Here is a 72,089-nt window from a genome sequence, read left to right as displayed (position 1 = left end):
GCATTTGTATTTGTATTTCATTCTATTGTATATAGTATTTTATTTTATTGCATTCCAGTGTTTTCTAATTTCTGCTACATAACTTTGCACTTTTGCTGTAACAAAACAAATTTCCCACCTGTGGGACTAATAAAGGTCATCTTATCTTGTTTAATAGTAACATAACATTATATAATTCACACATTATAAAACTATGCATTGTAATTTTAAATGGTTTAAAAGGATGTAGAATAGCATATGTAGGCAAGTATATTTCTCCTTTTTTTTTTTTTATCAAGAAGCAAAGACGAAAAGGAAAAAAAAGAAACAGGGCAGGGTTCGGTGGTTGAATCATCCGTCCCCACCAATGCCAAAACCAAATCTACGCCCTTGCCCGCTATGATGGAAATTGTGACTTGAAGCAGTTGCACTGGATGTGTCAAATGTAAATAAGAAAAACTCTTTTCACTCCTGATATGGTGCTAAAAAAGCATTTTTAACAAAAAATATTTAATCAGTTTTTGAGTTATTTTTCATATTCAGAGTCTACAACAGTGCATTTAACATTCTAATTACTTTAGAGGTCTGTGTGAAAATTATTTGTTGTTAAAAGAAATTCCACTAAACCTAAAGCCAGCCTGGTTAGTATCAAGAAAAAAACTGTTATAATAATAATTAACATTATTTTGGAAATAAAAGCATATAGAGTAAATGCTATGCACTAGACAAGTTGACATTAAACTGTAACATGTATACCGTATGTTTTTATGTATCTACTTTTTTTGCTATGGTAATTGTTTGATATGCTTGTTCTTGTGTCTTTTAATCGTGTATTTCTGTTACACATAACATAAACATAAATATGGATGGTTAGGGTCATTGGAATTTGTAGGCAGCACAGAAAACATCTGTGAACTAAATTTGATTTTGCTAAAAAAAAAAAACTTGGCAAGTTGCTCTGAAGTCGTGGCAAATGGAACAATGTGAGATGTGATGGAGAAATAAAACATTTATTAAAAAGCACCAAAATATAGGAGGTATCTGTAATGAGGCATTCTTAAACAGTAGTATTTACAACAGTAAAGTAAAAGCAAATGAGTGATAGTAGTATTTACTGTAAATACTACTGTCACACAAATCTCTGTAAGCATTTAAAGTTAACACTTTCAATAATATAACTGTTTTCTGAATTGGCAGTATATATTTTGAATTATATACATACAAAAGAAACTTGAATGTAACTCCTTGTCAAACCTAAAGTCATTTCTCTTAATTTGCACAATCAGAACAACAAAACATAACAAAATCAACCAGAAGCTCAAGTGGCTGTTTAGAAGGATCAGCTTCTTCCTGAGGTCCTCCTCACCTCCAAAAAAACCACCAGAGGAGCCTCTGCTTCACAACCAGCAGCTGTTATTTTTCATTTTCAATGTAATCGTTTTATCCTGTTTAAAATTACACATCTTTAAAAAAAGATCAGTGTTTCACTGTATGGTTGATTCTTTATTCATGCAAGTCCTTAAAATGCATTCATGTATATGAATATGTCTAGTAGGCATTTTAGCTTACTGAGAGCCTCATATGGAGTTATTACAGTGACTTCTCTTCATTCTACACTTTATTCTGCTCAATAAAATGTTGACATTTTGTTAAACAGTGATATTTCATTGTTTTATACTCTAAAATAAAGCTATTGTCTCTATATGAATACATATTGGCATCATGAAGACAGCTGTGCTGTCCAACCAGCTGTAAGCTGAAAATGTAATGGTAGGTTATTGTTGTCAGTGTGCCCTCGCTCAATGATCTTGTTCGATATTTAACGATGCGTTTGGCACCAAACTCAGGATGTTGATCCAACCGTCAGTAAAAGTGTTTTCACTTGCTCCCAGCAGAGGGCAGTGCTTTCCTCTGTTCTCTTGACTATGATGCTTTAATGTATTTCTACATTAATCTACAGAAACATTTATCAGTGCAAAGCTGTTTAGAAGATACTTACAATAAGCTGTCTGTTCCAAAGAGCTTGGAAAGAAAGCGAGTGGACTTTTTTCATGAAAACATTTCACTTCTCATCCGAGAAGCTTTTTCAGTTCTAAAACGAGCTGAATAAGATTAAATTTTGAGGATGAACTGTCCTCCTGAGGTCTCGACATTCTCTCTGCCAGTCAGATGACTTCTATTGACAAATCCAGCACACCTCAGAGCTTCACTAGCGCATCCAAAGACTCTTTTATAGATGTATATATGTAGATATTTTATAGAGTCATTCAATTAGTAGTGAAGGGAAAGTCTATGCCAGTGTGCTGGAGAGGAGAGTCTATCCGTTAGTTGAACCTCGGATGCAGGAGGAGCAATGCAGTTTTCGTCCTGGTCGTGGAACACTGGATCAGCTCTTTAGGGTGAGAATAGTTCAGCCATTCGGGAGGGGCTCAGAGTAGAGCCACTGCTCCTCCACATCGAAAGGAGCCAGTTGAGGTGGTTCAGACATCTGACAAGGATGCCCCCTGGGTGAGATTTTCCGGGCATGTCCCACCGGGAGGAGGGCCCGGGACAGACCCAGGAAGCATCCTTGTCAGATGCCTGAACCACATCAACTGGCTCCTTTTGATGTGGAGGAGCAGTGGCTCCACATGCACGCCCATGTTGATGTGTGAGCATGGCAAGTTGAAGCAAGAGAAGCCAATTTAATTCAGAGAAAGTTGTTTCTTAAAAGTATCTGTAAAGTGCTCATTTCTGCCTCAAAGCATGGGTCAGCCAGCGAGGTATGTTTGTATGTTATATAGATCATTTTATGTCTTTATTTCACTCGCCTTACTATTTACTATTTTTTACGTTGAGCGAGTAAAGTGATGCAACATGGCAGCAGCGGCTGTCAATAGGGGCTTTCTTTCAGCATTAAGGACTCAAAGTTGGTGTCAGACCCGAGGACTTAACTCGTTAGCTGAGAGGACAGTCAGTCGTGTCTCCTCTGCTGTGATATGTAACCACGAGGCTGCAGGAGGCCACACAAGCCCGGACAGGAGGAACCTGGACAAGTGGAGGACGTTTCCTTTTTTTTTCTTAAAGAAGAAGTGAGAGGCCTGTCTAATAGTCTCTCTAAATGAAAGTCAAAGAAGATAAAATCCAACAAAGACACAACAAACACACAAGCCCAGACAGGAGAGCTCAAGCTGGGGAGAGAAGAAGTAGAAACGGTCGGGACAGCAACAGAAGCTCCTCTTTGCTCACCTCCGTGTCGGTGGGTTTGAGGCTCTGTGGTGCGGCGCTTCTGGACACTGAAAAAGACCTAAACGGGGAAAAAGAAGTGGCAATATCCACTTTGGATTTCTCCACCACATCCTCCCATCGGCTCAGTGCGCTTCTCCCTTCAAACCAGACAGCCCCTGATTTAAGTACAACTTCATCGCAGATGTGGTGGAAAAATCCACTCCAGCTGTGGTGTACATTGAAATCGTGGGCAGGTGAGTTAACTAGAGAATTTATGGAATCGCAAACAGAAAAGTAACGTCAGATCTTGATGCTACATTTCTGTTACCAACTGCCAATCCATCTTTTGATTGGTGACAGTTCTATTTTTTTTAATTTTTTTTTTCAGTATCACAATGATGTCAAAATTGAAAAATTCACCACTTTTGGGAATTGACAGAAAGGACATTTTTCGATATCACACTGTTTAAAGACCGTTTTTTCAAGCACTGTAAATAAACGCACTGTCTGCTTAAACCCAGAGCTCCGTGCCTGAGTCCACACCTTCCATTAGCCGTGACAATAACGGTGACCCCAGTGGACTTCGACGCCCTACAGGGAAATAATAAGAACATTCCTTTTTGGTGGAAAGTGTTGGCCATTACTTCTGCTTTGGCAGGGGCAGGAATGATTTTGTGGGCCGGGTTACGCTACTACGGCCACCATAAGGCTCGCAGGGAGCAGGAAAGAAGGGAAATTTTGGCCATCTGTGTTATTTGCTTCAATCAGCCCCATAACTGTGTCCTGTTGGACTGTGGACACGTGTGCTGCTGCCACACCTGCTACGAGGCTCTGCCACGGAAATATTGCCCAATTTGTAGACAGAGAATTGAAAGAGTGCTACGTCTGTATCATGTCTGACATGGCTGTGGAAGCAGGTCACCTCAGTAGAAGCTTCAAGTCTGAAATGCTACACTAATTAAATCAAAAATTAAATGTGAGTTATTGAGTTAAATTGTGAAAACAATTTGTCTGTAATGGAGATTTGTTGTGGGAAATATGGGAATATAAAACAAGTGGAAAAAATGTGTAAATTTGTGCAATAAAGATGTTTGTTTTGCTGACTGCTCATGTCCCTTATTTGAGCATTTTCTGCTGAGTGATGGTACTCTAAAGCAAATGGACTGATTCTTTTATAGTGGGATTTTAAACAAATATGATTTAAATGAAAAAAGAAAAAAAACGACAGGTCTTACCAGATGACCTTCCATTAACTTTACCTTTCTTTCGCTTCCTGTTTGTGAAACACTCATGAATATATTTTTCAGTTCTCCCCTGGGCTGTGGATAAAGTGAAGACAAAACTGCCAATTTATTGTTCACAATAAATCATTGTGACACATTCCCTCAACTTTTATCCACTAACACTGTGATTCTCGTTCCCACAAATCCTTTGATGCTCATTTGCCTTATTATCTCTCTGACCTCTTTTCTGGCCCCTCCAGAAGTCTTTGCTCCATTAGTGGTCAATTCCCTTCTGCTTGTCTCTGCCCTAGACACATGAACCAGAGCCATTACTTAAACTGCACTTTTTCAGTCTGGCATTTGATCTAACCCACTAATCATTGTTTTTCTGATGTCTGTGATACCTTGGGTATCTGTAAAGGTGCTTAAAGTTAAAATAAAAGTTGATATTACTGGATCGTTGTCTTTTGTATGTGCTTCTGAGTTTGTACATGCTTCTGGGTTTTTATGTGTTTTGGAGTTTGTATGTGATTCTGAGTTTGTACTTGATTCTGAGTTTGTACGTGCGTCTGAGTTTTTACGTGTTTTGGAGTTAGTACGTGCTTTGAGGTTTGTACGTGCGTCTGAGTTTTTACGTGTTTTGGAGTTTGTACGTGCTTTGGGGTTTGTACTTGCTTCGGGGTTTGTACGTGTTTTGGAGTTTGTATGTGCTTTGAGGTTTGTACGTGCGTCTGAGTTTTTACGTATTTTGGAGTTTTTACGTGTTATGGAGTTTGTACGTGCTTCTGAGTTTTTACGTGTTTTGGAGTTTGTACGCGCATCTGAGTTTTTACGTGTTTTGGAGTTTTTACGTGTTTTGGAGTTTGTACGTGCTTTGGGGTTTGTACTTGCTTCGGGGTTTGTACGTGGTTTGGAGTTTGTATGTGCTTTGAGGTTTGTACTTGCTTCGGGGTTTGTACGTGTTTTGGAGTTTGTATGTGCTTTGAGGTTTGTACCTGCGTCTGAGTTTTTACGTATTTTGGAGTTTGTACGTGTTTTGGAGTTTGTACGTGCTTCGGGGTTTGTATGTGCTTCTGAGTTTTTATTTGTTTTGGAGTTTTTATGTGTTTTGGAATTTTTATGTATTTTGGAGTTTGTACTTGCTTCTGAGTTTGTACGTGTTTTGGAGTTTGTACGTGCTTCGGGGTTTGTGCGTGCTTCGGAGTTTTTACGTGTTTTGGAGTTTGTACGTGCTTCGGAGTTTTTATGTGTTTTGGAGTTTGTACGTGCTTCAGGGTTTGTAAGTGTTTTGGAGTTCGTACGTGTTTTGGAGTTTGTACGTGCTTTGTCTCTACCGGCCACCATAAATATACTTTATTTATTCACTCTACATAAAATGTAATAAAAAAAATCATATGATACAAAAAACAACTATTTACATTTTAAACTTTTAACTACTTAAATTTTCAGCTTTTTCCTTTTAAACAAATTTTAAGTGAAACAACACAAAACACTGAAAACCACAACACAATTAAATATAAATTAAAATATGAAAACAAAAAGAAGATGCACATTCTCTGTCATATAGGCCTGCATGAATAAGCTTTCTGAATCTTTTATCATCCGCAACTGAAAATAGTTGTGGATGATTACTATCCGGTCTTCAAGTGATGACAAATCCTGCTTCCGGGCCTAAAGTAGTCTGCGTTTAATATGGCTTTTGTGTTGTTAACATGTTTAATGTTTTGTATTTTCTTCTATTTAATCTCAAAATGCCCCTAAAAACAGTCAGTGATCACCGTTGACCTCCCTCGGCTTTTATTACTGCTAATCATTTATTTAAGATCAGTTTTTAAAACCTTACGATGTAGCTACAACCCAGCCCATGCAGCAGTATGTGAATGACTAACCTTGTATTGTGGATGGATTATCTCAGTTGTTCTCCTGGCTGAAGTTTGGTCCGTTTACAGCATCCTGCCATGTGATTACATTTGTTCCTGACCACCGAGAACCCTCACGTTAACTTTTATCGAGTGGAAAAAAGTTAGCTTGTTTATATTACATATAAACAAGCTAATGGTCACGTAGCACATCATTATATACCAGCTAGCCAAACTTCAGTAACCCTTCAAACGCCACTGCTGTTTAGTTTTCTGTCTTCATTTATGTTGGAAGTCATAGCAGAGCTGTACGTTTTAATTGGTTTCCAAAACCCCTCAGCCAGGACATGCTATATTGTATTTAGATGGAAGCTAGCGAGCTAACTTGCTGCTAACTTCTAACATTAAATGTCATAAATTCCGTTTTCATGGATGCCTGGATGTTAAACTCAATTGTTACACCTGGTAGAGCAGAACGCTGATCAGTTTATTAAAGATGATAGACAGTTTTTCAACTCTCAGTAATGCCACAGTGATCGTTTGATATATGGACCTGCAGCGGAGTTTAGGCCCAGACACAGCTAGTGACGTCAGACTTAAAGACCGGATACCTTTCTAATGTGACGTTGTTGTCCCTGGCTCTCTTTCTTTCTCTTTCCCGCATCGTTCACTTCAAAGAGTCGGCTCTAAGAGCCGTTTCGTTCACAAACGACACATCACTACAGGCGACCCGATAGACCACGGGCGGCACGGAGCACCGCTTTTGCCTCCGCGAACACATCAGACTACAAACACGCACATTACCAACTCCGGAAGACAATCAAAGCAGCCAAACGTGAGTACAGGGACACGGTGGAGCAACAGTTTGACAACCCTCGGAGTATGTGGCAGGGACTAAACACAATCACAGACTTTAGAGGGAAAACCAGCACACCGCAGACCACGGCCTCTCTGTGTGAGGATCTAAACGTATTCTACACTAGATTCGACACAGCGAACACCATGAGACCGGACAGTGTGCGCACCGCGGATGACGTCAGTGCGCACACTGTGTCTGAGGAGGATGTGCGGAAGTGCTTCAGGAGAGTGAACGCACGCAAAGCTACTGGTCCGGACGGGATTCCCGGCCGCGTCCTCAAGTCATGCGCGGCTCAGCTGTCTGGAGTGTTTACACACATCTTCAACCTTTCCCTCTCTCTGTCTGTAGTCCCAGCCTGCTTCAAAATGGCCACCATCGTCCCTGTACCCAAATCCTCCACCATCTCCTCATTGAACGACTGGCGACCTGTAGCCCTGACCCCCATCGTGAGCAAATGCTTCGAGAAGCTGGTCAGGGACTTCATCTGCTCCGCACTACCCGACTCACTGGACCCTCTACAGTTCGCATACCGCCACAACAGGTCCACTGATGATGCCATAGCCCTGACACTCCATGCTGCCCTGTCACATCTGGAGAAGAGAGACACGTATGTGAGAATGCTGTTTGTAGATTACAGCTCAGCATTCAATACCATCGTTCCCTCGAAGCTGGACAGGAAACTGCAGGATCTAGGACTGAGCAGCTCCCTCTGCAGCTGGATCCTTAACTTCCTGTCTGACAGACGCCATCACACTGAACACTGGTGCTCCACAGGGGTGTGTACTGAGCCCTCTCCTGTACTCACTCTACACCTACGACTGCACGGCCACTAACAACTCCAACATCATTGTGAAGTTTGCGGACGACACTACAGTGGTGGGTCTTATCACCAACGGTGATGAGACGGCCTACAGGGAGGAGGTCAGCGCCCTGACCCACTGGTGTCAAGACCCACTGGTGTCAAGACAACTATCTCACCCTCAACGTCGCAAAGACAAAGGAGTTGATAGTGGACTTCTGGAGGTGCAGAGGAGTACACACCCCCATCACCATCAACGGCGCCGCTGTGGAGAGAGTGAGCAGCTTCCGCTTCCTTGGTGTACATCTGGCTGAGGATCTTACGTGGTCAGTACACATAAACAAAACAGTGAAGAAGGCGCAGCAGCGCCTCTTCTTTCTCAGGAGACTGAAAAGATTCGGCATGAGCCCCCGCATCCTCAGGACCTTCTATCGCTGTGCCATTGAGAGCATCCTCACTGGATGCATCACCACCTGGTATGGCAACAGCACCGCTTACAACCGCAAAGCTCTCCAGAGAGTAGTGCGGTGTGCTGAACGGATAATTGGAGGTGAGCTTCCCTCCCTCCAAGACATCTACAGGAAGCGGTGCCTGAGGAAAGCGGGGAGGATCATCAAGGACTCCAGTCACCCCAGCCACAAACTGTTCAGACTACTTCCATCAGGAAGGAGGTTCTGCAGCATCCGGTCCCGTACCAGCAGACTGAGAGACAGCTTTTTCCACCAGGCCATCAGACTGCTGAACACGTCATAGACACCTCACCCTCACTACTGGAACTTCAACATTATGCACTCCATACTGTATATAAATACCACTGTTTTGCACATACCAACCTCTGTATATTTTATATATCTTATTTTATTGTTTACTTTATTTCATTTGTAAAACATGCATATACACACTATATACACACTCACACAAACACACACATGTAGAAAAACATATTTAGTATACACATTCAGTAATGTATATACCTTTATATATTGTACATATATTTATTACTTTTAGATTAGCCATTTTTATATTTTGCTTGTTTTACGTTATTGTATTTTTGCACAACTCTGTTGCTTGTGAAGCTCACACACAAGAATTTCACTCGCATGTACTGTACCAGTGTACCTGCACATGTGACGTGACAATAAAAGTGATTTGATTTGATTTTGATTTGGAACACAAACTTGGAGTAATTAGGACCCTACACCACCGGGCAGAACATGTTCCCTCTAAGCCTGAAGGAAAAAAGAAGGAACACACACATGTAAAGGAAGCACTTAAAACATGTGGCTATCCTAATTGGGCATTTATAAAGTCAGCAAAGATGCACAGAAAAGAAGATCAGACACCAGTGAGGGAGGATAAGAAAGACAGACGCAACAACATTGTCATCCCCTATGTAGCCGGTGTATCAGAGAAACTCAGGAGTTTTCTCCAAGCATGACATCCCGGTGCATTTCAGACCCAGCAACACAATCAGACAAAAACTGTTTCACCCGAAAGACAAAACTCCTAAACACAAACTTAACAATGTGGTGTATGCTGTACAGTGCAGCGAGGAATGCCCAGACCTCTACATCGGAGAGACCAAACAGCCACTTCACAAGCGCATGGCACAACATAGAAGAGCCACCTCCACAGGACAAGACTCAGCAGTTCATCTGCATCTTAAGGACAAAGGACACTCTTTCGAGGATGCCAATATTCACATTTTGGACAGAGAGGACAGATGGTTTGAAAGAGGAGTGAAAGAAGCCATTTACGTCCACTGTGAGCGACCATCTTTGAACAGAGGCGGTGGTTACGACACCAACTGTCTGCCATCTATAATCCAGTTTTGAGTTCCCTCCCCAGACGCCTTAACGCCCACTCACATCCTGGGCCAACTGACCTCAGGAAATCGCATGATAAGGTGGGGCCAGGTTTTACAATGAGCTCACCCGAAACCCTGGCTGATTGTGACCCACACCCATTTTCACACCTTGGCTCAGGTGATTAGAGGATCATCAGGGGGTCCTTTTGTCCCTCTTTGGGGGGATGCTCCCACTAGGTTTAAATCTGGGATTCTCCACCATTTGACCTTAGAACTGAAGAAGCTTCTCGGATGAGAGGTGAAACGTCTTCAAGCAACTTAAAGAAGTCCAGACGCTTTTCTTTCCAAGCTCCTTTGACCATCAAATTAAAGGTTACACCAGAGATTACTTTACTTTTATTTTCAATTCACTTCTGTCACTGATAAAAGTTTGAACTGGAATTCAGTGATTACGAATTAAGCAGCAGTGAGTTGTGTCGACACAGCAAAGTCTCTTGCCAGATATGCATATGACTGATATCAACTACTGGTTGTAATTTTAATGGTGGATTTTATTCACTCTTTTGTCAAGCAGATGTGTGTGCCATCCTCCTTAACTCTTTTTAAAGCCATTGTTGAAAATTTATGGCAGTTACATAAGAACACAATTAAAATCCATCTAATAACATTCATATATTTGACGGTCTGAGGTGTAACCCAGAGTGGTCCTCAGCAGGAAAAGGGTGGAATGCCCACTCCTGGTCAGGAACAAGTCGAATGTCCTCGTCACCTCCAAAGCCCACCAGAGGAGCCTCTGCTTCACAACAGCAGCTGTTATTTTTAATTTTTAATATAATCGTTCTGTCCTGTTTCAAATTAAACATTTTAAAAGAGGCTCACTGTTTCACTGTATGGTTTATTCTTTATTCATGCCCTTAAATGCATTCATGTATATGAATATGTCTACTAGGCATATTAGCTTACTGAGAGCCTCATATGGAGATATTACACTCTGACTTTTCTTCACCCTGTCCTTCATTCTGCTCAATAAAATGTTAATATTGTCTTAAACAGTGATGATTTTATTTTTTTTATACTATAAAATAAAGCTATTATCTCTATATGAATACATATTAGCATCATGAAAACAGCTGTGCTGTGCAACCGATTGAAAGCTGAAAATATAATGCTAGGTTGTTGTTGTCAGTGTGCCCTCACTCAATGATCTTGTTCCCTATTTAATGATGCGTTTGGCACCAAACTCAGGATGTTGATCCAACCGTCAGTAAAAGTGTTTTCACTTGCTCCCAGCAGAGGGCAGTGCTTTCCTCTGTTCCCTTGACTATGATGCTTTAATGTATTTCTACATTAATCTACAGAAACATTTATCAGTGCAAAGCTGTTTAGAAGATACTTACAATAAGCTGTCTGTTCCAAAGAGCTTGGAAAGAAAGCGAGTGGACTTTTTTCATGAAGACATTTCACCTCTCATCCGAGAAGCTTTTTCAGTTCTAAAACGAGCTGAATAAGATTAAATTTTGAGGATGAACTGTCCTCCTGAGGTCTTGACATTCTCTCTGCCCAGGGGTCAGCAACCTTTTACACCCAAAGAGCCATTTGGACCCGGTTTCCACGCAAAAGAAAACACTGGGAGCCGCAAATACTTTTTGACATCTAAAATGAAGATAACACTGTATATATTGTTTTTTATCTTTATGCTTTGTGTGAACAACTAAGGTGTGCTGCTTATGAAATCCATGAAGTGCTACAGAGAAAATTAAATTATATTTATGTAATCAACACATTTTGAACTCTTAAAGAAATATAACAAAAGGAAAGACACCAACCTGAACTAAAATGATCCATGTAGCAAACAAAAACTGTTGTGAGCCGCCACCCTTATATCGCCTTTGGGCTGTTGGAACCTTGACCTGACTCTTAAAAAATAATTGGAAAAAAGCACTATGCTGCTGAAAAATGAAAACTAGATATTTGCAAAATTCTGCCTAAATATGTATTTTACCTGGCTAATGCGTGCAGCGGGGCGTGGTCTGCAGCGCCGCTGCAGGGGAGGCGGACGCACCTGAGCGACACCTGCAATCACGCCTCGCTGCCTTTACGTGTGCGCTATCTGTGCTGTTGTGTTGTTGGTGGTGTGTGTCGGGCTGTGAGCTGAAAATCTAGACTGCTGACATAATGTGGATCCAAAGATCCATAATTGGCCTACCTGGGGTTGAAAGTCTCGATAAATGCATGGCGTGCATTTATATAAGAGGGAAAGCTGGACAAGGAGCCCTACCGGGCTTGGTTATCCTGTGGGACTCTGGAAGCAGCTGATAGGTACCTACATGCCAAGCGGAATGGCTGAAGCAAAAACTCGGTGTGGGAGGAGTTCGGAGAGGCCATGTAAAAAGACTTTCAGACTGCCTCAAAGAGATTCTGGCAAACCGTCAGGTGACTCAGGAGGGGAAAGCGGTGTTTTACCTGCACTGTGTATAGTGTGGGTGGAGTGCTGCTGACTTCGACTGGGAAAATTGTTGGGCGGTGGAGGAATACTTGGAGGATCTCCTCAATCCCACTGGCACGTCTTCCATGGCGGAAGCAGAGTCTGGGGGTGAAGGGGATGATCCGCCAGTCTCTGGGGGTGAGGTCACTGAGGCAGTTAAACAACTCCTTGGCGGCAGGGCCCCTAGGGTGAATAAGGTCTGCCCCGAGTTCCTGAAGGCTCTACAATGTTGCGTGGAGATCGGGGGCAGTACCCCTGGACTCGAAGACTGGGGTGGTGGTCCCAGTCTTTAAGAAAGGGGACCAGAGGCTGTGTTCCAAATACAGGGGAATTACCCTCCTCAGCCTCCCTGGGAAAGTCTATGCCAGTGTGCTGGAGAGGAGAGTCCGTCCGTTAGTCGAACCTCGGATACAGGAGGAACAATGCAGTTTTCGTCCTGGTCGTGGAACACTGGATCAGCTCTTTAGGGTGAGAATAGTTCAGCCTTTCGGGAGGGGCCCAGAGTAGAGCCACTGCTCCTCCACATCGAAAGGAGCCAGTTGATGTGGTTCAGGCATCTGACAAGGATGCCTCCTGGGTGAGATTTTCCGGGCATGTCCCACCGGGAGGAGGGCCCGGGACAGACCCAGGAAGCATCCTTGTCAGATGCCTGAACCACATCAACTGGCTCCTTTTGATGTGGAGGAGCAGTGGCTCCACATGCACGCCCATGTTGATGTGTGAGCATGGCAAGTTGAAGCAAGAGAAGCCAATTTAATTCAGAGAAAGTTGTTTCTTAAAAGTATCTGTAAAGTGCTCATTTCTGCCTCAAAGCATGGGTCAGCCAGCGAGGTATGTTTGTATGTTATATAGATCATTTTATGTCTTTATTTCACTCGCCTTACTATTTACTATTTTTTACGTTGAGCGAGTAAAGTGATGCAACATGGCAGCAGCGGCTGTCAATAGGGGCTTTCTTTCAGCATTAAGGACTCAAAGTTGGTGTCAGACCCGAGGACTTAACTCGTTAGCTGAGAGGACAGTCAGTCGTGTCTCCTCTGCTGTGATATGTAATCACGAGGCTGCAGGAGGCCACACAAGCCCGGACAGGAGGAACCTGGACAAGTGGAGGACGTTTCCTTTTTTTTTCTTAAAGAAGAAGTGAGAGGCCTGTCTAATAGTCTCTCTAAATGAAAGTCAAAGAAGATAAAATCCAACAAAGACACAACAAACACACAAGCCCAGACAGGAGAGCTCAAGCTAGGGAGAGAAGAAGTAGAAACGGTCGGGACAGCAACAGAAGCTCCTCTTTGCTCACCTCCGTGTCGGTGGGTTTTAATGACGCCAACCTCCATCACCTGTTCAGCTCTGATGATTCAGTAAGGACATCTCCTGGTTTCATCTGCATGTTTCCCTCTCACCAGATAACCAAATCGATATCATGACCAGCAGCTTTTACAGCTGTGGCTCCAGCAAACATCAGCTGATACTAGAAATTAATATTAAATAAATTCTAACAACAGCTGATCAAGCTTAAATGTGCTGCTGTTGTTTAGCGCGACATCCGGCGGTTTCCTCTTTCTGACGCAAAGTGGGCGATAAACAAACAAAAGAGAAAAGCCGATCAGCTGATCATTGATCAGTTTCATGATTGAAGTAGCAACAGGAAAGGGAGGGGAGAGAATGAGAGAAGAAGAGGCAGCTGTGCAGCGTAACGACAGAATAACTCCAGCTTTATGTCTTTTTTCATTCTAGCTGAATTCCGGGATAAACTGTGTTCCTTCTCAGCTCAACAGGAAACGCGTAATAATTTCTCTGAATGCAGGACGATTCTGTCTTTTTACCGGGCGGTTGGCAATTCTACTTATGAATAAAATAAAGTTCACTATCAGTAACATCATAGCACCCACCCAACTCCGTCATGCTAGCTAGTACGCAGTACGAGTTATTGTAACTGACTCTAAAAAGTCAGCACAACAAAAATAAACTGCACCTAAACTTGGTTTATATCTGACCCAGATAGACTGCAGGTCATAACTTCTTACCTGAAGTTCAGTTCACCTGACACTCGGACCAGGCGGCCGCCTCGGGGTCTCTCCTCTTGCCTCCCCTGTTTCTCATCCACCTGCTGGCCTCCACCACTTGCTAATGTTACTGAATCTGTGGAAGCTCCGCGATGCCACCACCAAACAACTGAGTTATTTTTACACACCGGCCAGCATCTGGCCAATCCACCACCTTTTATTGTTTATACCGTTACAAAAAAAAAAAAAAAAAAAAAAAATCGGCCCACCGTGCAAATGCCCGGTATGCCCGATGGCCAGTCCAGCTATGGTCGTGCCATCAGTTAACCCTTCGCGTGCCAACTGTGGCACGTGTGCCCAGGGTTGCCGACCCGTGGTCTATCGGGTCGCCTGTAGTGATGTGTCGTTTGTGAACGAAACGGCTCTTAGAGCCGACTCTTTGAAGTGAACGATGCGGGAAAGAGAAAGAAAGAGAGCCAGGGACAACAACGTCACATTAGAAAGGTATCCGGTCTTTAAGTCTGACGTCACTAGCTGTGTCTGGGCCTAAACTCCGCTGCAGGTCCATATATCAAACGATCACTGTGGCATTACTGAGAGTTGAAAAACTGTCTAAAGTCTTTCATCTTTAATAAACTGATCAGCGTTCTGCTCTACCAGGTGTAACAATTGAGTTTAACATCCAGGCATCCATGAAAACGGAATTTATGACATTTAATGTTAGAAGTTAGCAGCAAGTTAGCTCGCTAGCTTCCATCTAAATACAATATAGCATGTCCTGGCTGAGGGGTTTTGGAAACCAATTAAAACGTACAGCTCTGCTATGACTTCCAACATAAATGAAGACAGAAAACTAAACAGCAGTGGCGTTTGAAGGGTTACTGAAGTTTGGCTAGCTGGTATACAATGATGTGCTACGTGACCATTAGCTTGTTTATATGTAATATAAACAAGCTAACTTTTTTCCACTCGATAAAAGTTAACGTGAGGGTTCTCGGTGGTCAGGAACAAATGTAATCACATGGCAGGATGCTGTAAACGGACCAAACTTCAGCCAGGAGAACAACTGAGATAATCCATCCACAATACAAGGTTAGTCATTCACATACTGCTGCATGGGCTGGGTTGTAGCTACATCGTAAGGTTTTAAAAACTGATCTTAAATAAATGATTAGCAGTAATAAAAGCCGAGGGAGGTCAACGGTGATCACTGACTGTTTTTAGGGGCATTTTGAGATTAAATAGAAGAAAATACAAAACATTAAACATGTTAACAACACAAAAGCCATATTAAACGCAGACTACTTTAGGCCCGGAAGCAGGATTTGTCATCACTTGAAGACCGGATAGTAATCATCCACAACTATTTTCAGTTGCGGATGATAAAAGATTCAGAAAGCTTATTCATGCAGGCCTATATGACAGAGAATGTGCATCTTCTTTTTGTTTTCATATTTTAATTTATATTTAATTGTGTTGTGGTTTTCAGTGTTTTGTGTTGTTTCACTTAAAATTTGTTTAAAAGGAAAAAGCTGAAAATTTAAGTAGTTAAAAGTTTAAAATGTAAATAGTTGTTTTTTGTATCATATGATTTTTTTTATTACATTTTATGTAGAGTGAATAAATAAAGTATATTTATGGTGGCCCTTAGAGACAAAGCACGTACAAACTCCAAAACACGTACGAACTCCAAAACACTTACAAACCCTGAAGCACGTACAAACCCTGAAGCACGTACAAACTCCAAAACACATAAAAACTCCGAAGCACGTACAAACTCCAAAACACGTAAAAACTCCGAAGCACGCACAAACCCCGAAGCACGTACAAGGGTCATTCCTACTATTCGGTGCCATTTCAGTGTGATCACTCTTCATCAAAAAATACAAAATTTTGAATTATTTTAACATTTCATCTAAAAGAGGGATTTTCAACCTATAAGAAAAATGTATTGGTCCAGCTAAGGATATTATATTATAATATTTTTTAAAATCAAAGTCTTTACCCATGACGTGCCAAATGTCCACCCTGTTACAGGACATTCAATTTTCTATTAATAACTGTTTTGAATACACAGTTATAGTAATATTTACATTTTCTAAAAGCTACAATGTCCCTTTTTAAAATCTGCAAGGAAATTTCAAGGAAGTATTTTAAACAAGCATTATATTGAAAGAAGACAGGTTCAGTTTTAAGACACAGTGTAATTTCAAAAGATTGTTTTTAGATTCAAAGGGAATATAAAAAAAAATTGGCTCCATTTTTAAGTAACTTAATTTTGCTGATTCATTCCCTCCCAATAACCAAAGAGACATGCATTATGTTTGTTGATTTAATTAACAAAAGAAACACACAGGTAACAGGGTGGACAGAGGAGAAACAGGGTGGACAGGAGGTAACAGGGTGGACATAACATCAGTGACAAAAAATACCACCTTAAAGAAACTTTGAACACCTTCACCATGCCCGTCCAACCAACACAGGTAGATACATGTCCACATTAAACAAGCAAATTTTCACTGTACACCCAACATAATGAACATTTTTCTCACACCTTTTACCTATGCAACAGACCAGCAACTCCAGTTTTTTTCAAGGAAATCCCACACTTTCCTCTCCAGCTGAACTGACCTCTTATTCAAAGGTGTTGGTTCTTTCATCAGACACACAACCTGGTCATCCCTATACCAAGTTATGTCCTCACGTGGACTTGGCCAGTGGAACTTGTTGGTTCCGTTCTTGTGCATGCATTTCACTTTAACATCCTCTTCAACCTCCAGAATGATTCCTGGGTAGGGTTCACCATCGTAGTTGATAATGCACCACTGACCAATATGATCTTTTGTGATGTTCTCAGGCCGGGTTGGTCCCTCAGTGCAATGTGGACTTGCCTCTTGACTAAGGCTTATCTCCTTCAGGCCATAGCATTCACAGTCCAGTACACCTTTGTCTGCCTGGCAAAGGCAGGTTATGTCCCTGTATTTTATTGTTCCTGGAGAGAAACTGAGTACTTGGTGGATTTTCATGGTTCCTTTGACAGGCACAAGTGTATTCATAGCCTCAAATTCTGTCCTGCCTTTGGCACTAGCCCTCTGCTTTCTTTTCCTTTCTCGCCACTGCTTTCTCTGTGCTCTCTTCTGTCGTTCACTGAGATCTGCCACTTTCTTTTTTTTTCCCTTCCTCTCTGTCCTTTCTCCACTTCTCTTTCTCTTTATTGAGATATATCTGTCTTCTCTCAGGGTCAGCATCACGACGTGCTCAGTAGCGCCGCTGCTTCTCCGCAGCAGACATTGGTGCCATTCCCTGAAAAATGTATACTATTCAAAATCTTCTAAAAGTATATATATACAGGTTAATAATAATTACCAATACACACTTGTATAAATAACCCTAAACTTCTATCATCTTACGTCCCCCCTGTTACCATGTGTCCCCCCCTGTTACAGTGCATAGCAATAACAGGGGTGACGGTAACAGGGGGGAGATTTTATGCTAAACTTAGCCATTACTACTAGTATGATGAACAACAAGCTAGTACATGGTGACCACTAAGAACCATTTTTAACATGTTTATTAGCCATATTATAAAAATTACAAAAAAAAAATTGTTTCCACTATTAATAAGCGTAACAGGTTGGACGTGTTATGCTTTGCCACATTACAAAATCTTGCTAAAACATTGAAAAAAGGGTTGATTAAAGAGTGGTACTTACTCGTCTTCTTCTTGAAAGTTTTCCCTCCAAAATATGTTACATCCGGGAGTGTCATGTGACTAAAAGAATAATCAGGTGATGTGTTCTATGGAATTCTTATCAGAGTAACAGGGGTGACAGTTGATTCAGGGACACAACATTTTTTAAAGATTTTAAGTATTAAACATGCATTAATAATAAAAAAGAACATTTGATGAGGAACATTAGAAATAAGCCAATCCAGAAATGATGAAAAATCTAGATTTTTTTTTTTTTTAAGTTATATTTGTAACTGAAGTCGAGCAAGCATGACTGGGGACATAGTACTTTAGTGACTTGTGCTAAAATAAAAGTAATTTACTTTTAATGTATTTATCCTGTGTATATATCAATGTGTTCTATGGTAGAGGGGGGTTAAACATACAAGAAAATGGTTTAGAAATAAGCATTAGACAAGTTTTACACTAAATATGCCATATTATGTCATTAGGACTCAAATGGCACCGAATAGTAAGAATGACCCACAAACTCCAAAACATGTACAAACTCAGAAGCACGTACAAACTCCAAAATACATAAAAATTCCAAAACACATAAAAACTCCAAAACAAATAAAAACTCAGAAGCACATACAAACCCCGAAGCACGTACAAACTCCAAAATACGTAAAAACTCAGACGCACGTACAAACCTCAAAGCACATACAAACTCCAAAACACGTACAAACCCCGAAGCAAGTACAAACCCCAAAGCACGTACAAACTCCAAAACACGTAAAAACTCCAAAATACGTAAAAACTCAGACGCACGTACAAACCTCAAAGCACGTACTAACTCCAAAACACGTAAAAACTCAGACGCACGTACAAACTCAGAATCAAGTACAAACTCAGAATCACGTACAAACTCCAAAACACATAAAAACCCAGAAGCATGTACAAACTCAGAAGCACATACAAAAGACAACGATCCAGTAATATCAACTTTTATTTTAACTTTAAGCACCTTTACAGATACCCAAGGTATCACAGACATCAGAAAAACAATGATTAGTGGGTTAGATCAAATGCCAGACTGAAAAAGTGCAGTTTAAGTAATGGCTCTGGTTCATGTGTCTAGGGCAGAGACAAGCAGAAGGGAATTGACCACTAATGGAGCAAAGACTTCTGGAGGGGCCAGAAAAGAGGTCAGAGAGATAATAAGGCAAATGAGCATCAAAGGATTTGTGGGAACGAGAATCACAGTGTTAGTGGATAAAAGTTGAGGGAATGTGTCACAATGATTTATTGTGAACAATAAATTGGCAGTTTTGTCTTCACTTTATCCACAGCCCAGGGGAGAACTGAAAAATATATTCATGAGTGTTTCACAAACAGGAAGCGAAAAAAAGGTAAAGTTAATGGAAGGTCATCTGGTAAGACCTGTCTTTTTTTTTCTTTTTTCATTTAAATCATATTTGTTTAAAATCCCACTATAAAAGAATCAGTCCATTTACTTTAGAGTACCATCACTCAGCAGAAAATGCTCAAATAAGGGACATGAGCAGTCAGCAAAACAAACATCTTTATTGCACAAATTTACACATTTTTTCCACTTGTTTTATATTCCCATATTTCCCACAACAAATCTCCGTTACAGACAAATTGTTTTCACAATTTAACTCAATAACTCACATTTAATTTTTGATTTAATTAGTGTAGCATTTCAGACTTGAAGCTTCTACTGAGGTGACCTGCTTCCACAGCCATGTCAGACATGATACAGACGTAGCACTCTTTCAATTCTCTGTCTACAAATTGGGCAATATTTCCGTGGCAGAGCCTCGTAGCAGGTGTGGCAGCAGCACACGTGTCCACAGTCCAACAGGACACAGTTATGGGGCTGATTGAAGCAAATAACACAGATGGCCAAAATTTCCCTTCTTTCCTGCTCCCTGCGAGCCTTATGGTGGCCGTAGTAGCGTAACCCGGCCCACAAAATCATTCCTGCCCCTGCCAAAGCAGAAGTAATGGCCAACACTTTCCACCAAAAAGGAATGTTCTTATTATTTCCCTGTAGGGCGTCGAAGTCCACTGGGGTCACCGTTATTGTCACGGCTAATGGAAGGTGTGGACTCAGGCACGGAGCTCTGGGTTTAAGCAGACAGTGCGTTTATTTACAGTGCTTGAAAAAACGGTCTTTAAACAGTGTGATATCGAAAAATGTCCTTTCTGTCAATTCCCAAAAGTGGTGAATTTTTCAATTTTGACATCATTGTGATACTGAAAAAAAAAAATAAAAAAAAATAGAACTGTCACCAATCAAAAGATGGATTGGCAGTTGGTAACAGAAATGTAGCATCAAGATCTGACGTTACTTTTCTGTTTGCGATTCCATAAATTCTCTAGTTAACTCACCTGCCCACGATTTCAATGTACACCACAGCTGGAGTGGATTTTTCCACCACATCTGCGATGAAGTTGTACTTAAATCAGGGGCTGTCTGGTTTGAAGGGAGAAGCGCACTGAGCCGATGGGAGGATGTGGTGGAGAAATCCAAAGTGGATATTGCCACTTCTTTTTCCCCGTTTAGGTCTTTTTCAGTGTCCAGAAGCGCCGCACCACAGAGCCTCAAACCCACCGACACGGAGGTGAGCAAAGAGGAGCTTCTGTTGCTGTCCCGACCGTTTCTACTTCTTCTCTCCCCAGCTTGAGCTCTCCTGTCTGGGCTTGTGTGTTTGTTGTGTCTTTGTTGGATTTTATCTTCTTTGACTTTCATTTAGAGAGACTATTAGACAGGCCTCTCACTTCTTCTTTAAGAAAAAAAAAGGAAACGTCCTCCACTTGTCCAGGTTCCTCCTGTCTGGGCTTGTGTGGCCTCCTGCAGCCTCGTGGTTACATATCACAGCAGAGGAGACACGACTGACTGTCCTCTCAGCTAACGAGTTAAGTCCTCGGGTCTGACACCAACTTTGAGTCCTTAATGCTGAAAGAAAGCCCCTATTGACAGCCGCTGCTGCCATGTTGCATCACTTTACTCGCTCAACGTAAAAAATAGTAAATAGTAAGGCGAGTGAAATAAAGACATAAAATGATCTATATAACATACAAACATACCTCGCTGGCTGACCCATGCTTTGAGGCAGAAATGAGCACTTTACAGATACTTTTAAGAAACAACTTTCTCTGAATTAAATTGGCTTCTCTTGCTTCAACTTGCCATGCTCACACATCAACATGGGCGTGCATGTGGAGCCACTGCTCCTCCACATCAAAAGGAGCCAGTTGATGTGGTTCAGGCATCTGACAAGGATGCTTCCTGGGTCTGTCCCGGGCCCTCCTCCCGGTGGGACATGCCCGGAAAATCTCACCCAGGGGGCATCCTTGTCAGATGTCTGAACCACCTCAACTGGCTCCTTTCGATGTGGAGGAGCAGTGGCTCTACTCTGAGCCCCTCCCGAATGGCTGAACTATTCTCACCCTAAAGAGCTGATCCAGTGTTCCACGACCAGGACGAAAACTGCATTGCTCCTCCTGCATCCGAGGTTCAACTAACGGATAGACTCTCCTCTCCAGCACACTGGCATAGACTTTCCCTTCACTACTAATTGAATGACTCTATAAAATATCTACATATATACATCTATAAAAGAGTCTTTGGATGCGCTAGTGAAGCTCTGAGGTGTGCTGGATTTGTCAATAGAAGTCATCTGACTGGCAGAGAGAATGTCGAGACCTCAGGAGGACAGTTCATCCTCAAAATTTAATCTTATTCAGCTCGTTTTAGAACTGAAAAAGCTTCTCGGATGAGAAGTGAAATGTTTTCATGAAAAAAGTCCACTCGCTTTCTTTCCAAGCTCTTTGGAACAGACAGCTTATTGTAAGTATCTTCTAAACAGCTTTGCACTGATAAATGTTTCTGTAGATTAATGTAGAAATACATTAAAGCATCATAGTCAAGAGAACAGAGGAAAGCACTGCCCTCTGCTGGGAGCAAGTGAAAACACTTTTACTGACGGTTGGATCAACATCCTGAGTTTGGTGCCAAACGCATCGTTAAATATCGAACAAGATCATTGAGCGAGGGCACACTGACAACAATAACCTACCATTACATTTTCAGCTTACAGCTGGTTGGACAGCACAGCTGTCTTCATGATGCCAATATGTATTCATATAGAGACAATAGCTTTATTTTAGAGTATAAAACAATGAAATATCACTGTTTAACCAAATGTCAACATTTTATTGAGCAGAATAAAGTGTAGAATGAAGAGAAGTCACTGTAATAACTCCATATGAGGCTCTCAGTAAGCTAAAATGCCTACTAGACATATTCATATACATGAATGCATTTTAAGGACTTGCATGAATAAAGAATCAACCATACAGTGAAACACTGATCTTTTTTAAAGATGTGTAATTTTAAACAGGATAAAACGATTACATTGAAAATGAAAAATAACAGCTGCTGGTTGTGAAGCAGAGGCTCCTCTGGTGGTTTTTTGGAGGTGAGGAGGACCTCAGGAAGAAGCTGATCCTTCTAAACAGCCACTTGAGCTTCTGGTTGATTTTGTTATGTTTTGTTGTTCTGATTGTGCAAATTAAGAGAAATGACTTTAGGTTTGACAAGGAGTTACATTCAAGTTTCTTTTGTATGTATATAATTCAAAATATATACTGCCAATTCAGAAAACAGTTATATTATTGAAAGTGTTAACTTTAAATGCTTACAGAGATTTGTGTGACAGTAGTATTTACAGTAAATACTACTATCACTCATTTGCTTTTACTTTACTGTTGTAAATACTACTGTTTAAGAATGCCTCATTACAGATACCTCCTATATTTTGGTGCTTTTTAATAAATGTTTTATTTCTCCATCACATCTCACATTGTTCCATTTGCCACGACTTCAGAGCAACTTGCCAAGTTTTTTTTTTTTTAGCAAAATCAAATTTAGTTCACAGATGTTTTCTGTGCTGCCTACAAATTCCAATGACCCTAACCATCCATATTTATGTTTATGTTATGTGTAACAGAAATACACGATTAAAAGACACAAGAACAAGCATATCAAACAATTACCATAGCAAAAAAAGTAGATACATAAAAACATACGGTATACATGTTACAGTTTAATGTCAACTTGTCTAGTGCATAGCATTTACTCTATATGCTTTTATTTCCAAAATAATGTTAATTATTATTATAACAGTTTTTTTCTTGATACTAACCAGGCTGGCTTTAGGTTTAGTGGAATTTCTTTTAACAACAAATAATTTTCACACAGACCTCTAAAGTAATTAGAATGTTAAATGCACTGTTGTAGACTCTGAATATGAAAAATAACTCAAAAACTGATTAAATATTTTTTGTTAAAAATGCTTTTTTAGCACCATATCAGGAGTGAAAAGAGTTTTTCTTATTTACATTTGACACATCCAGTGCAACTGCTTCAAGTCACAATTTCCATCATAGCGGGCAAGGGCGTAGATTTGGTTTTGGCATTGGTGGGGACGGATGATTCAACCACCGAACCCTGCCCTGTTTCTTTTTTTTCCTTTTCGTCTTTGCTTCTTGATAAAAAAAAAAAAAGGAGAAATATACTTGCCTACATATGCTATTCTACATCCTTTTAAACCATTTAAAATTACAATGCATAGTTTTATAATGTGTGAATTATATAATGTTATGTTACTATTAAACAAGATAAGATGACCTTTATTAGTCCCACAGGTGGGAAATTTGTTTTGTTACAGCAAAAGTGCAAAGTTATGTAGCAGAAATTAGAAAACACTGGAATGCAATAAAATAAAATACTATATACAATAGAATGAAATACAAATACAAATGCTATATACAACTGAGTAAGAAAATACAAAAGTAGAACTTTGTCAGAAGAAGAATTGCACATATAGCAGTCTTATTGCACGTGTGAGGGTTTGATCAGCTGCAAAAGTCTTTGTTGTGGAGTCTGACAGCAGTGGGGAAGAAAGACCTGCAAAATCTCTCCGTCCCACACCGTGGGTGCCGCAGTCTCCCACTGAAGGAGCTGCTCAGTGCTGTCAGAGTCTTGCATGGGGTGGGAGATGTTGTCCAACAGGGATGACAGCTTTGCCGCCATTCTCCTGTCACTCACCACCTCCACCTCCAAATGACTAAGTATTTTATACTTTAGTTTACTTCAACCATATTCCATATAAATCAGATATCATACAAAAATAAAAATAGCTTAAAATACAGTCATGACAAAAAAAGAATATGACTTTAAGGACTTAACAACATTACTTCAGTTATAGTACACCAACATCTCTTATACATTAGCACTAAGGGAACACTGAATGACCTGGTGGTTTTTGTCCATAAAACTACTCATCTAAGATTACCACAAAGTAAAAGATCTCTCAGCAAAATGATGCAACATTTTAGGCACACTGTTGCCCCAATACACAACAACTCAATGTCCACTATGTGAAGGAGCCACATGACTTCTCCTCTCATTAACTGAGATAAACTGCTGGCATATTTGTTTTACATCTATACTGTCCAGTCTCTCCTGGTGGACATGGCAACATGTTATTCATGGTTACATACAATTTTAGACTGATGTGGGCCAAAGCCTAAAACGTTGTGCCGGGAGTTTGCTGTTCTCCCCGGTTCAGATATTTGAAGTCTGCACAGCTACATTCTCGCCTGAAAAATTTTTAAAAGTTTATTTTGCAACCCAGAAAGAGTAATAAGAGGGGCACTGAAATTCGGGATTGTCCGAGAAAAAACGGAAGGGTTGGCATGTATTGCCAATATGTATTGAACTTTAAGAAATTAATACTACAGTGACCATAAAAAACATGAAAAAATATTGCCGTAATATGAAGCGATCCTTTTCATATCGTCATCCGATATGTGTCGTTATATCGAACAGCCCTATTTTGAACTCTCCTCGTCCTTTGAGTGCGCGGTCACCTTTGTTATATAGCAAGGTGTTTAAAATGAATAAATAAATATCCCGTTCATTTCTATAGGCATGATCTGAGCATGCGTGGAATGACACGGAGCTATTTGATCCTTTGATCTTCTGTGACGTGAAGGTCGACCGTCACGTCACAGTCTCTCCTTCTCAAAGGGAAGACTGTGACGTGACGGTCAACGTCACCATCTCTGCCACATAAGTCCATAAATAGAGTTTACCTTGGTGAGTCTTCAGTAACGGCGAGTTGTTTTTGCAAAGCTGGAATCTTTGACAAAGCTAATACTTTTACATTTAAATAATTCAGGGAACATTTTTTCTTTTGACACTGTCCCTTAATCTTTTAAAGAAATGTCAGAAGAAACATTAAATAATTCACCTTCCAACAGAGATAATACAGAGGAACCACATCCTGACAGGGCTCAGACTAGTGGATCGTGCGGTTGTGCTCCCAGATGCCACGAGTCTCTGCAGGAGCTCCAAAGGATTAGGGTGTCAACGGAGAGAATAACTCAGCGTGTAGAGGTTCTCGAGGAGCAAATCAGAATGCTCATCACTAGGATGGACAACCCTGAAAGGGAGTCGAATGAAAAAAAGGAAAAAGGAGCGTGCGAAAATCAGGCGTGAAATCCAAGAGGAAGTACCACAGAGTGCTGTTGCCAACCTCGCACGTAACGCAGTTTTAGGTGTTGCCATAACGGGCGGTATTTTTGGTGCAGTTTCCCTGGCCACCCTCACATATTGGAAATCATACGGCATACCAGATTGGATTATTAAGTGGTGCCTTCAGCAATTCTTCCAATATATAAAGAATCCTTATCTAAATTTCTTCCGGTAATTCTTCTAGTAATAGTAATAATGTTTTCCAGCCACGGTCCGCCAAGCTGTCAAAACTATACTGTGCTCTCATTTATCTTCAATTTTATTTTGCCCTCACCTCCCAACCAGTCATGACAGAAGACTGCCCCTCCTTGACCTACTCTACCTACAATGGAAACCTGGTACACCAGAACTAATATGAAGTGTAAATACAAAAAAAAAAAAAAAAATTGTGTTGGTTTAACAACTTCAACAAAAGCCTTCAATGAGGCAAAGCTTAAACAGGGAAACAACACTGCATAATGCAACATTAAATGAAGTGTGTAAAACAAAATGTAAACATCTGAAACAACTTTCCAGTTTCAACTAAGTGACAGTGTAGTGAGGAGTAGGATGTCAAACCTGACAGAATGATTTCAGGATCTACAGTTGTAGGTCTGCAATGGCTACAGTCTGCAGAATTACCACAGCAACTCAAACTGAAGAAAATGTTAGTGAGACAAGAAAATATATCAATCTGGGTAATTTTGTCCCCAGTTCAAAAAACTCAGTTTCTGAATTATGTTTTCTTTTCCACAATCAAAAGAAAAACGGCATTCAGTAAATCTCTTAAATATTAAAAGCTATGACAAAATATTTACAAACAAGGATCAACATATTTATATATTTATAAACTTTTAAACAGTAAAACTTTTACTCAGCAAGAAAACAGAGCACTTATTTTGGGGGACATTTCGATCTGTAAGAGTCATTGCATCTCCCTTTGGCAGAGTTTGTTCTTCAGCACTTGTATTTTGTTAGACAGTTTTTTGTCTTCCAGTCCCATGAGCACCTTCTGGAAGAACTCCAATGTGTAGCGAAGTGACTTTGGGTATCGCAGATTGAGGCAGTAAATTAGCCCAAACAAAAGTGCACACCTGCTCGCCACATCGTGAAGATCCTGCAAGACGGTGCATCTCTCGATAATGATGCCAACATCTTCAAGGGAGTCATGAGGCTGTGCTCCTTCGTGGATCTATCCTCTTGAGCTCTTCAGCTTCCATCACGTTGAAATCCTGAAAAGGACAGAAATATTTTAAATCCGTTGTATTTTGGTCATCCCATCATCTGTCTGTCTATCTATTCACTGCATTTGAGTTAAATGGTCCACACTACCATAATTACACAGACCCCTGAATGAGACTGAGGAGAACAGACCAAAGAAAAGTGTGGATTTAAGACTATCACCAAATAAAGACCAAGAAGAAGAGAAATGAAACATGGACAGAGGGCAGAAGGAGCATGCAGCGGTGCACACATTAAGCCCGGTTCACACGGCAGGAGTTTCAAATGGCTGAGAGAGTTCCAGACTGCACACGTATCGAATGACAAAAACAAAACTAAAAAACTTACACTTGTGGGTGCCCCTACCATGTGTGGTGTACGGCCGCACGATGCTAATGAAACACCCTATGAGCACATTTTTCTCACGAACATTCCCAGGGCAAAGAGCAAATCTCAAACCCTCTTGAGATAAAATGTGACTTTGGAGTAAATAACCAAGTTGGCCAAGGAGGGGCATTTCCAATAGTTGTGTGAGTTGTAACGGAAAGGACAACAAAAACAATAAAATGGCTGTCAGATGAAGGGTTGGAATCCAGCAGCAGCTGGATGCTACCTGCTACACAACAGGTGGTGAGTATTTTCCCCTCTACACTGACTGAAGAGTTAATTTACACCTCACTCAGATGGACCTGTGCCAAAGTAATAATAATATTATTAATATTGCGCTGACCAGGGTTATTTTCTTTAGTTTAGCATAAAACAATGTAAGTGAATGGAAACAAAATCCTAGTAGTTCCCATGCACTTTATTGTCATAAGCTAATTTAACCTCCTAGGACCTGGCGTCCACATATGAGGACATCACATTTTGGGTTATTTAGACCAAAATACTCAATTTGGCTCTACAAGGGCCTGATATCCACTTACGAGGACATTATACTGCTACTGTTCTATCGAAATTTTAAACAAATATCCTCATATGTGGCTCTCATTTGTCTTAGAAACAAAAATTTGGTAAAAAACAAAAATCTGGTAATTCTTTGTTTTTACATTCATCAGGTCCCAATCGGCCCAAATATCAAAGAGAAATTAAAAATGCATGCCGTGGAAGAGTTCGGGTCTTAGGAGGTTAAAGAAAACTGATTGCTGCCAGATCAGGAGAATGCCTGGGCTTGTTTAGAAAATACATTTTTCAACTTACAAAACTCTGGGAATTATGACAGTCAAAATTTTACTGAGGGGTGGAATATCCCTTTAAAAATAAACTTACCATGTACTCTTTGATGATATTTTGACGGTTCTCATTCAGGTATATAGTCACAGCTTGAAGGATGCATTCACACTTCACTTCAACTTCGATTCGGGAACTCTAAACAAAACAACATGCAGGGCAATTACTGTTTTGATGTTTGTAGAGACCCCCACAAACTTAAAAAAAAATCAATTTTCATTGTTGTTTAACCCATTCATAATTGTTTCTAAGTAATTTTAAACACGCTTTTCCCCCATAAAGATGAATTTATAATCCTCATTTCACAACTTGCAGGGAGAAACAATGTCACAGTAATGTAATGTAGCCTGCTAGTTGACAGTCTAGATGTATGGTTTTTAACTGGATGCACTACAGACACCTGCTTTCACAAATGTCTGCTTTTCCAAAATATACTAAAGGGCAAAGCAGCTTTTATTCCAATATTTAAAGTGACAGTGTGTAGTTTTCTGCCATTAGGGAGCAACACGTTGCAAGCAAGCAGTATTTTGTGTTAGAGAATGAGAAGCTTACAAACTCATTCCCATAAAGATTATATGTCAACTAGCTTTCCAACAATATCTTCACGTTGAAGTAACTGCTCCAATAACTTTAGCAGTGGAATATATTGAAAGGGGCTTTTTTGTTTTTTCCTCTAGAACATTCCTCTGGCTCAACAACATTAAACTTTTCATAGTAAAACTTCTTGCACTTAAATGTGGTTTCAAGTAATCCTCTTTTTGCAATACTTTTAAGTAGTGGATTTCCAGTGTATAGTGCAGTGCACAACTCATTCACTAGCGATGCACTAACTTCAATATTATGCTCCTTGATGTATTAATGTATTAGTAATACAAGTTAAATTTCAAATGCTCCAACATTTCTGTTACTCATTTCATAAATCATCCCTTCTATCTCCAGTCGATTGTCTTCTGTTCCTGTGACCACCTTTACCGGAGCAGCCCAGTCTGAACGTGACCCCCTTGCCGCCAAAAATAAAATCAAGTATACTAGGTGGTTAGTGCTCCATTTGTGTCGGTTTGTGGTGGTAAAATCATCGTTTGTACTGCTACGGTGTCAAGGATATTACACTTTTATTTAATAGGTCATTCAGAGTTCACCAGCCCCCCCAAGCAACACGAAAATGGCCCAAAATAGGTCAAAACATGCCACAAAATGCTCGGGTGCGAGCGAGCGTTCCCTACGACGTCTACATCACCCCGACGCTCACTCGCGCCCGTAAGCACAGGGAGCCTACTCGACGCCCGTGATGTCATCGCGAAAAAATAAAACATTAATAACTGGAAAACCGTAGCAGCACAAATGTTAATTTTACCGGCACAAACAAGCACTAACCAAGCAAAGCATTTTGTGGCATGTTTTTGTCCTATTTTGGGCCGTTTTTGTGTTACTTGGGGGGGGACTGGTGAACTCTGAATGACCTATGAAATAAAAGTGTAATCACTTTGACACCATAGTGATACAAACGATGATTTTATCAGCACAAACCGACACAAACGGAGCATTACTTGATTTTATTTTTGGGGGCAAGTGGGGGTCACCTTAAGAGGTCTCTTTGAGACTCGCTGCGCGAAGATACGCAAACTACGCAGTTCGCGGTTCTCTTCAGTGAAACAGATGAGTATGGACTCGTCAACGACCACTTTACATGTATCCCAATTCTTGTTCGCTTTTACTCATAAAATCTTCAGTTCCCTTAGCTTCACCTGCGTGACACATTCACACAGGCGAAGCTAAGCTAGCAGTGGATAGCTAATGTTCTCCTAACTTGATACTGCAATAAAACAAAGAAAATAAGTGTGCTATTAGGAGTTCGAATGAAATTTTAAACGCAGACGAGGCAATATTCAGATGTGCAGTAACGTCGAATATGCAAATGAATGTTTCCAATGCTAGCAAAATGCTAAAACCTACAGAAAACACACGGCCCATATTTACCGGAAAAAATATACGCCATACATTATCACAAAGTACTAGTTAAATTATATTCTATTAAAAATACGAAGAAATTACCTTAACTCCAACGGATGAATCGCGATTAATCCCTCTTCCAGACACATCGCCAAAGCACACTGCGGCGTAGTTGAAGAAGGTGAATGCGTATGCGCGAAGATTTTTTTCATTCTCTGCGCATGCTCAGAAAGGATGCGGAAAGGGCTCTGAATTTAATTGTGTTCAATAAATTGAAAATATCACTATTATTTAACATTAAAACGGTTTACAATTAATTAAATAAAATTTAAAAATCTTAATTACACACATAAGATGAACAATTTTAAGTATATTGAACATAAAACTATGAATTAATTTTTAAAAAGCCCATGTTTTATTTCTTAGAGTGCTTCATCCTCTTCCACAGAGACCTCTCTCCCCCGAACCACCTCTATAGAACCTACGCACAAGCGAAAACATAATCTGAGCAAATATTACATTTGCATTACAGCAATTCAAATCTTGCATGTAAATTCAAGAACCTGTGCCTACAGCAGCATTTGTGAAGAAGCCATCGCACCCACAAGACTGTCTGCAAGTTGAAAAGTAAAATTTACCAAATTAGCTTTTATCAGTTATTGTTGGCTGTGCAGCAGTGGAAATACAACTGTAAGACAACTGTTACTTTACTGCTGAAGAAATATTCAAAACCAGAAGATTCTAAAGCAAGCTCTGAAGCCTCTGCACTGCTGTCCTATTAATCTGCTGTACAGTGTTACAGATTTTATGATTTAAAAAAATCATCATAATCAGAAGCTGTGGAATAAGGAATATTTTACTGCTACTTATACTTATTATTGGCATTATCATTGTATTAATTAACATTGCATTAAACCACATAACAAGCATTTGTAATAATACATATAATCAAGAAGCAGGCTTGAGTGAAGGCCTGAATGTATTCAGCTTCTTGTTGCATTTGAGTTTGCCTAGCAACAGGTGACGCAAAGAGGAGGACAAGTCCATGGGGACCTCATCACCATATCTGGAAGAGGATGCCAGAAAGGGGAACTTCTGTGTCTGCATTTATCTCTTAGAATAGATCATTATCTGTAGAAGAGGCAAATAATGTTCTTAAGATGCAAATTATGTGCTTGTAAACGCATGAGGGGCGTCATAATACCCTGATGTTATAAAAGCAATCTGAAGTGTATTTTTGGGTGGGGATTTACAACTGATGGTTTCCAGTGTACGTCTCCCCACGCTGCGTGCATTCATTAAAATCAATTGTTCGATTGACCTCTTCTGGACCATCATTGTTTTACTCTCGTCCTCAATTTCGGACCCGTAACAAAGCGCACATCATTCCTGAGAAAACATTGTTTCTTTGTCAATTTAGTAAACTTATTTTTATAAAATGTTTTTATGCTGCAGCCAGTGAGTACGCTTCACTCAGTGAAACAGCTGTACACATCTGGCTGCAGAGGTCCACTTACTGTGGGTCCAGCCTCCACTGTAATAGTTCATCCAGATGATATTTCAGGTTCTCTGAACAGTTTGGTAAGTAGCTCTTCTGTCTGCTCTGACGTAGTGTCTGGTAAATAGTTCAGGCTGTTGCTGTAATGCTGTATAAATCTAAAGGGTCTTGTAACTATTACACGCTATGCTTGTAGCTGCTGTGTGCTAAGTTTTTATGCTTTGTGGTCATCACTGTGCAGCTAACCAGCAGATTAACTGTTTTAGATTCATCACTCTGGTCACCAGGCTTGGACCTGCAGACCACACAAGAGTTCTAGCCCGTAACCATAACACCATGACAAAGTTCCCGTGTTGATATACGGCACTACTGCTGAGCTGAGCAATAAATTCCTTTTAGTCAAATTTTAGTAAAAACTTGTGTGTTTAAAAAAATAAGAAATGAAAATAATCTCTGTATATGACATGTACTTTCTACAGATAAGATGTAGTAAATATCCTCACTCTTCCAAAAGAAATGAAGGCCAAGTTTAGCGCTGGTTAGTACATTATGTTCATGTAAAAATGAATTGTTGTCATGTGCAATGAATTCAGACGTACCCCAAGTTTCCTCTCCTCCCTGAGCAACATCTGGAGTTTGGTTGCTGTTTGGTTTGCTCTTGTGCACCTAACACTGCATCCACCAACTCTTCATGCACCGCTGACAGTTACATTGTGAGTTTGAGTTTCTTCTTCATGTTTCTTTAATAAACTTTTTCTTAATTAGCATTTCTATCTGCACCTGTCTTGCTGTCATGGCTGTGTGGCCTAGTTTTGACAAAACCAAGTAAGCACAGCCTAGGCCATTTTCATGGTGCAAGGATCCTTCTTCTGTGCTGTATAATTATAATAAAATACAATGATCATACATAGTCCACTTTGGGTACAGCACAGTGGTCCCTGTTCTGCAGGTACTCTGGTTTAGAGTGTGAAGGGTTGTTTCTCTCTTTATGTCAGTTATGGACTGGAAACTTGTGAAGGGTGTACATTGATTGTATCACATTCATTTAATAATAGTCTCTCTTTTTTGCCTTTGCCATGACTTCAGAGCAACTTGCCAAGTTTTTCAGCAAAATCAGATTTAGTTCACAGATGTTTTCTGTGCTGCCTACAAATTCCAATGAACCTAACCATCCATATTTATGTTTATGTTATGTGTAACAGAAATACACATAACATAAACAAGCATATCAAACAATTACCATAGCAAAAAAGTAGATACATAAAAAACGTACGGTATACGTGTTACAGTTTAATGTCAACTTGTCTAGTGCATAGCATTTACTCTATATGCTTTTATTTCCAAAATAATGTTAATTATTATTATAATAGTTTTTTCTTGATACTAACCAGGCTGGCTTTAGGTATAGTGGAATTTCTTTTAACAACAAATAATTTTCACACAGACCTCTAAAGTAATTAGAATGTTAAATGCACTGTTGTAGACTCTGAATATGAAAAATAACTCAAAAACTGATTAAATATTTTTTGTTAAAAATGCTTTTTTAGCACCATATCAGGAGTGAAAAGAGTTTTTCTTATTTACATTTGACACATCCAGTGCAACTGCTTCAAGTCACAATTTCCATCATAGCGGGCAAGGGCGTAGATTTGGTTTTGGCATTGGTGGGGACGGATGATTCAACCACCGAACCCTGCCCTGTTTCTTTTTTTCCTTTTCGTCTTTGCTTCTTGATAAAAAAAAAAAAGGAGAAATATACTTGCCTACATATGCTATTCTACATCCTTTTAAACCATTTAAAATTACAATTCATAGTTTTATAATGTGTGAATTATATAATGTTATGTTACTATTAAACAAATGACTAAGTATTTCATACTTTAGTTTACTTCAACCATATTCCATATAAATCAGATATCATACAAAAATAAAAATAGCTTAAAATACAGTCATGACAAAAAAAGAATATGACTTTAAGGACTTAACAACATTACTTCAGTTATAGTACACCAACATCTCTTATACATTAGCACTAAGGGAACACTGAATGACCTGGTGGTTTTTGTCCATAAAACTACTCATCTAAGATTACCACAAAGTAAAAGATCTCTCAGCAAAATGATGCAACATTTTAGGCACACTGTTGCCCCAATACACAACAACTCAATGTCCACTATGTGAAGGAGCCAAACACATGACTTCTCCTCTCATTAACTGAGATAACCTGCTGGCATATTTGTTTTACATCTATACTGTCCAGTCTCTCCTGGTGGACATGGCAACATGTTATTCATGGTTACATACAATTTTAGACTGATGTGGGCCAAAGCCTAAAACGATGTGCCGGGAGTTTGCTGTTCTCCCCGGTTCAGATATTTGAAGTTTGCACAGCTACATTCTCGCCTGAAATTTTTTTTAAAAGTTTATTTTGCAACCCAGAAAGAGTAATAAGAGGGGCACTGAAATTCGGGATTGTCCGAGAAAAAAACGGGAGGGTTGGCATGTATTGCCAATATGTATTGAACTTTAAGAAATTAATACTACAGTGACCATAAAAAACATGAAAAAATATTGCCGTAATATGAAGCGATCCTTTTCATATCGTCATCCGATATGTGTCGTTATATCGAACAGCCCTATTTTGAACTCTCCTCGTCCTTTGAGTGCGCAGTCACCTTTGTTAAATAGCAAGGTATTTAAAATGAATAAATAAATATCCCGTTCGTTTCAATACGCATGATCTGAGCATGCGCGGAATGACACGGAGCTATTCTTTGATCCTTTGATCTTCTCAAAGGGGAGACTGTGACGTGACGGTCGACGTCACCATCGCAGTCCATAAATAGAGGCTTTAACACAGTTTACCTTGGGGCGTCTTCAGTAACAGCGAGTTGGTTTTGCAAAGCAGGAGTCTTTGACAAAGGTAATACCTTTACATTTAAATAATTCAGGGAACATATTTTTTTCTTTTGACACTTATCCCTGCAGCAGTTCCAAAGTGAGTCAATGGAGAGAATAGCTCAGGATTTAGAGTTTCTCGAGGAGCAAAGCAGAATGATTATTACTAGGATGGACAACTTTGAAAGGGAGTTGAATAAACTAAAGGAAGAGCGTGCGAAAATCAGGCGTGAAATCCAAGAGGAAGTAACAAAGAGTGCTGTTGCCAACTTGGCACGTAACGCAGGTCTAGGTGTTGCCATAACGGGCGCTATTTTGGTGCAGTTTACCTGGCCACCTACAGATATTTGAAATCATACACAGTCAGAAATAGGGGTACGGAAGGGGTACATTACTGTGCCCCAAGGTACAAAAATGACATTAATACAGTCTAAGGACAAATACTGGACCTCAGGGTAACTATCTGTACCTTTTTTAGCGTCTGAAAGGTACATACATGTTCCTTAATTGTGAAAAGTACAACTATTTGGATGAATTGCAAAAAAGCACCCTTATTGAACTCGGAGTGCGAGTTGAGCCCATCCTCACAACATCAAACAAAAAGTAGAAGAAACTCAAGGAATAGCTGGTGGATTCTAGAACTTTCTGTAAATGCAGCAGGTGCCATTTTGTTTTATCAACGGACGGAGATGGATTACGAACTTGCAAGTCCTGGTGTGCTCTGTTCACTTTCAACCGAGGAACTCTTAACAAAAATACAAGAGTGGGGCTTAGATGTCACCGAAGCTAAAGCTCAGCGTTTCAGAGGTAAGTTTTATTTAAAGAAAAATGTAGTGTAATTACTAATTATTGGTTTAGCCTAGCTTAACGTATATTAGCAATTTAGCTAGTTTCAGCACTCTCTTAGCTCAAATTATGTCTTTTTACAAACGTTTTTACAAACGTTTTATGTGTAAAGTTGAGGTCACAGTTCTGAAAAATGAAAAATGTGTACACATAGTATTTGTATAAGTTTGAACTTATATATGTGGTTCGGCCACAGTCTATGGGTTCGGTAACCCCTGCGCAGCGGAACGGCGCGAAATTTGATTCCCTGGTAGCTGAATGCAGTTTACCGTTAGTGTATTAATGGTTTAATAAAATCACGTTTTTACATCCATTCCAAGGCCATCAACACACATGGGCAGCTGAATATAACGTTTAAAGGAAATATCTTGACGCCGCACTTGTTTAAAATATAACAAGGGTGTAGCAGCTGGGGTTTGATAGTCGCGTTTTAAGCAATGTGGGAACTTCTTCAGCATGTAATCTGAGCTTGTAATACGGTCCTGCGGGTGTTATCGCTATAAGTAATTGGTCTGAAAGAACAGACGGCAGAAACTGTCGGAAATCTGGAGAAAGGAGTCACCTTACTAGTGAATATGAACAAATTACAGCATTCTAGTCTTTTTTTTCTTCCAAACTTGAAAGGGCACAAAAGCAGACTATGGTTGCATACCTTTTCCAAGGATCCTTCAAAAAGCAGGTTAAATTCAACCAATTTGTGTCAAGGATGAAGGAATCTTCAGTGACGCTGACTCTACAGACTGTCTCTCCAGAAGACTGGCAACCATCTACTTCGTCAACTTCAATAAGGTATTTTCTTATTTATAATGAAGTTAGTATGTCTGAAGCATACATGTTGGCCGTTATGCACTTTTAGGATTTAGTTAATATGATCATTGTTTCTACCATATGTATTGTTACTGTAGTGGTTTATACTTCAATTCATGCAATAAAAACAAACACTTAACTGTTTTCACAGTTAAGTGTTTTGTTTGTTCATGTAACTTCTTACAGTATTGTTGTTAAATTCTATAAAAAAATAATTATGCAGCACCATACATAATTAATATCAACTTTAGATTATTTCATTTTCATACACTGTTATTTTGTACTGAAAATGAATTTTTTACTTGTAGCTGTGCAACGAACTCGGGTGGATCCAACCAACAACGGGTAATGTAAGCCAGCGATTTCGTGAAGGGCTCTCATGTGTTGCAGCAAAAGTGACTGACCCTACACGAGGGAAAACCCCACTCTACCAGCTCTACCTTGATGCAAGAGAGGAGGCTCTCACTGATGACCTACCAGGTATTTGCTTTTTTTTTTTTTAACTTCAAGGCTTCCATTTTATATAATTTTTATAGGTAACTGGAAATGCCAGATAAAATGCATGGGTGATCTTGTTTTTTTTGTTTTGTTTTTTTTGGCAGATCTTGACACAAGGGGTGCACTTTTATTCCTGCCATACGTCTTCAAGGAGAAACTGGATCTCTTTGTCATACTTGGAGAGGTGTGTGTATTAAAATATTTAGTCTATATAAAAGGAAAACAAATGTATCTTTTGTTAAGAGACTAAGATATTGCTTTCCTCTACCTTCTCTTTTGACTTCAAAGGTTCATCCTAAAACCCCTATCCAACTGTTCAGCTACTTCATGAAGACTGGAAACCAGTGTTCTCCAGAAGCGCTCCAAACATTGTGAAGTTGGATGGCAGTGAAGTGTGCAGAACCTCGTGTATTTTTGAAGGAATCATCTCTTCTTTCTGCTTGTATTTTGTCTTCAACCTTGCTTACCCAAAACATCTGAAGAACACCCTGATTTTTCTCCAAAAGTACATTGTGAAAATAGATGAGGGTGAGGACCGGCCTCTGCCAATCACAGTCACCAGACAAATAAATCTTCTGTATTGACCACCATGCCTCAGCCATATCAGTGCTCCAAATGTGACAGAAGAACCTTTAGTTTGACAAAGCTTATTCAGCACATAGGACTTAGTCATTCCCATGATGCCAATTTTGATATAACTTGTGGACTCAGTGACTGCTGTTCTTCTGTTACACCAAAGTGTCATTATTTAATCCACTACGCAAGACTGATTGAAATGTTCGGCCCTCTACGTTTGTTATCGTGTATGAGATTTGAAAGTAAGCACCAGTATTTCAAAACGTTGTCCCGCAATTGTAGAAATTTTATGAACATTGCTACAACTTTGAGCAACAGACATCAGTTCAGACAGTGCTGGGAGTTTTCTAACAAAAGTTTACTTGGTGAATTTGAAAATGTTTTTGGAAAAAGTGTGACTACAGCATTTTTGTCATTACCACTGGAACTGCAACAAGCACTGACAGTCTATTGTGGCTTTTCTGAAGTTGATAGTGCTAAGAAAGCTTTCCAGCGTGTGTCAGAAGTAATTGTGAACAGTGTCAAATACTGTGTAAGAGATGTGTTTGTCATTGATGTACTGCATTCAGAGAAGATTCCTCTGTTCTGGCAAATTAAGTACATATTTAATATTGACACAATGTGGGTCTTTTGTGGAAAAATTCTCATTCCTCTGTTAAATGACAACCATTTTCATTCATACAGTGTTAGAGTTGATAGTGAATGGACGTTGCTAAAACCTGGGGCCTGTTCTTCGTACCTCGCTAAGTAAGTTAGCCGGATTTGAATGTTGACGATTTCGCGTGATCTTGGATCGTTCGGTTCTCCGAAGCTCATCTGGGACTTGCTGTCATAGCAACAGATCCGTAAGCGTAAACCTGCTCGGGAGCAGGTTTACTTTATGTAAACAGGATTAGATCGCGGCCTCTCAGGTATGTCCGCTGCAGTTATATGAAAGCAACAGCGATATTTCGCCACTGTTTTACCATAAATAAATATTAGCAATGTAACTAAAGATAATGTATTTGATTCTTTTATTGATTTCATACAGATACATACAGGTCATTTCCGAAAAAAAGGGAAATGTACTATTAATCATTCTATTACATGTAGTAGATCATGTCAGATGTAATTCATATTTTAGAGTAGTAATAGTAAATTACTACGTGCAATCAAGATGACAGACCACGGCTAAAAAAGCGAAGGTGGATTTGGGAAGTCTGTCGCAGCCATGTCCTGTCCGTTTGTACGCGAGCAAGGAAGGTGCAAGATTGATAAGGAGAGTTTACAGAATTTAGCGTATATTGCGGGATAGACGGGATCCTTTAGCTCAGCGCGACGGTGTGCTCATAGAGAGAGATCGATTCTCCCGTGAGGGTATTATTTACTTTCTCTCTCTCTCTCTCTCTCTATATATATACATATATATATATATATATATATATACTTACTGTACTGTATATACTTACTCCCGACTTACTGTGCATGCTTCAGTCACCCCTTGCATGGGAACAGGTAAAAGTGATGGAGTGTTATGTCAAACTACACACAAAAAACCCCACAATGTCAATAAATGTCACAGTACAAAAAGGGGTGTGACGAGGGGGTGCAGGACCACCACCTGTCTTTATTTGCTCTGCCCTTTTCTTGGTTGCTGTTATAAACAAACAAACAGATTATTTCAGGGTCTCTTGTCATAGACTAAAAGCAATATAAGTGATAAATATTACCATTCTGTGGAATATTTTTATATTTCACTTTTACTTTTTCCCATGTTCTAGTGGGTCCTGTTGTGGCTCTAATGTGAAAGAGGATATGATGTAATATAATATAATGTGGAATAAAATAATATCACATGATATAATGTAATATCATGGATCACTTACGAGTTTAATTTGTCAGCAACTTTCTGCCAGCCCTCTCTCCTTGCTTTTGCAGCCTTTGCAGTGTTCCCCTGCGTTTTAATTAAACTCTGAAACTCCTGATATCCCTCAATCAAGAGTTCTTGGTCTGCTGCCGTGAAATACTGTGCGCACTCCTTCGACATCTTCGCCGACCAATCACAGGGTTGCCGATCAATGTTTCTACTATCGATGCGTAGCCCCTTTTAAGCCACCCAGTGATCTCAGATTACTTCATCCAGCTATACTAATCATCAACAACAGGTGTGTTCGGAGAACCGGATTAGCGAGCTCAAGGTTAGTGCGATGATTTGATCTTGGATGTGTCATTTGATCTTGGATGTAGTAAGCGAGGTACGAAGAACAGGCCCCTGGACAGGAAATTGATGTTGCAGCTTATGACAAACTGTTGATAACAGTTCGTATGTAACAGTTAAGCAATGTATTTAAGAAGGTAATAAATATGACAAGTATTTTTGACTTTGTATCTTCAATTTTTCAAATCTTGAGAGGAAAAATATAGGAAATCTGTGTGTAGATACTGAACCTTTAGAAAGACATTTTTGTACTCCTTTTAAGGGTTCTTTTTTTGTACTTTATACTAAGGGTACAACTTTGCCCTTTAAAGTACAGGTTTGACGTGTAAAATAATCTGAAGATGTATAAGATGTGACAATATCCTTTATATCGATATAGTCTGTTACGTTATAATTATAGTTGCGGAGCCGCAAGTTTGCCTCTCTTTCGTCCACTTTTGTCTTTACGCAACGTTACTCGACCTCGCCTCACCTTCACTGAACACAACTCCCCCATCGCTTCACCTGCAGGCAGCGACAAGATGGACACGGCAAATCTCCGTTAATGAGTTACTGCGCATCGCCCCGTGCGTGGGGCTGGACGGTGTTAACGAGCTAGCCACGCTAACACCATGCACGGCCTGAAATCCTTTCATTTTCTCAAAAGTTGACTGCGCGCCTTATGTATGAATTCTGGTTGTGCTTGATGACCGAGAACCGATTTTATGTGATACACAGTGCTCAGCAATCTGTCCAAAAATGTTTTAGTTCGACTTTGGTAAGCTACGGAGCTGCACCGCCTGATGGATTGTCGGAGCATTACGGCTACCGAGGAGCCTCGCGGAGTAATACGTACTGTGCTTCAACGTAATATTACCGTACTGTGTGTATATAAGGACCATAAATGGCACCTGTTCAGAGACATGGTTACGAAGCGGATTTCAAACTCCAGGCTGTCAGTCACACAGTAGAAGTTGGGAACAGAGCAGCTGTGAAATCTGTCTTTGTTATTATGCTCAGCGTCTGTTAGTTTACATTTTGACTGCACAATTGTGAGCTTTTTGTTATGCACAAAACAACATAGTTTTCTTTTATTTATAGAGCATCATTATTTAATAAATACTCATAATTTATTTTTGAGTAGTTTTTTTCATGTACATCTATGCTGTATGTTAATAAAAGTGCCTGTGTGACATCTGGGACACAGCTTTGACTAAGAACTCTCTTTTTGTTCTTACTTTAAGGCTTTAAAAAAATATCGAGATATATATCTTATATCGCCATCCAGCTAAAAAATATCGAGATATGAATTTTGGGTCATATCACCCAGCTCTAGTACAAATCAGTACCCACAGTTTAGGGTACAGAACGGTACCTTAGAGGGTACCACCCCAGTGACAAGACATTGTACCCCTATAGGTACATTTCTGTACTTTAATTTCTGAGTGTGTACGGCATACCTGATTGGCTTATTAAGTGGTTCCTTCAGCAATTCTTCCAACATATAAAGGATCGTTTTCTAAATTTTTTCCGGTAATTCTTCTAGTAATAGTAATAATGTTTTCCAGCCACGGTCCGCCAATCTGTCATAACTATACTGTGCTCTCATTTATCTTCAATTTTATTTTGCCCTCACCTCCCAACCAGTCATGACAGAAGACTGCCCCTCCCTGAGCCTGGTTCTGTCATAGGTTTCTTCCTGTTAAAAGGGAGTTTTTCCTGTCCACCGTTGCTCACAGGGGATCATTTGATTGTTGGGGTTGAATTTTTGGATTGAATTTAATTGCCTTAAACTGAAAATCAAAAATTCAAGTGAGGGATTGACCAGGGCTCGCAAAATCGCTAGCCCGACGTCCCGGGCCTAGCGATTTCTCCAGTCGGGCTACCAAAATCTATCTCAGCCCTGCCCGATGGGCCGATGGGCTGAGATAGATTTTGGTAGGTTCTGATAGTAGAGAGCACAAACTTTGTTAGCTGGATTGTTTTTTTTTATTTGTAGTTTTTTTGGTGCTCCATACTTCAAAAACTACAAATATAAACAATGCGGTTGATGGCTAATCAAAATAAAGAAAAATAATATTTTAAAAAAACATCCACTACTGCTCTGTGTGTTTACTTCAATGAAGACTTGTATTTATTGTGATAGAAAAATATAAATTGTCCAAAATATTTGTGAGTTTTTAAATTAGCACTGCATGAGTTTAACTGTGGCACAGACGGCTGTCGGCCTGGTGAGTGAGAGCTCAACCTCCAAACTGAACCCAGTGTGTTACTCACAGAATCACAGATTTACTGACATTTACTGATTGTTCTGTAGGGTCTTTACAATTTTCAGCCCTTCAGGTGACTGTTGTCTTCTGACTCCATCTTTAGGGTTTAGTTAGATTAAATATTTAACCAGTTAATTTAAGAATGAAAGACACATTTATCACAAAGGCACTCTTATAATGTAGATTAAATGTGTGTTGACATAACATCTAGATGTATGATTAGAAAGAGAGAAATGTTGTAATGACATGAACAAAGTGCAGTATTCCAAGATGGCATCAGAGTTTTAACACCTTTTATACTCATGTTTTTATAATTATGTTAAGTGTAAAAGCTCAAAGATAATGACATAGATGCATCTGTTTCTGTTATTATCACAATAATCACAACATAAAATGATTATTGTGACATTTTTTCTGTGCTGTATTAAGGTTACCAGAGTCAGCTGGGGATTCATGAACGTCATCAGTGATGTTTCTCCACAGCGGGCTCATCAGTACCTGGTGACAGAAGGTCAATCCAGCTCTGACTTGAGGCTGTTCAAGAATCAGCTCCACTTGATCTGGTTCCACCTCTACCACAGGCAGAGAAACACAGGGTGAGATCTTCTCCTGCCAGTCATCACGCTATAACTGTGTCCAGGTGTTAAATTCATCCATGTGATTCAGCAACACTGTAAAATAATATTCATTTCTTTGGTAAGAAGTGTGTGTTTCTGTTCTTAAATTGATCATCACCAGCCTGGACTCTTTGTTGGCCAGACAAAATCAGAAACGGAAATCATTGGTTTTCACAACTGGGTCCAGTTCCACCTGCAAAGGATATGAGGCCAGGGAGCATGATTTGGTAAGTATAACATTTCACCAAACAGAAGAGTTTGATTTCCTTTGATTTCAGTATTCTCAGCCGGTCGGCCTCATGTGTGCCTGATCACAAGTCGGTCCACTTCATACATGCACAGTAGTGCAGGCAAATAGTTGCTCACATGCTCACTGTGGCCATTATTGAGCTCGCGTTGGGTGGAGACGAGTAGGGCTGGTATTGTCACGGATTTCTAGAATCGATTCGATTCAGATTCACAAGGTCCCGAATCGATCGATTTGATCAGGGAGAGGATGGACAGACTGTTTTCACTTCTTGAAAGATCAGTTCCAAAATCAGTTATGCATTAAGAAATGTATTTATTTGAATATTTTGTGACATTGTTATATGTGTTGCATTAGTTTAAAAGTGTTTTGTTATTAATAAATTGATTACAACAAACACTAACTGTCACTGAACTCATTTTATTTTCAGGTATTTTTAACATCTATGAACATAATGGTCACTTTGAACAATTTTACATGGATATTTATTTGATGGTAAATGGCCTGTATTTGTATAGCGCTTTACACATCCAGTCATCCACCCACTCACACACTAGTGATGGTAAGCTACATTGTAGTCACAGCCACCCTGGGGGGCACTGACAGAGACGAGGCTGCCGACACTGGTGGCACCGGGCCCTCTGACCACCACCAGTAGGCAACGGGTGAAGTGTTTTGCCCAAGGACACAACGACCGAGACTGTTCAAGCTGGGGCTCGAATCGGCAACCTTCCGATTACAAGGCAACCTCCCAACTCTTGAGCCACGATCGCCCCAATATGGCAATAAAGTAAATAACAACAACAATTCAGTGGGCCAGTTTCAGTCATTATGCAAATGTACTGTTTATGAGATTGGGGGAACCTGCAGTCAGCTGAGACCGAAGAAGTCACTTGGATGAGTGACGAAACGTTTCTCCCACAAAACGCTACGTCCAGATGAACAGAATCAACTTTTTGGAGAACAACAATTAAACAAGAATATTTCTAATAAGCCAACAATATTTAAAGAAGGAAAAACAATATTTACAGTTGTTTATACAGGATTAACCTGAGTGACCTGTTCCTGGACCGTTTTTTTAACAACTGTAATAGATTACAGGAAGTCTCTGGCTGTGTTGCTGAATCTGCCGATGCAAGATCAGACATGGATGGATGAGGTGCTGCAACTTAGACCTGCCGTTTGTCTTTTCTGGTCGGCGAGTGGAGAATCACACAGGCTGGTCTGCAAAGAGAGCTTTAGGATGCTTCCTCCCACTGTCCACTGCATCGTCCATCCACAGGGTTTGCAGGGCTGGCTCAACCCATGGCTGCCACACCACTAAGATGTTTTCAGAAATATGCAAGCAGGAGATGGTGAATGCTATATTACTACTAGTACAATACTTTTAACTCTGTAGCAGACAACAGTTTGATAAAATGCTATGAAAAAAAAGAAACCAAAAGATTAGATTCTATAAGTTTCAAAGAGATTTAATTTATATATTTTATATAGTAAAGTAAATGTACGAATGACCGGCAATAATTCAGTCACTGAAATTATCCATGAAATTAGCTAAGTAATTCCTAAAAGTGTGTAGATTAAAGACAATTATTTTACCTGGATACGATTGTCTCTGATGAGCCTGAGGTACAAAGCACGCCGGCGGTGACGATAAAGTTTTCAAACACTGTTTGAATAATCAAAGAGACATTTATAAAGCACAGTCTACAACAGACATACTTACTGTGTGAAAGGGAGCAGAGAAACACGCTGTATTGTTGCAATTCTCTTTTGCATAAGCCACACCAGAAACGCTCTGTGCAGATAGCAAAGTCACTGCAAAGGCACTGCAAAACTTGTAAGCCCTAGTTCGGCTCCCTACAAAGATGCTCCAGTTTTTCTTGCGTCCAACAAAATTAGTTTTAATATATTTTATTTTTAATGTTAATCTGGGCTGTGTTGGACAAAGTGAGTTAGCATAATTTAAATTCCAAAAAATGATTAGTCTCTTAAATGACTGGCATCTGACATAGCTAGACCGTCACCGGGGACTCTGTGAGTGGTAAGAGGTTTAAAAACAAACCATCTATACTGTCAACAAACAACTCTTCATCTGCATTTTTTCAGAACAAATTGTTTTCAATCTTGTGCACCTCAGTACACCGATACACTCGCCTCGGCAACCGTGACACTTACCCTTCAGCAAGTAATGTTCCATCCCACCATTTCCAAGTCCCTTCCTCATGGACGTCTCTCAGTCCGATCCAGAAGCCCATTGGGGGATGAGGCGTATCTTGATGATTTATTCTTCTGCTTATCCAATCTAGAAACTCAGGGTCTCTGTGAGGCATCCAAGGTCTCACACGGTGAGGAAGGTGAGACTCCCAGACCAGGTCACGAGTTTGTCTCGGGGCAGCTTGATGATTTATCAAATAATTAACTGTTGAGTTCTAACAAAAAAAGAAACAAAACCAAAGATACATTTTCAGAAACCTGCATGAACACCGCTCCACAGAAATACTAACAAACCTCTTCATCTTGGCTGTCTATGATTATAAGATCTCCTCCCTGCAGCTGACAGAAATCTCTGGATTCCTTCCATGTTTTGAATTAATTTGATTTCAAGGGGAAGTAGTAACATACAGGGTTCATTAAAATCCATCCTGCAGGACAGTGTTTGCAGCCATCGCCTGTTTCCAAAAGAAAATGCCATCATTATAGAAAATGATGAAACAAATCATTATGCTTTTATAATTTTATCATATACAGAAATAATGAAACAGGCCTTACTAAGCATTGATAAGCGTGTTTTCATGGTTTCAATTTCCTTTGTAACTTTTTCAATCTGACTTTTATAGTCATTGCTTCGTTTCGTCTGGTGTTCAAGCTCCCAGTTGGTTTGCGTCTGACGGCTCATCTCACTGTCCAGCTGCTTCCTGGCATCCTTCCTGGTTTCCACTGCAGTCTTGTAAGTGTCCTGGAGGACGACCAGCTCTTTGCTGATGCGTTCGGTATCATCGAGCGTGAGGTGAGAATCTGTGAGTTTGTTATCTGCAATTGTTGAAGACTGTTACTTTTCTTATCCTTAAGTAACAATATTATAAATCAGGTGGTTTGACAACATTGTACATCATCAGTTTTATTATGTGTGCCTATGCCAAGAGGCACACATATTACTATTCCTCGGATTTATTATTATGTGTGCCTATGCCAAGAGGCACACATATTACTATTCCTCGGATTTAATTTTGCAGCGAAACTCGCCCCGCAGTTTTGAGACAAGCTTCATATATGTTACCTCATTTTGTGCGGCCGGATCTGGAATGGTGTGCTATGACTTTTGGTCTTTATGAATTTTATAGTTTTTTAAATATTAATATTTTAGTGAAAATTTTCCCGCGCTCCTCTGCCGAACAGTTTTGACATTAGGGTTACATATGTTAGATCATTTTGTGCGGCTGGAGCTGGACTATTATGTCATGACTTTTGGTGTTTATGACTTTTATAGTTTTTTAAATATTAATATTTTAGTGCAAATTTAGGCCAATTCATCTTTTGGCGCCAAATAAACAGACTTCATTTGTGGTGTGTTGGCTCTCTCTAGTGGTATGCTGGGAGTGGTACAGCCTGTCTACCCTTATTTGGATTACCGTAATGATGACAATTTCAACGGTGCGCACAGCCTCGCTGCTTTCAGGAGCCATTGGAATTTTTAAGGTTGCGCAAATCATTCAAAAGTTACGGTAATGCTTGGTGGAAAACTCAATATCCCACAATTCATAGCACACCTCTGCCGAGTTAAACAATGGCGGCCACCACTTCGTTTTATATGTCTTTTATTAGTGTTTCTAGGTCACAAAATAAACTTTTAAGATATTTTCAGGCGAGAATGTAGGTGTGTAAACTTCAAATATCTGCTTGTTTTATCAAGACATCCCATATTAGCGACAATGCTCTGACGACCTCGGTCCTGCCTGACAGCTAGCCGGCTACCTAGCTAGCTGCCGCACTTGGCTGCAAATGGACAGCGAGGGGACTCTCTCTCTCCTTTCACCTCCCCGGTCTCTCGCAAATGCTCGCACAGAATCGGAGTTACAGCTGGATGTGGAAAAAATAACTGAGTTGTTTGGTGGTGCTATAATGCGGAGCTACAACAGTGGGCAGCTATCCACCGGTGTATGACAGAAAGGACATGCCGCGACCGCCGATCGACCGGTGTTTGCTAACGCGGAGGTCAATCGTGGATCAGGGAAAGCGAAGGCAGGAGCGTGAGGTGAACTGAATTTCAGGTAAGAAGTTATGACCTGCACTCTATTTGGGTCAGATATAAACCGAGTTTAGGTGTAGTTTATTTAGCAGCAGTTCTCTTATGTGTTGCTGATAGCCGGCTAGCTAGCTAGCGCCGCTAGCATAGTTAGCTCGCGCCGCTAGCGACCCTTCGTGAAAAAGCACCCAGGCTTGGCTTATATTGAGGCGGGTGAAACTCGTGTCAGCACCCGGTCGCTCGCCGACAGTATGTGTTTTAGCTGGACTTATTTTTCGTTTATATGGGCCGATGATGCTGGAAACCGAAGGCAGGAGTGTGAGGTGAACTGAATTTCAGGTAAGAAGTTATGAACTGCACTCTATTTGGGTCAGATATAAACCGAGTTTAGGTGTAATTTATTTTCGTTGACCTTTTACAATCGTAATGCCACGGGAGTTTATATACAGCTGTGTGCGCACTAAGTTACTGACGTTGGACTTTATTTTATTCATTAGGGTTAGTTCATAGAGTTGCCGTGCCGTACAAACGGAATCGTCCCACATTCAGAGAAAACATTATGATTTATTCTGTCGTTACGAAGCCTCCCCTGTCATTCTCTCGCGTGTTGAAACGTCAATCATGAAACTGATCAATGATCGGCTGTTCGCTCTTATTTATCGCGCTAAACAACAGCAGCACGTTTAAGCTTGATCAGCTGTTGTTAGAATTCTTTTGATTTTAATTTCTAGTATCAGCTGATGTTTGCTGGAGCATGAAGATGAAATCAGGAGATGTCCTTACTGAATCATCAGAGCTGAACTGGTGATGGAGAAACAGGTTTACACTTTAGGTGACATGAATGAGTTGAAGGGAAGTTATGAGTTCTTTCTGAGAGACAAAGACCAAGCTCCTTCTTTGTGTAGCTGACAGCTGGTAACTGTGCAGGGGCGGATCTAGCAAAGCTTTTAGGGGGGGGGGGAGCTAGGGCATTAACAGAGAAAGGTGGACACAAAGATATACTTTTCTTTCTTACTCTCATATAAAATATTTAGCTTTTATTAAATAGTTATCTGAATCTCACAACCAAAGTTTGTATAATAATACACAGGATTGGCTGTAGACCATTGTTCATAATTCAGAACACTGTGTAAAAATAACAAAAAACAAAAAGTGAATGCATGTGTGAAAAGTGGTCTATAATGTAATGCTTCAAAGTGTGTTCATGCAAACATTGCCGGGTCTGCCGTGGTACAATGGGACTTCTGCTCATGAACCTGTGTGCACAGCGTCTGCAAATCGGCGCTGTACAAAGTAACTTCATCTTTACACAAAACTGTAAGCTGTCATCTGTGAAGCGTGAGCGGTGTTTGTTTTTACCATAGTTCATGGTGGAGAATGGCTGCTCTTCTGAATTTTGCTCTCTGTAGCCGTATGAATGGCAAACTACAGTGATTAGCAGCGGCATAGGCACACATAAAATTTCTTCTGAAATTTTCGCTTTCTAGTTGTGTGGATGCTTTATTCATCAACACTATTGAGTTCCTGTTTCTCTTTATTCTTTATTCTACTTTCTTATTATTGTGTGGATGCTTTAAGCATCCACACTATTGAGTTCCTGTTTCTCTTTATTCTTTATACTTTATTGTGTGGATGCCCTCAAGGGCTTCCACACTATTGAGTTCCTGTTTCTCTTTATTGTGTGGATGCCCTAAAGGGCTTCCACACTATTGTGTTCCTGTTTCTCTTTATTCTTTATCTTTATTCTTCTAGTTGCTCCGTTTTTTGGCACTTAACTACTCCTCCAGTTTTCAGCCGATTTTCTCCGTTCAAACTCTAAACTGTTCTGCTCTTTCTGCTAATGACTGCTATGACTTTTGGTGTTTATTAATGTTATACTTTTTAAAATATTACACTTTTTTCCTTTAATTTGTCCCATTGAAATGAATGGGAAACTTCCACAATTCTGTGCAATTAACTCAGAGTGAGCACTGGTCCTTTCTGAAACTTCTCTTCATGTCTGAACAACTTCTTGCTGCTCACTCAATTTTCACTCAACCCCCATAAACTATACATCAAAACGTAGGCATTTTTGCTGGCTTTCAGACAATGTCACTATCTTTATTGTGAGATTTACCGTTTTTTCGCAATTTGCCTCGAAGTGACACATGGTCTGACAAGTCCCCATTCAAAGTCTATGGGGAGGTTTTGAAATTCAGAGCTGAAATTCTGTAACAGGAGGCATTTTCAAATCGCCATATCTCCTTAACAAAGCAAAGTTAGGACATGAGGCTTGTGCCAATATATCTTCAGACACTGCTGACACTCACAGTGGAAGCAGTTTTTACAATTATCTTACCGTTGAGCAATGAATTACGTTTGTTTGAGGGGTGGAAATCTGTCCTTCTCTCAGTCTTCAAACTCTGGAAATGAAGCCGTTTCTTCTCTCGTCATATCTCCGCGACGGCGGTAGAACGAGCTATGAAAATCGCAGTCAAAATACACCAAAGTCCGCTGATTCACCCAGTACAAGAATTATGCTGCTAGCCCTCCTAGTTTTTGAGTTACACGACGTTTTGTAACTCCAAAAAACGGCGTTTTTCGCCTCTCACCGCGATCTATTTTCTGACTGCCCAAGTATCTGTCTTTCAGACCGCCGCCCCCTTTCCTGGTGGCGCAATCAGTAATGACACGGCTCTGCAGCTCAAAGGTCGTGGGTTCAATCCCACCTTGGTCCACGTTTTTTTTTTCACTACAAATTTAGACACTATCACAGACCTGTAATTTATATTGCTAATTTATTACAATTCTGCAAAGTTTTATGATTTTAGCAGCTTTTCTAATATGGACCTCAGATTCTTGTTAACACTCCATGGCAGAAACAAGTACACAGCCTGATGAAGCAGACTGAGGCAGTACCTCTGATTGGTGAATTTGAGCAGAACCAGGTTGTTCTTTCATTTCATTTCATTATTTATTTCACACATGGTTCAACAGTGTTTCTTTTTCTACATACAGAACCTTCTGCCTCTTTTCAGCAGAAATTCTGCTCATTCACCTCATCTCTTGTGTTGGAGTGCCCTCTTGTGGCGCCTTTTGGGTAGTGCCTTAGTAAACGTGAACACTGCAAAGAAGTGGTATCAGACTGGTTTGTAGTGGAGGAATTTGTTGCCAGTTTCTTTCATCTTTAATCCGTATTCATGTTGTAATGTAGTAGTACCACAATATGGCAGAAACACTATGTTTTGGCACAAATACTTTGATTTAGTATACTTTAGCTTCTTCAGCTTCTTCACCCCTTTTCAGCAAAATTTTCATTTTTTTCACCCCTTTTCAGCACAAATTCCAGCGTTTTTGGCTGTATTCAGAAAAAAGACAACTCTTTTGAGGAGAAACTCTGCTGATTCATCTCTTTTCAGCGCAAGTTTCTGCTTCTTTGCCTCTTTTCTGCAGAAATTCTGCTGATTCACCTCTTTTCTGCAAAATTTTCAGCCTTTTCACCTCTTATCAGCTTCTGCTCATTTCAGCAGAATTGTCCGTCTCTCCACCTCTTCTTTGTAAGAGTGACTTTGGCTCAGGGAAATGAATAGCCACCTTTGAGCAGAAATTCTGCTGATTCATCTCTTTTCAGCGCAACTTATTGCTTCTTTACCTCTTTTCTGCAGAAATTCTGCTGATTTACCTGTTTTCTGCAAAATTTTCAGCCTTTTCACCTCTTCTCAGCACAATTCTCAGCAGCTTCTGCTCATTTTAGCAGAATTGTCGGTCTCTCCTCCTGTTTTTTGAGAGAATGAGTTTAGCTCAGTGGGATGAGTCGCTGCCTTGAGACCAGGAGGGCCAGGTTCGAATCCTGCTCAGGGTGACATGTTTTTTTCACCACCATACAACTCTTTGCAACTTTTCATCTTTTTCAGCTTTTCAGCAGACAGCTTCAGCGTTAAGGCATCCACACAGCATTTTCGCAGGAAATGCAAATTTTTCTAGTTCTTTATCTTTTCTTCATCTTCAAGTTGCTTCCGTACGTTTTTCGGCACTGAACTACTTCAGCAGTTTTTGACCGATTTTCTCCGTTCAAACTCTACACTGTTCTGCTCTTTCTGCTTATTGCAGCTATGACTTTTGGTGTTTATTACTGTTATACTTTTTAAAATATTACACTTTTTTCCTTTAATTTGTCCCATTGAAATGAATGGAAAACTTCCACAATTCTGCTAAAACTTGCCTGTTTTTGAAACTTAACTACTTTCTTATACTTTCACCTAGGAACTCCATTCAAACTTTAAAATGTTCTCAAATTATTGGACTATTCCTGAATGATTCAGCTTTTTCAGATCTTCTACCATTTTAATCTTATCCCTCTTTAAATTTTGAGTTGCAAAATTGTGATTTTTCAGAAAATACATGCGTTGTTATGGTTGCTATGCAATTAACTCAGAGTGTACACTCGTCCATTCTGAATTTTCTCTTCATGTCCGAACAACTTCTTGCTACTCGCTCAATTTCCACTCAACTCCCACAAATTATACATCAAAATGTAGGTATTTTTGCAGGCTTTCAGAAAATGTCACTATCATTGTTGTGGGATTTATAGAATTTTGGCAAATCTCCTCAGACCAACACAAGGTCTCTAAACTCTCCATAGAAAGTCAATGGAGAGCTTGTTCAAAATCACCGCTGGATTTCTCTAATGAGAGGCATTTTCAAATCGTCATATCTCCTTAACAAAACAAAGTTGAGACATGACGCTTGTGCCAATATATCTTCAGACAGTCCTGATGCTCACAATTCAAGAATTTTTTTCTCACCTATTACCGTTTGGCCATGAATTGCATATGTTTGAGAGTAGGAAATTTGTCCCTCGCTCAGATCTCTTCAGATTTCAAACTCTGGAAATGAGACACTTTTTTCTCTCGTCATATCTTTTTGATGGATTGCAACAGAGCCCTGAAAATTTCCATGACTGTTCACCAAAGCCTGCTGTTTCTTACAGTGAAAGAATGATTTTGATGCTCCATATAGATTTAGAGTTACAAAACGTTGTTTGAGGCCAAGTCAAGGCAGTTTTGCTTCGCCTCTACTCAGTTACAGTGTGTTACAAGTCATATATCTTCAATAATCTATATTTTATCTTTGAATTATGAAGACCTGAAGATTCCCCCATCTCTTCTGAACAAAACGGTGTCAGAATGACTGTTCTAGCCCCTATGGTTAGAAAATTATGGCCATTTGTGCGAGGGGAATCCTGAATGTGAGAAATGCACTGAAGAAAACTCATACCTCTCTCTGTGTCTGCGTGTGTAAGGGCTGATTACAGCAGGTGCAGCTAATTTAACTGACCTAGATATACCAGGCCCAGACTCTTAACAGCCACTGTTCACTTTAGCCTCTGTGTATGTGTGTGTGTATCAATATTTCTCCTATGTTAAAGTATTGCTTCTCAATCATAGTACTTCAAAGTACTTCTACTACATCTTAGTACTTCTGCTCAATCATACTAATTGTGCCAAATCATGGTATTTGTGCCAACTCATGGCTTTTGTGCCAAATCAGAATATTTCTGTTATGTTATAGTATTACTACTAGGTGGAGGAATTTCTGTTATGTTATAGTATATGTGCTGAATATAGTATATCTGCCAAATAATAGTATTCATCCCAAATCAAAGTATTTATGCCAAATTACAGTATTTCTGCTAAAAAGCAGAAATAGTGCCTTTTAGCAGAAATTTCTTCCAAACAATAGTATTTATTTTAAAACATAGTATTCCTGCTAAATCATAGTATTTGTACTGATTTGTACACTCTGTGTATATGTGTATCAATATTTCTCCTATGTTAAAGTATTACTCCTCAATTATAGTATTTCTGCTAAATCAAAGTACTTCTATTACATCTTAGTACTTCTGCTCAATCATAGTATTCCTGCCCAATCATAGTATTTGTACTAAATCATAGTATTTGTGTCAAAGCTTCGTATCTGTATGGAGTCATAGTATTTCTTCTAAATAATAGTATTTCAATCAAATCTCACAAGTTGTGGTAAAACGCAGTATTTCTCACAAATCATAGTATGTGTACCCAATCATAGTATTTCTGCCATATCATCGTATTTGTACCAAATCATGGGTTTTGCCAAATCATGGTATTTGTGCCAAATTATAGTATTTGTGCTAAAACATAGTATTTCTGCCATATTGTGGTATTTGTGCAAAAACAAAGAAATCATAGTATATCTGTTGTTATAGTATTACTACTAAGGCATAGTATTTCTGCCAAATCATAGTATTCCTTCAAAATCATAGTATTACTGCAATTTCATAGTATTTGAGCAAAATCGTACTATATTTGCAACAACGTACTATGTCTGCAAAATCACAGTATTTCTGTAATGTTTTAGTATTACTACTAAGGCACAGTATTTCTGCCAATTCGTAGTATTTGTACTAAATCACATTACTTGTGCCAAATCATAGTATTTGTTGCAAATCATAGTATTCAAACCAAAACAGTATTTGTACCAAAGCATCATATTTGTACGAAGTCATAGTATTTCTTCTAAATCATAGTATTTCAATCAAATCTCAGTAGTTGTGCTAAAAAGCAGTTTTTCTGCCAAATCATAGTATTTGTACCCAATCATAGTATTTCTGCCATATCATTGTATTTGTGCCAAACCATGGTATTTGTGACAAAACATGGTATTTGTTTCAAATTATAGTATTTGTGCCCAATTAATATTTCTGTTATGTTATAGCATAACTACTAAGTCGTAGACGTTCCGTTCTGTTATATTATATCTGCTGAATGTAGTATATGTGCCAAATCATAGTATTTATAGCAAATCATAGTATTTGTGCCAAACCATTGTATTTGTGCCATATCATCGTATTTGCGCCAAATCATGGTATTTTTGCCAAATCATGGTATTTGTGACAAAACATGGTATTTGTTCCAAATTATAGTATTTGTGCCCAGTTAACATTTCTGTTATGTTATAGCATAACTACTAAGTCGTAGACGTTCCGTTCTGTTATATTATATCTGCTGAATGTAGTATATGTGCCAAATCATAGTATTTATAGCAAATCATAGTATTTGTGCCAAACCATTGTATTTGTGCCATATCATCGTATTTGCGCCAAATCATGGTATTTTTGCCAAATCATGGTATTTGTGACAAAACATGGTATTTGTTCCAAATTATAGTATTTGTGCCCAGTTAACATTTCTGTTATGTTATAGCATAACTACTAAGTCGTAGACGTTCTGTTCTTTTATAGTATATCTGCTGAATATAGTATTTGTGCCAAATCATAGTATTTATAGCAAATCATAGTATTTGTGCCAAACCATTGTATTTGTATGGAGTCATAGTATTTCTTTTAAATCATTTGTTAAAGTATATGTGCTGAATATAGTATATGTGTATCAATATTTCTCCTATGTTAAAGTATTACTCCTCAATCACAGTATTTCTGCTAAATCAAAGTACTTCTACTACATCTTAGTAATTCTGCTGAATCATAGTATTTTTGCGAAATCATGGCATTTGTGCCAAATCATGGTTTTGGGGCCAAATCATAATTTTTCTGTTATGTTAAAGTATTAAAACTAAGTGGAGGAATGTCTGTTATGTTATAGTATATATGCTGAATATAGTATATCTGACAAATCATAGTATTTACCCCAAATCATAGTATTTATGCCAAATTACAGTATTTTTGCCAAAAGGCAGAAATAGTACCCAAAAAATAGTACTTATGTGAAAACACAGTATTTCTGCTAAATCATAGTATTCCTGTCATTTGTACTGAAACATAATATTTCTGCCCAATCATAGTATTTGTACCTCTAGTATTCTGTCATAGTATTTGTACCCAATCATAGTATTTCTGTCCAATCATAGTATTTGTACCCAATCATAGTATTTCTGCTATATCATAGTATTTGTTCCAAATCATGGGATTTTCCCAAAACATGGTATTTGTGCCAAATTATAGTATTTGTGCCCAATTAATATTTCTGTTATGTTATAGTATTACTACTAAGCCATAGCATTTCTACCAAATCATAGCATTTCTTCAAAATCATAGTATTACTGCAATTTCATAGTATTTGAGCGAAATCGTAGTATTTGTGAAAAAACAAAATCACAGTATATCTGTTATGTTATAGTATTACTACTAAGGCATAGTATTTCTGCCAATAAGAGTATTTGTATTAAATCATAGTAGTTGTGCCAAATCACAGTATTTCAGCCACATTGTGCTAGTTGTGCAAAAACATAGACTGTCTGCAAAATCATAGTATATCTATTATGTTATAGTATTACTACTAAGTCATAGACTTTCTGTTTTGTTATAGTATCTCTGCTGAATATAGTATATGTGCCAAATCATAGTATTTATAGCAAATCATAGTATTTGTGCTAACACATAGTATACTGCCACATTATAGTATTTGTGTAAAACCAGAATGTCTGCAAAATCATCATATATCTGTGATGTTATAGTATTACTACTAATGCATAGTATTTCTGCAAAATCATAGTATTTTGCAGAAACCTTGTACTTCTGGTAAATCATAGTATTTCTACTAAATAATAGTATTTCTGCCAAATCATAGTATTTGTGCCAAAACATTGTATTTGTACAAAGTCATAATATTTCTTCTAAATCATAGTATTTCAATCAAATCTCAGGAGTTGTGCTAAAACGCAGTACTATTGCCAAATCATAGTATTTGTACTCAAACATATCAGTTCAACTTATTTAACTCTTCTCAACAGCCTAACACCTCTTCTTCACCCCGTTTCAGCAGAATTGTGAGTGTTTTCACCCCTTTTCAGCACAAATCCCATCTTTTTCAGGTGTTTTCAACAGAAATCTCTTTTTTAGCAGACATTCTGCTGATTCACCTGTTTTCAGTGCAACGTTCTACTTCTTTACCTCTTTTCAGTAGAAATTCTGCTGATTCACCTATTTTATGCAGAATTTTCAGCCTTTCACCTCTTATCAATACAAATCTCAGTATCTTCTGCTCATTTCAGAGGAAACCTTTTCACCTCTTTTCAGTACAAATTTGAACTTCTGTACCCCTTTGAAACAGAATCTTTGCCTTTTCACCTCTTTTCAGCAAAAGTTTCTGTTTTTTCACTTGTTTTCAGCATAATTTTTCAGTTTCTTTACTGCCATACAATTTTTGCAGCTTTTCATCTTTTTCAGTCATTTTCAGCAGGCAACTTCAGCGTTAAGGCATCCACACAGCATTTTCGCAGGAAATGCAAATTTTTTCTAGTTGTGTGGATGCTTTATGCATCCACACTATTGAGTTCCTGTTTCTCTTTATTCTTTATTCTACTTTCTTATTATTATTATTCTAGTTGCCACTTTTTGCACTTTTTTTGGCACTTTTCTACTTCCACAATTTTCAGCCGATTTTCACCGTTCAAATTTTAAACTATTCTGCTATTTCTGCTAATGATCGCTATGACTTTTGGTATTTTTAACTCTTATACTTTTTAAAATATTAAGGTTTTTTCCTTTAATTTGTCCCATTGAAATGAATGGGAAACTTCCGCAATTCTGCTAAAACTTGCTTGTTTTTGAAACTTAACTACTTTTTCCTACTTTCACGTAGAACAACCATTCAAACTTTAAAATGTTCACAAATTATTGGGCTATTCATGAATGATTCAGCTTTTTCATATCTGTTACAGTTTTACTTTTATCCCTCTTAAAGTTTTCAGTTGCAAAATTGTGATTTTTCAGAAAATACATGCGTTGTTATGGTTGCTATGCACTTGGCTTCCAGTGTGCCACTGTAGGTTTCTCAGTCTTCTCTTCATGTCCGAACAACTTCTTGCTACTTGCTCAATTTTCACTCAACTTCCACAAATTATACATCAAAACGTAGGCATTTTTGCTGGCTTTCCGAAAATGTCACCATCATTGTTGTGAGATTTATAGAATTTTGGCAAATCTCCTCAGACCAACACAAAGTCGCAAAACTCTCCATACAAAGTCAATGGAGTTTGTTCAAAATCACCGCTTGATTTCTGTAATGAGAGGCATATTCGAATCGTCATATCTCCTTAACGAAGCGAAGTTAAAACATGAGGCTTGTCCCAGTATATCTTCAGACACTCCTGACGCTCACAATTCAAGAATTTCTTTCTCACCTATTACTGTTCTGAAATGAGTTAGACTTGTTTGAGGGTAGGAAATTCGTCCTTCGCTCAGATTTCTTCAGATTTCAAACTCTGGAAATGAGGCACTTTTTTCTCTCGTCATATCTTTTTATGGATTTCCACAGAGACCTGAAAATTTCCATGATTGTTCACCAAAGCCTGCTGTCTCTTACGGTGAAAGAATGATATTGATACTCCAAATAGATTTAGAGTTAGAAAGCGTTGTTTGAGGGCAAGTCAAGGCAGTTTTTGCTTTGCTCTACTCAGTTATGGTGCATTAGAAGTCAAATATCTTCAATAATTCATATTTTAATGATAAAGTGTCAACACTTTAAGATTCCCCCATCTCTTCTGAACAAAACGGTGTAAGAATGACTGTTCTAGCCCCTACGGTTAGGAAATTATGGCCATTTGTTTGAGAAGAATCCTCACTATGAGAAATTCACTGCAGAAATCCTGTCTCTGTGCTCTGTGTGTGTAAAAACGGCTGCACCTGTTTTGGCGGGAAAAAGTACACAGCCTCTCTGATTGGTGGATTCAAATTTAGCAGCTCCCAGGCTGCTTGATTGAGCTAGAAACTTGATTTTCTCTCCCTGTGTGTGTGTGTGTGTGTGTGTGTGTGTGTGTGTGTGTGAGACAGAGAGAGAGAGAGAGAGAGGGCGAGAGAGAGTTTTTATTGGAGCATCTTATTGTATGATTTAAATTCAATATATTTAGACTGGTTGACTGAATTTGATCCTGTGTGTGTCTCTCTGTGCTTGTGGGACTTTTTGCAGCTGTTCATTTTGCTTTTCCAATTTTTCTATTTAAGTTATTACTATTGTGCTAAGTCATAGCATTTGTGCTGCTTTTCAGTATTTGTGCTAAATACAGCATTTGTGCTAAATCATACTATTTCTGCTATTTTATAGGATTTGTACTTAATATAATATTTCTGCTTAATTATAGTATTTGTGCTAAAACATAGTATTTCTACTAAACGCAGTATTTCTGGGTAATCATAGTATTTCTATGTATTCCTGCCAGCTCCTCAGGAAGCCAATCCTCTGTGAGGACTGTAATTTTCAAATTGACATATCAAGTCATGCACGGCTTCCCAGCCAGCCAATCATATCTGAGTCCTGGCACATTCAAATTTGCATATTGGGACCTTCATGGCTTCCCAGCCAGCCAATCATATCTGAGTCCTGGCACATTTAAATTTCATATTGTTCCCTTCATGGCTTCCCAGCCAGCCAATCATATCTGAGTCGTGGCACATTTAAATTTGCATATTGGGACCTTCATGGCTTCTAAGCCCACCAATCATCTATGTCATATATCTCTAATATTTCATATTTTTATTTTAAATGTCTTCTGAATAAAATGGTGTAAGAATGACTGTTTTAGCCCCTACGGTTAGGAAATTATGGTCATTTGTTTGAGGGGAGTCGTCATTATGAGAAATAGACTGCAAAAGTCCTGTGTCTCTCTGTGCTGCGTGCACCTGTTTTGGCGGGAAAAAGTGCACAGGCTCTCTGACTGGTGGATTCAAATTCAGCAGCTCCCAGGCTGCTTGACTGAGCTAGAAACTTACTTCTCTCTCCCTGTGTGTGTGTGTGTGTTTGTGTGTGTGTGTGTGTGTGTGTGACAGAGAGAGAGAGAGCGAGAGAGAGAGAAAGCCGTTTTATGGGATGATCTCATTGTAAGATTCAAATTCAATATATTTAGACTGGTTGACTGAATTGGATCTTGTGTGTGCGTGTGTGTGTGTGTGTGACAGAGAGAGAGAGGGAGAGAGAGAGAGAGAGAGAGAGAGAGAGAGAGAATGCCTTTTTATGGGATGATCTCATTGTAAGATTCAAATTCAATATATTTAGACTGGTTGACTGAATTGGATCCTGTGTGTGTCTCTGTGCATGTGTGTTTCCATATGTGTCCATATTTGTGATTGTGTGGCTGTTATATATTTTTTTATCGATTTTTTTTCATTTAACAAGTATATTTGAAGGACCCTTAGCATGTTCAGCATTTTTTCAGCTGTCCATTTTGCTTTTCCAATTTTTCTGTTTAAGTTATTACTATTGTGCTAAATCATAGCATTTCTGCTGTTTTATAAGATTTTTGCTAAATTTAGTATTTCTGATTAATTATAGTTTTTCTACCAAATCATAGTACAGTATTTTTGCTTTTTATAGGATTTTTATAGGATATTTATATTGCTTGATATAGTATTTCTGCTTATTATAGGATTTGTGCTTAATATAGTATTTCTGCTAAATGTAGTATTTATGCTTAATCATAGTATTTCTATATATTTCTGCCAGGTCCCCAGGCAGCCAATCCTCTGTGAGGACTGAGGCATTCAAATTTACATATCAGGGCCTGCACGGCTTCTCACCCAGCCAATCTTATCTGAGGTCTGCCCTTTCTTCTCTCATCATATCTCAGCGACAGATGTACAAAGAGCAATGCAAATCACAGTCAAAGTACACCAAAGTCCGCTGATTCACCCAGTACAAGAATTATGCTTCTAGTCCAACTAGTTTTTGAGTTACACGACGTTTTATAACTCCAAAAAACGGCGTTTTTCGCCTCTCACCGCAATCTAATTCTGACTGCTCATCACCCTGTTTTCCAGGCGCTCGCTCTCTTTCCCAATTCTGCAAACATTTATGATTTTAGCAGCTTTTCTAATATGGACCTCAAATTCTTGTTAACACTCCATGGCACAAATACTGTTCCCTTTAGGCTCTGTGTATGTGTGTGTATCAATATTTCTCCCATTTTAAAGTATTACTCCTCCATAATTGTATTTCTGTTAAATCAAAGTACTTTTACTACATCTTAGTACTTCTGCTCAATCATAGTATTTCTGCTAAATCATAGTATTTTTGTTAAGTTTAAGAATGTTTGGCTAAATATATTCTTTCTGTTATCTTATACTATTTCTCCTAAATTCTTGTATTTTTGACAAGTTATCGTGTTTCTGGTAAGTTACATTATTTCTGCTAAGTTCTACTATGCTATTGTATTTCTGCCAAGTATTATGTTTCCTCTAAGATATTACAGTTCTGCTAAGTTACTACATTTTAGCAAAGTTCCTTTGCTTCTGCAAAGCTTTTACAAATTCTGCAACTTTTCAGCTTTTTCTGCTAGTTTCAGCAGACAGCTTCAGCATTACAGCATCCACACTGCATTTTCGCAGGAAATGCAAATTTTTCTAGTTATTATTATTCTAGTTGCCACTTTTTGCACTTTTTTTGGCACTTTTCTACTTCCACAATTTTCAGCCGATTTTCACCGTTCAAATTTTAAACTATTCTGCTATTTCTGCTAATGTGCGCTATGACTTTTGGTATTTTTAACTGTTATACTTTTTAAAATATTAAGCTTTTTTCCTTTAATTTGTCCCATTGAAATGAATGGGAAACTTCCGCAATTCTGCTAAAACTTGCTTGTTTTTGAAACTTAACTACTTTTTCCTACTTTCACGTAGAACAACCATTCAAACTTTAAAATGTTCACAAATTATTGGGCTATTCATGAATGATTCAGCTTTTTCATATCTGTTACAGTTTTACTTTATCCCTCTTAAAGTTTTGAGTTGCAAAATTGTGATTTTTCAGAAAATACATGCGTTGTTATGGTTGCTATGCACTTGGCTTCCAGTGTGCCACTGTAGGTTTCGCAGTCTTCTCTTCATGTCCGAACAACTTCTTGCTACTGGCTCAATTTTCACTCAACTTCCACAAATTATACATCAAAACGTAGGCATTTTTTCTGGCTTTCCGAAAATGTCACCATCATTGTTGTGAGATTTATAGAATTTTGGCAAATCTCCTCAGACCAACACAAAGTCTGAAAACTCTCCATAGAAAGTCAATGGAGAGTTTGTTCAAAATCACCGCTTGATTTCTGTAATGAGAGGCATATTCGAATCGTCATATCTCCTTAACAAAGCGAAGTTAAAACATGAGGCTTGTCCCAGTATATCTTCAGACACTCCTGACGCTCACAATTCAAGAATTTTTTCTCACCTATTACCGTTCTGAGATGAGTTAGACTTGTTTGAGGGTAGGAAATTCGTCCTTCGCTCAGATTTCTTCAGATTTCAAACTCTGGAAATGAGGCACTTTTTTCTCTCGTCATATCTTTTTGATGGATTTCCACAGAGACCTGAAAATTTCCATGATTGTTCACCAAAGCCTGCTGTCTCTTACGGTGAAAGAATTATATCAATACTCCAAATAGATTTAGAGTTAGAAAGCGTTGTTTGAGGGCAAGTCAAGGCAGTTTTTGCTTCGCCTCTACTCAGTTATGATGCATTAGAAGTCAAATATCTTTAATAATTCATATTTTAATGATAAATTGTTAATACTGTAAGATTCCCCCATCTCTTCTGAACAAAACGGTGTAAGAATGACCGTTCTAGCCCCTACGGTTAGGAAATTATAGCCATTTGTTTGAGAGGAATCCTCACTATGAGAAATAGACTGCAAAAATCCTGCCTCTCTCTGTTCTGAGTGTGTGTAAAAACGGCTGCACCTGTTTTGGCGGGAAAAAGTACACAGCCTCTCTGATTGGTGGATTCAAATTTAGCAGCTCCCAGGCTGCTTGAATGACCTAGCAAGTTGCTCCTCTCTCCCTGTGTGTGTGTGTGTGTGTGTGTGTGTGTGTGTGTGTGTGTGTGTGTGTGACAGAGAGAGAGAAAGAGAGGGCGAGACAGAGTTTTTATGGGAGCATCTTATTGTATGATTTAAATTCAATATATTTAGACTGGTTGACTGAATTTGATCCTGTGTGTGTCTCTCTGTGCATGTGTGTTTCCATATGTTTCCATATTTGTGATTGTGTGACTGTTACACTTTTTTTGCTGAGTTTTTTTTCATTTAGCAAGTACATTTGAAGGACCCTTAGCATGTTCAGCATTTTTGCAGCTGTCCATTTTGCTTTTCCAATTTTTCTGTTTAAGTTATTACTATTGTGCTGAATCATACTATTTCTGCTATTTTATAAGATTTGTGCTAAATATAGTATTTCTGCCCAATATAGTATTTCTGATTAATTATAGTTTTTCTACCAAATCATATTACAGAATTTTTGCTTTTTATACCATTTTTATAGGATATTTATATTGCTTAATATAGTATTTCTGCTTTTTATAGGATTTGTGCTTAATATAGTATTTCTGCTTTTTATAGGATTTGTGCTTAATACAGTATTTCTGCTAAATGTAGTATTTATGCTTAATCACACTATTACTATATATTTGTGCCAGCTTCCCAGCCAGCCAATCATATCTGCGGTCTGCAGTTTCTTCTCTCGTCATATCTCAGCGACGGATGTACAAAGGGCAATGAAAATCGCAGTCAAAGTACACCAAAGTCCGCTGATTCACCCAGTACAAGAATTATGCTTCTACTCCACCTAGTTTTGGAGTTACACGACGTTTTGTAACTCCAAAAAACGGCGCTCTTTGACTCTCACCGCGATCTAATTCTGATTGCTCATCACCCTGTTTTCCAGGTGCTCACTGTCTTTCCCAGTGGCGCAGCTGGTAATGACACAGGTCTGCAACCCGAAGGTCATGCGTTCAACTCCACCTTGGACAACATGTTTTTTGCCCTACAAATTAATACACTATCACAGACCACTAATTCATATTCATCATTTATTACAATTCTCAAAACTTTTTACCAGCTTTTCTAATATGGACCTCACATTCTTCTTAACACTCCATGGCACAAATACTCTTCCCTTTAGGCTCTGTGAATGTGTGTGTGTATCAATATTTCTCCCATTTTAAAGTATTACTCCTCCATAATTGTATTTCTCTTAAATCAAAGTACTTTTACTACATCTTAGTACTTCTGCTCAATCATAGTATTTCTGCTAAATTATAGTATTTTTGCCAAATCATGGTTTTTGTGCCAAATCATCAGAATCGTGTTTATTGGCCAAGTATATGTGCAGACAAATACAAGGAATTTGGTTCCAGTAGATGGTGGCTCTCGAGCACAGCAATGTAAATCTCACACACACACACACACACACACATGCACCCACACACACACGTATCTATATATACATTACACATGCATACACATACATACACAAAGCTGTGTAACCCAACTACAAATAACTAATCTAAACGTATATACATAAAATACAGAAATGAAATGAGGTGGAATGAATACTACAGAATGTACATAAGGTGCAGTTGCAGTCTGGCAGTGGGAGCAGTGTGACAGTTCAACTGTTTAGAAGGGAGATGGCGAGGGGAAAGAAACTGTTCCTGTGTCGGGTGGTCCTGGTCTGCAGGCTTCTGTACCGTCTGCCAGAGGGCAGCAGATCAAAAAGTCTGTGTCCAGGGTGTGAGGGGTCTGTGATGATTTTCCCTGCCCGTTTCCTGGTTCTTGAGAGGTACAGATCCTGGATGGAGGGCAGGGGGGCGCCGATGATCCTTTCTGCTGCCCGTACAGTCCGCTGCAGTCTGCACCTGTCCTGTTTAGTGGCTGCACCATACCAGACTGTGATGGAGGAGCACAGGACAGACTCAATGACTGCAGTGTAGAACTGGATCAGCAGCTCCTGTGGAAGACTGTACTTCCCCAGTTGTCTCAGGAAGTACATCCTCTGCTGGGTCTTTTTGAGGATGGAGGTGATGTTGGTCTCCCACTTCAGGTCCTGGGAGATGGTGGTACCCAGCAACTTGAAGATCTCCACAGTCGACACAGGGCTGTCTGATATGATGAGGGGGGGCAGAGTTGAGGGATGTCTCCTGAAGTCCACTGTCATCTCTACAGTTTTAAGAGTGTTCAGCTCCAGATTGTGCTGACTGCACCAGAGTACCAGCCGCTCAACTCATCATAACATTTGTGTTATGTTATAGTATTACTATTAAGTGGAGGAATTTCTGTCATGTTACAGTATATGTGCTGATTACAGTATTTCTGCCAAATATAGTATTTCTGATTAATTATAGTTTTTCTACCAAATCATATTACAGTATTTTTGCTTTTTATACCATTTTTATAGGATTTTTATATTGCTTAATATAGTATTTCTGCTTTTTATAGGATTTGTGCTTAATATAGTATTTCTGCTTTTTATAGGATTTGTGCTTAATACAGTATTTCTGCTAAATGTAGTATTTATGCTTAATCACACTATTACTATATATTTCTGCCAGCTTCCCAGCCAGCCAATCATATCTGAGGTCTGCCGTTTCTTCTCTCGTCATATCTCAGCGACGGATGTACAAAGAGTAATGAAAATCGCAGTCAAAGTACACCAAAGTCCGCTGATTCACCCAGAACAAGAATTATGCTCCTAGTCCACCTAGTTTTGGAGTTACACGACGTTTTGTAACTCCAAAAAACGGCGCTCTTTGCCTCTCACCGCGATCTAATTCTGACTGCTCATCACCCCGTTTCCCAAGAGCTCACTGTCTTTCCCAGTGGGCAGCTGGTAAGGAAATTATAGCCATTTGTTTGAGAGGAGTCCTCACTATGAAAATAGACTGCACAAATCCTGTCTCTGTGCTGCGTGTGTAAAAACAGGTGCACCTGTTTTGGCGGGAAAAAGTACATAGCCTTTCTGATTGGTGGATTCAAATTAAGCAGCTCCAGGCTTTTTGACCCACCTAGAAACATACAGGAAACACTGTATGTACAGCCCCTGTTTGTTCACTTGCTGCTTCTGCTGCTGCTGCGTGTGTGTGTGTGTGTGTGTGTGTGTGTGTGTGTATGACAGAGAGAGAGAGATAGAGAGCCTTTTTATGGGTGTATCTTATTGTGTGATTTAAAATCAATATATTTACACTGGTTGATTGAATTGGATCCTGTGTGTGTCTCTGTGCATGTTTGTTTCCATATATGGGGGCGATCGTGGCTCAAAAGTTGGGAGTTCGCCTTGTAATCGGAAGGTTACCGGTTCGAGGCCCGGCTCGGACAGTCTCGGTCGTTGTGTCTTTGGACAAGACACTTCACTCGTTGTCTACTGGTGGTGGTCAGAGGGCCCGGTGGCGCCAGTGTCCAGCAGCCTCGCCTCTGTCAGTGCGCCCCAGGGTGGCTGTGGCTACAACGTAGCTTGCCATCACCAGTGTGTGAATGGGTGAATGACTGGATATGTAAAGAGCTTTGGGGTCCTTAGGGACCATAAAAGCACTATATAAATACAGGCCATTTACCATGTCCATATTTGTAATTGTGCAAGTTATTACTATTATGCTAATTTACAGTATTTCTGCTACTTTTCGGTGTTTGTGCTAAACACAGTATTTCTGCTAAATCTTAGTATTATTGCTTAATCATATTATTTGAGCAAAATCATAGTATTTGAGCATATTCTTTCTATTTGTGCCATAGCATAATATATTTGCTGAATTACAGCATTTCTGCTATGTTGTAGTATTTGTCCTAAATCACAGTATTTGTGCAATGTTTAGGTATTTTTGTTTAAATAAAGTATCTATGTAATCTTGTACCATGTTTGCTAAAATCCTGTATTTCTGAAAAGTTATCTTGTTTCTGCTAAGTTACAATATTTATTCTAATTTCTGCTGCTAAGTTCTGCTATGTTATTGTATTTCTGCCAAGTATTATGTTTTCTTTACGTTATTGCAGTTCTGCTAAGTAATTACATTTTTGCTAAGTTCTTATGCTTCTGCAAAGTTATTACAATTTTTTGCAAAGGTTTTACAACTTCTGCAACTTTTCAGCTTTTTCAGCTAGTTTCAGCTGACAGCTTCAGCGTTCCAGCATCCACACTGCATTTTCGCAGGAAATGCAAATTTTTCTAGTTGTGTGGATGCCCTAAAGGGCTTCCACACTATTGAGTTCCTGTTTCTCTTTATTCTTTATTATACTTTATTCTGGTTGCTTCCGTACGTTTTTTGCCGCTTAACTACTGCTTCAGTTTTCAGCCGATTTTCACCGTTCAAACTCTATACTGTTCTGCTCTTTCTGCTGACGTAGGCTATGACTTTTGGTGTTTATTACTGTTATACTTTTTAAAATATTACACTTTTTTCCTTTAATTTGTCCCATTGAAATGAATGGAAATCTTCAGAAATTCTGCTAAAACTTGCTTGTTTTTGAAACTTAACTACTTTGTCATACTTTCACCTAGAAACTCCATTCAAACTTTAAAATGTTCTCAAATTATTGGGCTACTCCTGTCTGATTCAGCTTTTTCAGATCTTCTACCATTTTAATTTTATACCTCTTTAAGTTTTCAGTTGCAAAATTGTGATTTTTCAGAAAATACATGCGTTGTTATGGTTGCTATGCAATTAACTCAGAGTGTGCACTTGTCCTTTCTGAATTTTCTCTTCATGTCTGAACAACTTCTTGCTACTCGCTCAATTTCCACTCAAGCCCCGACAAATTATACATCAAAACGTAGGTATTTTTGCTGGCTTTCAGACAATGTCACTATCATTCTTGTGGGACTTACAGATTTTTTGCAAATCTCCTCAGAGTAACACAAAGTCTCAAAACTCTCCATAGAAACTCAATGGAGAGTTTCTTCAAAATCAGCGCTGGAATTCTCTAATGAGAGGCATTTTCAAATCATCATATCTCCTTAACGAAAAAAAGTTGAGACATGAGGCTTGTGCCAATATATCTTCAGACACTCCTGATGCTCACAATTCAAGACGTTTTTTCTCACCTATTACCGTTCTGAGATGAGTTACACTTGTTTGAGGGTAGGAAATTCGTCATTCACTCAGATCTCTTCAGATTTCAAACTCTGGAAATGAGGCACTTTTTTCTCTCGTCATATCTTTTTGATGGATTTCCACAGAGACCTGAAAATTTCCATGACTGTTCACCAAAGCCTGCTGTTTCTTACGGTGAAAGAATGATTTTGATGCTCCATATAGATTTAGAGTTACAAAACGTTGTTTGAGGGCAAGTCAAGGCAGTTTTGCTTTGCCTCTACTCAGTTACAGTGTATTACAAGTCATATATCTTCAATAATTTATATTTTATCTCTGAATTATGAAGGCCTGAAGTTTTCCCCATCTCTTCTGAACAAATCGGTGTCAGAATGAGCGTTCTAGCCCCTACGGTTAGGAAATTATGGCCATTTGTTCGAGGGGAATCCTGAATGTGAGAAATACACTGCAGAAAACTCATAGCTGTCTCTGTGTCTGTGTGTGTAAGTGCTGATTACAGCAGGTGCAGCCAATTTAACTGACCTAGATATACCAAGCCCAGACTCTTAACAGCCACTGTTCCCTTTAGGCTCTGTGTATGTGTGTGTGTATCAATATTTCTCCCATGTTAAAGTATTACTCCTCCATAATAGTATTTCTGCTAAATCAAAGTACTTCTACTACATCTTAGTACTTCTGCTCAATCATAGTAATTCTGGGTAATCATAGTATTTTTGCCAAATCATGGTATTTGTGCCAAATCATGGTTTGGGGGCAGAACCATAATATTAATTTTATGTTATGAGATTACTACTAAGTGCAGGAATGTCTGTTATGTTATAGTTTATGTGCTGAATATAGTATATCTGCCAAATCATAGTATTTATCCCAAATCATAGTATTTATGCAAAATTACAGTATTTCTGCTAAAAAGTAGAAATAGTACCTTTTAGCAGAAATTTCTGTGAAAAGATATTATTTATGTTAAAACATAGTATTTCTGCTAAATCATAGTATTTCTGCCAAATCATAGTATTTGTACTTATTCATAGTACTTGTGCCAAATCATAGTATTTGTACCCAATCATAGTATTTCTGCAATATGATCGTATTTGTGCCAAATCATGGTATCTTTTTGCCAAATCATGGTATTTGTGCCAAATCATGTTATTTGTCGCCAGTTAAAATTTCTGTTATATTAGTGTTACTACTAAGTCATAGAATTTCTGTTATGTTATAGTATATCTGCTGATTATGGTATATGTGCCAAATAATAGTATTTATAGCAAATAATAGTATTACTGCCCAAACATAGTATTTCTTGTAGTATTTGTAGTAGTAGTTGTTGTAGTATTTGTGCAAAAACATAGAATTTCTGCAAAATCATAGTATATCTGTTATGTTATAGTATTACTACTAAGGCATAGTATTCCTACCAAATCATAGCATTCCAAATCATAGTATTACTGCAATTCCATAGTATTTGAGCGAAATTGTAGTATTTGTACTAAATCATGGTACTTGTACCAAATCATAGTATTTTTTGCAAATCATATTATTTGAACCAAAACATTGTATTTGTACGAAGTCATAGTATTTCTTCTAAATCATAGTATTTCACCCAAATCTCAGTAGTTGTGCTAAAACCCAGTATTATTGCCAAATCGTAGTATTTGTACTGAAACATAGTATTTGTGCCAATAAGAGTATTTGTACTAAATCATAGTACTTGTGCCAAATCATAGTATTTCTGCCATATTGTGCTAGTTGTGCAAAAACATAGACTGTCTGCAAAATCATAGTATATCTGTTATGTTATAGTATTACTACTAAGTCACAGTATTTCTGCCAATTCGTAGTATTTGTACTAAATCATACTACTCGTGCCAAATCATAGTATTGAAATCAAAATATAGTATTTGTACCAATGCATTGTATTTGTACGAAGTACAGTATTTCTGCCAAATCATAGAATTACTGCAATTTCATAGTATTTGAGCGAAATCGTAGTATTTGTGCAAAAACATACTATGTCTGCAAAATCACATTATATCTCCTATGTTATAGTATTACTACTAAGGCATAGTATTTCTACCAAATCTTAGTATTCCTTCAAAATCATAGTATCACTGCAATTTCATAGTATTTGAGCGAAATTGTAGTATTTGTACTAAATCATGGTACTTGTACCAAATCATAGTATTTTTTGCAAATCATATTATTTGAACCAAAACATTGTATTTGTACGAAGTCATAGTATTTCTTCTAAACCATAGTATTTCACCCAAATCTCAGTAGTTGTGCTAAAACCCAGTATTATTGCCAAATCGTAGTATTTGTACTGAAACATAGTATTTGTGCCAATAAGAGTATTTGTACTAAATCATAGTACTTGTGCCAAATCATAGTATTTCTGCCATATTGTGCTAGTTGTGCAAAAACATAGACTGTCTGCAAAATCATAGTATATCTATTATGTTATAGTATTACTACTAAGTCGTAGACTTTCTGTTTTGTTATAGTATATCTGCTGAATATAGTATATGTGCCAAATCATAGTATTTATAGCAAATCATAGTATTTGTGCTAAAACATAGTATACTGCCACATTATAGTATTTGTGTAAAACCAGAATGTCTGCAAAATCATCATATATCTGTGATGTTATAGTATTACTACTAATGCATAGTATTTCTGCAAAATCATAGTATTTTTGCAGAAACCTTGTACTTCTGGTAAATCATAGTATTTCTACTAAATAATAGTATTTCTGCCAAATCATAGTATTTGTGCCAAAACATTGTATTTGTACAAAGTCATAATATTTCTTCTAAATCATAGTATTTCAATCAAATCTCAGGAGTTGTGCTAAAACGCAGTATTATTGCCAAATCATAGTATTTGTACTCAAACATATCAGTTCAACTTATTTAACTCTTCTCAACAGCCTAACACCTCTTCTTCACCCCGTTTCAGCAGAATTGTGAGTGTTTTCACCCCTTTTCAGCACAAATCCCAGCTTTTTCAGGTGTTTTCAACAGAAATCTCTTTTTTAGCAGACATTCTGCTGATTCACCTGTTTTCAGTGCAACGTTCTACTTCTTTACCTCTTTTCAGTAGAAATTCTGCTGATTCACCTATTTTATGCAGAATTTTCAGCCTTTCACCTCTTATCAATACAAATCTCAGTATCTTCTGCTCATTTCAGAGGAAACCTTTTCACCTCTTTTCAGTACAAATTTGAACTTCTGTACCCCTTTGAAACAGAATCTTTGCCTTTTCACCTCTTTTCAGCAAAAGTTTCTGTTTTTTCACTTGTTTTCAGCATAATTTTTCAGTTTCTTTACTGCCATACAATTTTTGCAGCTTTTCATCTTTTTCAGTCATTTTCAGCAGGCAACTTCAGCGTTAAGGCATCCACACAGCATTTTCGCAGGAAATGCAAATTTTTTCTAGTTATTCTTCAAGTTGCTTCCGTACGTTTTTTGCCGTCTATCTACTGCCTCAGTTTTCAGCCGATTTTCTCCGTTCAAACTCTATACTGTTCTGCTCTTTCTGCTAATGTTTGCTATGACTTTTGGTGTTTATTACTATTATACTTTTTAAAATATTACACTTTTTTCCTTTAATTTGTCCCATTGAAATGAATGGAAAACTTCCACAATTCTGCTAAAACTTGCTTGTTTTTGAAACTTAACTACTTTGTCATACTTTCACCTAGAAACTCCATTCAAACTTTAAAATGTTCTCAGACTATTGGGCTATTCCTGTCTGATTCAGCTTTTTCAGATCTTCTACCGTTTTAATTTTATACCTCTTTAAGTTTTCAGTTGCAAAATTGTGATTTTTCCGAAAATACATGCGTTGTTATGGTTGCTATGCAATTAACTCAGAGTGTGCACTCGTCCTTTCTGAATTTTCTCTTCATGTCTGAACAACTTCTTGCTACTCGCTCAATTTCCACTCAACCCCCACAAATTATACATCAAAACGTAGGTATTTTTGCTGGCTTTCAGAAAATGTCACTATCATTGTTGTGGGACTTATAGATTTTTTGCAAATCTCCTCAGAGTAACATAAAGTCTGAAAACTCTCCATAGAAACTCAATGGAGAGTTTCTTCAAAATCAGCGCTGGAATTCTCTAATGAGAGGCATTTTCAAATCGTCATATCTCCTTAACGAAACAAAGTTGAGACATGACGCTTGTGCCAATATATCTTCAGACATCCCTGATGCTCACAATTCAAGAATTTTTTCCTCACCTATTACCGTTTGGCCATGAATTACACTTGTTTGAGGGTAGGAAATTTGTCCCTCGCTCAGATTTCTTCAGATTTCAAACTCTGGAAATGAGGCACTTTTTTCTCTCGTCATATCTTTTTGATTGATTTCAACAGAGAACTGAAAATTCCCATGACTGTTCACCAAAGCCTGCTGTTTCTTACGGTGAAAGAATGATTTTGATGCTCGATATAGATTTAGAGTTACAAAACGTTGTTTGAGGGCAAGTCAATGCAGTTTTGCTTCGCCTCTACTCAGTTACAGTGTATTACAAGTCATATATCTTCAATAATTTATATTTTATCTCTGAATTAAGAAGACCTGCAGATTCCCCCATCTCTTCTGAACAAATCGGTGTCAGATCGACCATTCTAGCCCCTACGGTTAGGAAATTATGGCCATTTGTTCGAGGGGAATCCTGAATGTCAGAAATACACTGAAGAAAACTCAACCTCTCTCTGTGTCTGTGTGTGTAAGTGCTGATTACAGCAGGTGCAGCTAATTTAACTGACCTAGATATACCAAGCCCAGACTCTTAACAGCTCCTGTTCACTTTGCGCTCTGTGTATGTGTGTGTGTCTCAATATTTCTCTCATGTTAAAGTATTACTCCTCCATAATAGTATTTCTGCTAAATCAAAGTACTTCTACTACATCTTAGTACTTCTGCTCAATCATAGTATTTCTGCTAAATCATAGTATTTTTGCCAAGTCATGGTATTTGTGCCAAATCATGGTTTTGGGGCCAAATCAGAATATTTCTGATATATTATAGTATTACTACTAGGTGGAAGTATTTCTGTTATGTTATAGTATATATACTGAATATAGTATATCTGTCAAATCATAGTATTTATCCCAAATCATAGTATTTATGCCAAATTACAGTATTTCTGCCAAAAGGCAGAAATAGTACCTTTTAGCAGAAATTTCTGCCAAAAAATAGTATTTATGTTAAAACATAGTATTTCTGCTAAATCATAGTATTTGTACTGAAACATAGTATTTCTGCCCAATCATAGTATTTGTACCCAATCATAGTATTTCTGCCATATCATAGTATTTGTGCCAAATTATGGGATTTTGCAAAAACATGGTACTTGTGCCAAATTATAGTATTTGTGCCCAATTAATATTTCGGTTATGTTATAGTATTACTACTATGTCGTAGAATTTCTGTTATGTTATAGTATATCTGCTGAATAAGGTATATGTGCCAAAACATAGTACTTATACCAAATCATAGTATTTGTGCTAAAACATAGTATTTCTGCCATATTGTGGTATTTGTGCAAAAACATAGACTGTCTGCAACATAACAGATATACATCTGTTATGTTATAGTATTACTACTAAGTCACAGTATTTCTGCCAATTCGTAGTATTTGTACTAAATCATACTACTCGTGCCA

At 38.7% G+C, this 72,089-nt stretch overlaps 2 long non-coding RNA genes across 2 annotated transcripts; one reads left to right on the top strand and one right to left on the bottom strand.

The window, feature by feature from the left end:
• The first annotated feature begins 36,129 nt into the window (after positions 1-36,129).
• On the top strand, positions 36,130-37,647 carry LOC112844577 (uncharacterized). The gene is made up of 3 exons (XR_003217301.1): positions 36,130-36,433; positions 36,556-36,635; positions 36,740-37,647. It is a non-coding gene; the product is annotated as an uncharacterized LOC112844577 (long non-coding RNA).
• A 5,735-nt stretch (positions 37,648-43,382) lies between these two features.
• On the bottom strand, positions 43,383-45,393 carry LOC109200573 (uncharacterized). Its single transcript, XR_003217302.1, has 5 exons — positions 45,110-45,393; positions 44,849-45,009; positions 44,516-44,769; positions 43,937-44,006; positions 43,383-43,657 (listed from the first exon to the last, which is right to left on the bottom strand). It is a non-coding gene; the product is annotated as an uncharacterized LOC109200573 (long non-coding RNA).
• Between the last annotated feature and the right edge of the window lie 26,696 nt (positions 45,394-72,089).

The sequence above is a fragment of the Oreochromis niloticus genome, unplaced genomic scaffold (assembly GCF_001858045.2).
Source record: "Oreochromis niloticus isolate F11D_XX unplaced genomic scaffold, O_niloticus_UMD_NMBU tig00000304_pilon, whole genome shotgun sequence".
Lineage (NCBI taxonomy): Eukaryota > Metazoa > Chordata > Actinopteri > Cichliformes > Cichlidae > Oreochromis > Oreochromis niloticus.
The sequence above is the reverse complement of the archived record's forward strand: the minus strand, read 5'-3'. Positions and strand labels throughout refer to the sequence as shown.